The sequence below is a fragment of the Zea mays genome, chromosome 2 (assembly GCF_902167145.1).
Source record: "Zea mays cultivar B73 chromosome 2, Zm-B73-REFERENCE-NAM-5.0, whole genome shotgun sequence".
In the NCBI taxonomy this organism is placed as follows: Eukaryota; Viridiplantae; Streptophyta; class Magnoliopsida; order Poales; family Poaceae; genus Zea; species Zea mays.
Genome location: NC_050097.1, coordinates 51,224,923 through 51,296,576, shown reverse-complemented (window position 1 = coordinate 51,296,576; position 71,654 = coordinate 51,224,923). Strand labels below are relative to the sequence as shown.

Sequence of the window (71,654 nt, the reverse complement as noted above, 5' to 3'; positions counted from 1 at the left end):
AGTGGCTACGCCTTGTTTCGGGCTCTGGTATCCAAAGGGGTCTACCTTTGACTTGATTGGATATTCAGACTCCGATTATGCTGGATGTAAGGTCGATAGGAAGAGTACATCGGGGACGTGCCAATTCTTAGGAAGGTCCCTGGTGTCATGGCATTCTAAGAAACAAACCTCCGTTGCCCTATCCACCGCTGAGGCCGAGTATGTTGCCGCAGGACAGTGTTGCGCGCAACTACTTTGGATGAGGCAAACCCTCAGGGACTTTGGCTACAATCTGAGCAAAGTCCCACTCCTATGTGATAATGAGAGTGCTATCCGCATGGCGGAAAATCCTGTTGAACACAGCCGCACAAAGCACATAGACATCTGGCATCACTTTTTGAGAGACCACCAGCAAAAGGGAGATATCGAAGTGTTTCATGTTAGCACCGAGAACCAGCTAGCCGATATCTTTACCAAGCCTCTAGATGAGAAGACCTTTTGCAGGCTGCGTAGTGAGCTAAATGTCTTAGATTCGCGGAACTTGGATTGAATTGTAGCATACATGTGTTTATGCCTTTGATCATGTTCATTCTGCATTTTGTTGCTTATTGTGGTGCTCAAGTTGTACAAACACTCCCTGGACCTCACAAGTCTGTTGCAAAGTGATGCACATGTTTAGGGGGAGATGTGTTACAACTTGACCCTTTGAGACTAACTATGCGGTTGAGTTTGCTTGCTTTAGTCTCGAAGGAGAATTGAAAGGGAAAAGGTGGACTTGGACCATGAAAGACTTCCACTGCACTCCGATGAGAGGGTAACTTATTCCAAGTCCATCTCATGAACTCTTATTGCCATTTTCTCTTAATTGAAGATTTTGGTGAGGCAATGGGGTTAAAGAGCCAAGATTGATCCCGTTTTGGTGCTTGATGCCAAAGGGGGAGAAAATAAAGGCCAAAGCAATAAATGGATCAGCTACCACTTGATCAGCTACCACTTGAGAGATTTGAAAATAGTAGAGTAGAGCTTTGGTTTGTCAAAACTCTTTTGTTGTCTCTTTTGTCAAAAGTTGGTTTCTTGTGGGGAGAAGTAGTGATTATGGGAAAAAGGGGGAGTTTTTGAAATCTTTGATCAATCTTTTTTGGAATGACTCTCTTTATGCTTCAACATGTGTGTTTGACGTAGAGATAGAGATTTGAGTTTGATTTGCAAAAACAAACCAAGTGGTGGCAAAGGATGATCCATATATGCCAAAATTGAATCAAAATAAATTTGAGTTTTATTTGAAGTGATTTTGCACTTGTTCTAGTTGCTTTATGTTGTGTTGGCATAAATCACCAAAAAGGGGGAGATTGAAAGGGAAATGTGCCCTTGGGCCATTTCTAAGTATTTTGGTGATTGAGTGCAAAAACAAGTGCTTAAATGTGAATCTATGCCCATGGATGAACAAAGTGCAAATCACAAGTAAAGGTATGTTTCTAAGCCTTAGTACATTGGTTTTGTGTACTAATATACTTGTCTAAGTGTTAGAAACAGAGAGAAGAAGAAAAGAAAAGAGATGGAAAAAGACTTGGCTGTGTACAACCAAGTCTCAGCTCTGTCTGGCACACCGGACTGTCCGGTGGTGCACCGGACAGTGTCCGGTGCACCAGGCAGTCTCGGCGCGAAGTAGCCGCTCTCGGGAATTCGCCGACGGCGTACGGCTAAAATTCACCGGACTGTCCGGTGTGCACCGGACTGTCCGGTGAGCCAACGGTCGGCCGGGCCAACGGTCGGCCGCGCGATCTGCGCGAGACACGTGGCCGAGCCAACGGTCGGAAGGGGGCACCGGACATGTCCGGTGCGCCAACGGCTCCCAGATCTGCAACGGTTGGCAGCGCTGTTTAAGGAAAGAAATCGGGCACCGGACAGTGTCCGGTGTGCACCGGACTGTCCGGTGCACCCGACGACAGAAGGCAAGATTGGCCTTCCAGATTTGCTCTCAACGGCTCCTAGCTGCCTTGGGGCTATAAAAGGGACCCCTAGGCGCATGGAGGAGACACCCAAGCAACCTTAGAGCATTCTTGATCATCCACACTCAATCTTTGTGCATTCGTTTGTCATTCTCAGTGATTCAAGCTCTGTTCTAGTGAGAATTTTGAGATAGTCTTTTGAGCTCAATTCTTGGCCGTGTGTGTGCGCATTTTGCTGTGGATTTGTGTGTGTTGCTTCCCTCCCTTACTCCGTGCTTCTTTGTGAAACTCAATTGTAAGGGCGAGAGACTCCAAGTTGTGGAAATTCCTCGCAAACGGGAAAAGATCAAAGTAAAGAAGAACACCGTGGTATTCAAGTTGATCATTGGATCACTTGAGAGGAGTTGAGTGCAACTCTCGTCCGTTGGGACGCCACAACGTGGAGTAGGCAAGTTTTGTACTTGGCCGAACCACGGGATAACCACCGTGTCATCTCTGTGATTGATTTCTTGTGGTTATTGTGTTTTGGCTCCTCTCTAGCCACTTGGCAATTATTGTGCTAACGATTAACCAAGTTTTTGTGGCTATAAGTTTAAGTTTTACAGGATCACCTATTCACCCCCCTCTCTAGGTGCTCTCAGCCTCGCCTTTCGCCTTCCTATAGCTTTTCTTCTTCTCCTTCTTCCCATGTCTTTCTTCCCCCTGGTCATTTTCATTATCGGGACATTGAGCAATAAAATGACCAGTCTTACCGCATTTGAAGCAGGAGCGCTTTCCCCTTGTCTTATTCTTGTTGGGGTACTCCTTGCGTCCTTTTAGTACGGTCTTGAAGCGCTTGATGATAAGCGCCATTTCATCTTCGTTGATGCTAGCGGCCTCCACTTGTGCCACCTTGCTTGGTAGCGTCTCCCTGCTACTGGTTGCTTTGAGGGCAACAGTTTGAGGCTCGTGGACGGGTAGTGGACCGTTTAGAGCATCGTCCACATATCGAGCGTCCTTCACCATCATGCGCCCGCTCACGAATTTTCCGAGTATCTCCTCGGACGTCATCTTGGTGTACCTAGGGTTTTCACGAATGAGATTGACAAGATGGGGGTCAATTACCGTAAATGACCTTAGCATTAGTTGGACGACGTCGTGGTCCGTCCATCTTGTGCTTCCATAGCTTCTAATTTTGTTGACCAGGGTCTTGAGTCTGTTGTATGTTTGTGTTGGCTCCTCTCCCCTGATCATCACGAACCTTCCCAGCTCGCCTTCCACCAACTCCATTTTGGTGATCATGGTGGCGTCGTTTCCCTCATGCGATATCTTGAGGGTGTCCCATATTTGCTTGGCGTTGTCCAAGCCGCTCACCTTGTTGTATTCATCCCTGCACAAGGATGCTAGCAAAACAGTGGTAGCTTGTGCATTCTTACAAATTTGTTCATTAATAAACACCGGGTTATCCGTACTATCAAAATGCATTCCATTTTCAACTATCTCCCAAATACTAGGATGGAGAGAAAATAAGTGACTACGCATTTTGTGACTCCATAAAGAGTAGTCTTCTCCATCAAAGTGTGGAGGTTTACCAAGTGGAATTGAAAGCAAATGAGCATTGGAATTGAACGGAATACAAGAACAATAAAATGAATAGTTTTGATTAACCGGTTTCTTTTTAGACGAGTCATCGTCGTCGTCGTCTCTTGGTGAAGAAGAGAAGGCGTCGCTGTCGTAGTAAATGATCTTCTTGATGCACCTCTTCTTCTTCTCGTCCCTCTTCTTGTGACTCGATCCTGAGTCAGTGGGCATGTCGTCCCTTGGATCGTTGAAGAGGGACTCCTTCTCCTTGTCGTTGACCACCATCCTCTTTCCCTTAGGATCCATCTCTTCGGGCGATTAGTCCCTTAGATAAAGAGAACGGCTCTGATACCAATTGAGAGCACCTATAGGGGGGTGAATAGGTGATCCTGTAAAATTCAACACTTATAGCCACGAAACTTAGTTATAAAAGTTAGAATGGCTAAGTAGCTTGAAACGAGCTCTTGTGAACACAAACAATCAAAGATAAAGCACACAAGAGACACACGATTTTATCCCGTGGTTCGGCCAAGTAACACTTGCCTACTTCCACGTTGTGGCGTCCCAATAGACTAGGGTTGCACTCAACCCCTTTCAGGTGATCCGATGATCAACTTGAATACCACGATTTTTCCTTTCTTAGTCTTTCTCCCGTTTGCGAGGTATCTGCACAACTTGGAGTCTCTCGCCCTTACAATGATGATCACAAAAGAAGCACAGAAGTAAGGGAGGGGAAAGCAACACACACAAGACTCAAATCAACAACACAATCACGCACACAAGTCACAACTCGAGCTCAAAACACAACGCACGGAGTTCACAACTCAAATGGAGCTCAAGTCACTATCTCAAAGAATCGAATGCGTGAAGTTGGAGTCTTGGAATGTTTCTTGTAAGCTTGGTTAGCTCCTCCATGCGCCTAGGGGTCCCTTTTATAGCCCCAAGGCATCTAGGAGTCGTTGGAGGCCAACAAGGAAGGTCATCCTTGCCTTCTGTCGGGTGGCGCACCGGACAGTCACTGTAGACGGTCCGGTGCCGATCTCCTTCCTATTCTAGCGCAGATGACCGTTGAACCTTCGGGCCAGTTGGCGCACCAGACACTGTCCGGTGCACACCGAACAGTCCGGTGCCCCCTGCCGACCATTGGCGCGGGCCACGCGTCACCCGCGGATTGCGCGACCGACCGTTGCGCTGGCGACCGTTGGCTCACCGGACAGTCCGGTGAATTATAGCTGTACGCCGCCAAACTTTTCCCGAGAGCGGCCTGTTCACCGGAGTTCAGCCTGGCGCACCGGACACTGTCCGGTGCACCACCGGACAGTCCGGTGTGCCAGGCCGAGCTGGACTTTGGCTGCTCACAGCCAAGTCTTTTGCAATTCTTTCTTTTCCTGTTTCTAGCACTTAGACAAAATATGTTAGTACCCAAAACGATGTACTAAGTCTAAAAACATACCTCATGTCTTGATTTGCACTTTTCTCTTCATTTAGCACATAAAAACTTAATTAAATGTGTTGGGCACTTAATCACCAAAACATAATTGAAATTGCCCAAGGGCACATTTCCCTTTCAATTTGTGTAGGACCAACTATTTTGTATATTTGTGTAGGAGCAACTATTTTGTAATGTCTATCCTTTAGAGTTTAAATTGTATATTGAAATCACATAGGACCACCAAATACGCATGGGCTAGCTCTACCTGTGGCTCCGTAGCCCCTTCACATACCTTTGCTTACACTTGAGCGGCAACCCCGGCAGTCGGCGGCACTGAAAGATACTCGCTGGGGAAACGACATGGAAAAACCGGCTTGCGTCTAAACTTGCAGGCTTGTCAGTTTGCAAATAATTTAAGGGAGCCTCATTGCCTGGTCCTATCTTTGTTTGAAGCTGTTTTCGCATCGATTCCGTCGAATTGGCTATTTACTAATTTTCTCATTATTTTCTAAGCAAACCTCATTTATCCCTTGAGTCATCACTGTGCTATGGTCACACTTTGTTTTGCTTCACCTCATATGCCTGTTTGATTTACGGAGCACACCTCCTTGAGCATAAACATGTTGATGCAGCATGTTATTACCTTAATAATGGTTGGCTTAAATTCTCCAGCTACAAATTGTTAAAGCCTTTAATTGGTGCAACTATATATTTCGACCTGGGTTCATGTAACTGGCTGTTTATCACAAACTCAATATTTTGTTCTATAGCTATGCGGAGGCTGTTAAGGAGGCACCACGCTCATCAACATTGCTGTCAAGATCAACTGTAATGAAAGCTGGTCCACAACAAGTCCTGGATTCACTGTTTAAAATTCCTGAAACACGCACGTATGAGCCAAGTTCTATGGACTGGAAAAAGGTAGTAAAGAAACTGCAAACAATCAATTATACCGCTGCATCAAACAATCACGAAAGGCCTAAGGATGGTATGTAATATTTGTGTAGTTGACCTTATTTATTTGGATTCAGTTCCATGCTTATCTTTATGTTTAAGTAAGTCCACATTAAAATAGATTGCCGGCCTATGGCTCCACGGGGACCTGGCCTAATCACTTCCACTGAAACAAACTTTTGACTGCCTACATAACTTTTTTATTCTTCTTTTATGTAATCAGTGTCCTAACATTGAAACAATTTTTGATAGTTTTTTTGCAGTTACATGTATCCTTCTTGCTCACCCATTTGCTATTACATTTTTTTTATTGTTGATGCAACTATTATTGATTTATGTTAAGGGGATGGCTATCGTGAGCTCTGTGGTGTTGCTGCAAGGCATTACGATAAAATGAAAAAATACTATCAGAAAGTATGTCTTTTTTTGGCGAGTTTTTCTGTAGCCAATTTGATCATATAATTTTCTTTTTTGGTGTTTTTATCGTCTCATTTCTCCCTGGCAGGCTGCCTTTCCATATTTGTCAGGACCATAATTAGGGGTACCCCCAAGACTCCTAAACTCGGCTAGTAATCACCATCAGCACAAGCTGCAGAAGCCTGATGGGCGCAATTCAGGTCAAGGCTCCGTCCACTCAAGGGACACGATCTCGCCTCGCCCGAGCCCAGCCTCGGGCAGGAACAGTAGACCCAGGCGGATTCACGCCTCGCCCGAGGGCCTCCTCAAGCAACGGGCGCACCTTTGACTTGCCCGAGGCCCAGCTCGGGCAGGCTTCGCAGTGAAGCAACCTTGGCCAGATCGCCTCGCCAACCGACCGTATCACAGGAGCATTCAATGCAAGGATCGCCTGACACCTTATCCTGACGCGCGCTCCTCAGTCGGCAGGGCCGAAGTGACCGCAGTCATTTCGCCCCTCCACTGACTGACCTGACAGGAAAACAGCGCCGCCTGCCCTGCTCCGACTGCTGTGCCACCCGCCAGGGTGAGGCTGACAGAAGCTGAGTCCATCCTCAGGCGCCATAGGAAGCTCTGCCTCGCCCGACCCTAGGGCTCGGCCCCCACCTCGGCCTCGGAAGGTGGTCTCCGCCTCGCCCGACCCCAAGGCTCGGCCTCAGCCTCGGCCTCGGAAGGTGGTCTCCGCCTCGCCCGACCCCAAGGCTCAGCCTCAACCTCGACCTTGGAAGATGGTCTCCGCCTCGCCCGACCCCAGGGCTCGGCCTCAACCTCGACCTCGGAAGACGGTCTCCGCCTCGCCCGACCCCAGGGCTCGGCCTCAACCTCGACCTCGGAGGAGTCACCGCATCGCCCGACCTTGGGCTCGGACCGACCACGCCACAGGGGAGTACATCATTACCCTACCCCTAGCTAGCTCAGGCTACGGGGAACAAGACCGGCGTCCCATCTGGCTCGCCCCGGTAAACAAGTAATGATGGCACCCCGCGTGCTCCCATGACGACGGCGGTTCTCAGCCCCCTACGGAAGCTAGGAGACGTCAGCAAGGTCCCGACAGCCCCGACAGCTGTGCTTCTACATGGCTCAAGCACTTCTCCGACGGCCACGACATCACATGCATAGGGCGCTAGCACCTCTCCGACAGCCACGTCGGCATGTACATAGGGCTCTGGCTCCTCCCTGCCGGACACGTTAGCATATTGCTACAGCCCCATTGTACACCTGGACCCTCTCCTTACATCTACAAAAGGAAGGTCCAGAGCCCTCGTACAAAGTGGTGGCCGCACGGGAGGACGGGCCGACGGACAGGCTCTCTCTCTATCCGTCGCGAACGCTTGTAACCCCCTACTGCAAGCGCATCCACCCTGGGCGTAGGACAACATGAAGCCGCGGTCTTCCCCTCTTTGTGTTCCGTCTCGCGCCGACCCATCTGGGCTAGGGCACGCAGCGAAAATTTACTCGTCGGTCCAGGGACCCCCCGGGGTCGAAACGCCGACAGTTGGCGCGCCAGGTAGGGGCCTGCTGCGTGTTGATGAACAGCTTCCCGTCAAGCTCAAGATGGGTAGTCTCCAGCAACCACTTCAGCTCGGGACGCTGCTCCGTTTCGGGAGTCTCGAGTTCATGTCCCTCGACGGCAGCTACGACATGGTACTCTTTCCTCCGCCGCGCGACAACGACAACAACGATCGTCAGCCCGCCTGGCGGCGGCGGACTTGGCGACGTCTTGCCTCCATGGCGGAAGAGCAGCATCCGGGGTTGTCCCGTCGCCTTCCTCGCCGCAGGAGAAGGAGGCAGGGCAACCATGGCCAAGCAGGAGGTGGCACCTCGTTGGCTGTCGAGCGAGTCGACGACGCCGGCGCCCCAGCGAGGGACACGTTGGGCGTTGACCTCGCATCTGAGACGAAGACGAGCGTCGTTTCCCCGCAACACGCCAACCCCAAGCGGACGGATGACGCCATCACGCTCGCGAAGGACTTGCTGGGCGTTAGCCTCGTACCTGAGATAACGGTGCAGTCCGTCCCCGACGCGACTTCGTCACCATCCATCGATCAAGAGGTACCGTCCGTTTTCCACCCTGTGCCTTTTAGATTCAGCTTCGACCCACCAAGCGACCCCGCTTCGGTGGACGCTTTTATAAAGGCATATCCTAACCTTCCGAGGTACCACATGTGGTCAACTTGGGACCGACTGACAGCCGTCTCGACCTACGGGCCCCCGGGTTCCGAGGAAGATGACGAGCCCGACTCTGGTTGGGATTTCTCTGGGCTCGGTACCCCCAGTGCCATGCGAGACTTCATGACCGCATGTGACTACTACCTCTCCGATTACTCCGATGGTGGCCACAGCCTTGACGACGAGGACTGTGGCCCAAGTCGCGAATGTTTCCACGTCGATCTAGGGGGTCTCGACGAAGGCAACCACCTTGGTATGCCGGAGGACGACGATCCCCCTAGGCCTGCGCCTCGCGTTGACATCCTTCGGGAGCTAGCTGTGGTCCCAGTCCCTGCGGGGGGTCAGGACACACAACTCGAGCAAATCCGCGAGATGCAGGCCAAGCTCGATGAGGAAGCAGGACAACTTGTGCAGCTCCGGCAAAACATTGGGCAGAAGTGGGCAGGCCGAGCACTAGCCGGAGAAGCGCGTCATCTGGCCCAGGACGTCCAGCACCGCATCGCTGACGATGCCAGGGCAAGGCTACCCCCAGCTTCCAGTGGGGTCGGCCAGAACCTGGCTACAGCGGCAATACTACTCCGAGCGATGCCGGAGCCATCCACCACCGAGGGGCGGCGTATCCAGGGAGAACTCAAGAATCTCCTGGAGGATGCCGCGGTCCGACGGGCCAAGAGCTCTGCCTCCCGAAGGCAAGGGTACCCCCCAGAGCATCGCGTCGCGACTTCCCGATTCATGCGGGAAGCCTCGGTCCACACCGGGCGCACGCGGGACGCAACGCCTGCAGCCCCGGGTCGCCTCGGCAACGAGCACCACCGCCGCGACCGTCGAACCCACCTCGACGAGAAGGTACGCCGAGGCTACCACCCCAGGCGTGGGGGACACTACGACAATGGGGAGGATCGGAGTCCCTCGCCCGAACCACCTGGTCTGCAAGCCTTTAGCCAGGCCATACGACGGGCGCGTGTTCCCGACCCGGTTCCGGGCCTCGACTACCATCACTAAGTACTCGGGGGAAACAAGGCCGGAACTGTGACTTGCGAACTACCGGCTGGCCTACCAGCTGGGTGGAACGGACGATGACAACCTCATCATCCGTAACCTCCCCCTATTCCTCTCCGACGCCGCCCGAGCGTGGCTGGAGCATCTGCCTCCTGCGCAGATTTCCAATTAGGACGACCTGGTCAAAGCATTCGCCGGAAACTTCCAGGGCACATACGTGCGCCCTGGGAACTCCTGGGATCTCCGAAGCTGCCGCCAGCAGCCAGGAGAATCCCTGCGGGACTACATCCAGCGATTTTCGAGGCAGCGCACCGAGCTGCTCAACATCACCGACTCAGATGTCATCGGCGCGTTCCTCGCCGGTACCACTTGCCGCGACCTGGTGAGCAAGCTGGGTCGCAAGACTCCCACCAGGGCGAGCGAGCTGATGGACATTGCCACCAAGTTCGCCTCTGATCAGGAGGCGGTCGAGGACATCTTCCGGAAGGACAAGCAGCCTCAGGTATTCTTAAATCTAAACTAGATTTTAATCTATAGGGGTAACATACATTTTTTTAACTTTCCAAGTTGCAACTTGCATGTTAGTTTGATTTGCACAATCCCGAACTATACAAAACATAATTGGGTAGCAAACATCCTCTAAAAGCTAGTTTGGAAACCCCATTTTTCCAAGGTAATTTCATTTTTCTAAGAGAAATTAGTTTATTTCCATTTGAAAAAATGAGAATCTATCGAGAAAATGAAGTTGTCAAACTAGCTCTAACAGTGGAAACCGGACAAATCCGGTCCTAAGACTGGTTTATAGGTGGTTTTCTATTTCCTAAAAATATTTTTTTAAATCAGGTTTGATCTCTAAAAAATGACAGTTATTTTATTTTAAAGCTAACAACTATCAAATTAGTTTCAGTAGTGACTCGACTACAGACTAGAATAATCAGCTTCGAATCGAAAAGATTAGAACCAAAATCAACATTTCTTTGTCGAGCGCTCGTCATGTGTCAGTCCCAGCTATTCTTGCATCTGTTCAAATGCATCAGGCACACTATGTTCATTTGCGACGTTCACTTCTTATTGCTAATTCATTCATCAGGAGCGTCTGTCCATCCAACCATGGATGTATGAACCTCCCATAGAACAGCTTGTTTATTTAAAATCATTTGTCAGGGTCAGATACCATACCAGTTATTAACGTTTGTACTATAGTTGGTGGTCTGCAGGGTCAGATACAATGCATATGTTTCACCACGTCATCTGTGTTGCATTGCATCTTTGTCCTCTCTCTTTTTTTCTTCTTTACTTCTTTGCAATGAGTCATAGCTCAAGGTTGGTGGCGAATATATGGAGAATTCATTCCATTCCGTGGGACAGTTTGTTAGGTAGTGTTTGGATGGAGTGACGAGGAAGGATGAAGAGGGATGAGATGTGATTATTTTAACTTGATCCATGTTTGGTTTGGAAGTCCAGAGTCAGGGTCAATAAATATATTTTTTAAAATGGTGGATAAGGTCATCCCTCAAAAAATAAGAGACAGGGTCAGTTTAGGATTGATCTTGTCCCATCCCTCATTGACACCGAACCAAACACTATATTAATAAGTTTAAATATGTGTAGCCATCGTGTAACGTAAGTTTGAAATCGAGATGCCAGGAGGGAAAGTTGAGAACCTACCGGTCCTTGACGATCCAGCGTTCATATTCGAGGTTCCAAACTTGTTGGTCTACTTCTCCACCAAGGTGTCAGACGACACTGGTATCGTCAAATCAAGGAGCTGAGGTGCGCCAGCTGCACACCGCTGAGCGTAGAGAGGACATGTGCTCTCTATATAGCGGGTGGTTGTTTTTAGGCTGTATCTAGCAACGTTACATAAATTATATCCCCTAAAGAAATATTCTATGTCTTTTACAGAATCCTCTAAAAAATTTTGTTCTCTATATCTTTACCAACTCTAGCAACGTCCTCTAAATTCGGTACTCTATATCTACAGTGATAACATAATTCATATACTCATTTTTCATATTAATACAATTTGAACTTATGTGCGTAATGGAAAAAATGAAGTTATTTAGGCCCTGTTTGGGAGAGCTTCACTTCAAGAATTCCAATTTCGTTCTAACTTCTTCAACCCAAACAGGTCCAGCTCCACGAGCTTTAGTTTTAAAAAAAATCAAAACTAGAGGCCCGTTTCATGAAATTTATGAAGCTCCTTAGAGGGTGCTTCAAAAACATTGTTTTTATATCTCCTCATGAAGCTGTACGAAAATTACCCACCATGCCACTGGTTACGCAACATACAACTTCCGTTCTCTCTGGCGACAACACACTAATCATTAAGGGTAATCAAGGAAACCCACACAAATCAATTGTACTATAGAAGTTGGAGTCCATATACAAACCAAACGCTCCTAGAACTCACCTTAACAATTTGCTGGAGCTGTTTTATAGTAAAACTGAAAAACTAAAGCTGAAGTTTTTGAAGCAAAGCTCTCTCAAACAAGCTCTTATTTCTAGAAATTTTATAAAAATGAATTAGGAACTAATTATAATAATTACATTTTGCAACCGACATTACTAATCGTTTTTTCATAACGCCGTCTACGTACATATCTATATATGTATTCGACATAAACTGATAATACTAATCTAATAATCCCAATTAGCAAAAATGTTGCTACTATTAGGTTTACACACAAAAAAAAGAATAGAATTAATCGGCTAGCGGAGGTAGCTGAGCAGACGAATGACCACATTGAAGAGCGGGCCCAGGGCTGAGCAGACGGATAGCGCGCGCAAGAAGTCCTCTACGTTTAGCGTTCGCCGTACGCACTTTATATTTTACCGATCCTTTTAGAGTTCCTTGTTAGACGTCGTAGAGAACGTTCGCACTCTAAATTTAGAGTACAGAACCATTTAGCGTCTATTGCTGGAGACAGTCTTATTCACTAGTATGATCGGTTGCTCTCGTGTCGGAGTACCTATTGGTGTCGAATGGTTGTTCTTTGCCAGTTTCTTATTACTACTATACAGAGCGCGACGCAAACGTGCGTCCTCGTTCATCCACGTTGGCGTAAAAAAATCTGTGCGTACGATTGCTCAACAACGGACACAATTCCTTCTCAGTTGTCTAAATCTGGAGAGTTCCAGTGAGACTACGAATCGTCCGTCGTCTTCTGAAAAGGCCACTCAAAGGCCCGCCGTCTGCAGCGCTCGCGACCGCAGAGCCGGCGACCACCGTGCGTCCTGTCTCCTCGTCTGCTCCGTCCATCTCCACAGCTCGTGCAGGTTCGTCCAACATCGCATACTCTCCCTCGCATACTGCTCCGTTCGTCTCCATAGCCTTTCCTTCCCCAGCAGCGCATACTATTAGGTGGGTTTTTTTATCTTGGCCGATTTCAATGCCCGGCTCCAATGTCGTCGTCTCCTTCGCTCTTCTTCTTAATCGTGAAGAGATGGGGTCCGCCTATGTCAGATCTACAAATGGCAGAGTTCTTTTTTCCCCAAAACCGCATACTGGTAGTTAGGGTTTTCCAACCTCTCGATCTTGGCCACCGTCAATGTCGCTCTCGCCCTCGCTCTTCTTACCCGCAACGAGAGGATGTCAGTCTGTGCCACATCTACCAAGCGCATAGTTTCTTCACAGGCTTGGAGACCGAAGTAGCGAGTCACTGCAGTCACACAAAGTCGGCCAAACCCCGGCATTGCAGTCTGAGTCACTGCAGTCCGAGTCCCTGCGATCACACAAATGCACGGCCGTCTGAGTATGAGCGACTAGCGAGTCGGCCAAACCCTGGCACCGGCATGGCAGCAGCTCTTCGTCCTTTGGTTCGACTCGGTCCCAACTGTTGGCCTGCTGCTTGTACCGACTACACTGACTCGGACTTAACTCCAGTTTGCACTAATTCGCGATTGCAGGTAGATACTCCATTTACCAAAAAAATGTAGTATAGATTTACATAAAACTACTCTTTACACTAACAGATAGAGAGGATATAATGTGTTTTTATCAAATGTATATCACACGGATGTAAAATGCGAGCTCCAAAAGAAACCTGGCCATTTAGCAGCGAAAGCAGCAGTAGCCACTCCCATTAATTCTCCTTCCATTAATTCGTATAGGAAAAGCAGATGCTATTATACTGTGTCCACCAGAGCAAACGTGCTTTCGCTTTGGCAATCCTTTCTTAGTACTTAACTAAACTTTATTTGTTTACAGAAGCACCATCAGCTAAACTTGATTTGTTTGCTAGGGCACCATCATACCTCTATTTTCATTGCCATTAGTATGTACAAAACAAGATTTGATATGATAATTCTACATCTTGCAGGCCCTCTCGCTAGACCGTTTCGTTGCTTAGAATCATCGAGAATCTGTTATTACATCCTACTTTTTTTCTATCAAGATTAGGTTCGTCCACCCTACAAATAAAAAATACTTTTGCTTGACACATTTAACTATTGTATATAACAACGTATAAATTTGTTATCCTTTCTTCGAAAAAAATTCTTTAACGCACATATGGCAACTTATAATTTGGCCCAAATGGAACAGGTCGCTGAAACACTTGGAACAAACAGAGCTTGATCTGAAGCGCTACACCCTGAAGGATCAGGTATCATCAACGAATGTATCAAATTTACCCGACACTTCTCGACATCGACGAAACATCTTCTGACCAGTTCATTCCTAACTATTAAAGGATGTTTACGCTCTTCCATCTACTGCAAAATCCAATTGGAAGGATATCTACTGCATCTACTTCCAAAACAGGTACGAGTTTTTATTTCAGACAATAAACTCACTTCTATGTTTTTTCGATGTGTTACTCAACTAAATATACCAAAAATAAATGGTGATATTGCCATATATTTATGTATGTTGTTGTATTAAATTGTGGAAGCATAGATGATTAGCATCGCCAGTGCCCACATGTTTACATATTTATATGCCTTATAAATATGCATATGCATATATAGTACGCACACGTATGTGCTCATGTTCGTTGAACACAAATACCTTTTCTATGTCCTCCTTACTCCAGTGTAAATCATCAGATCAGGTAATACTTCAGAGAAAAATGAAATCAAAATTAGCGTTTCAGTAGAACACCATTCTTCATTTTTTAAATCACACAACACAATAATATATCATAAACTACAATCCTTTCCGTTTAGTTAATCTACCACAATACTTTCATGTAATTAAACTAGAGTACTATGATCGTTCACACAAACACTTACTCTATATATACACAGTACTTATAGCAAAAAAAAGGGCACAATCTACTGCTCCAAAATCACTCCATTCTACGCACTATCATTTACTCCATATGCACAATTCATATGTAATAGATAATATTGGTAAGAAGAGATTGAAAAAATAAATTACAACAACATGCTGTTCCGTAGCAGATTATTACATAAATTATTCTTATCATGAATGATATCATTCCTTGATATTAAATCTAAACTATCTTCTCTTCGTATTCAAACACTGTATTAACTCATTTATAAATAATTTTTACATATACATCATGATGCAATACTTGACGACAAAGGAAAAGGTCCAAGAGCTACAATTGAATCTCCACCTAAAAGGTTATACTCTACTACACAATATTCTACATGTATTATTTTCTATCTATTATAAAAAGCATTGTTCCATTTTTTATTTGATAATTGTTGCGACTTTAAAAGTGAATTATCCAAAACTATATTTCTTTCGCATATATTTTTTTCCTATATTTAACTTATACAAAATTTAACACCACATATACATGCAAATAGAAAACAGAAATTATTTGTGATAACCATTTATGCTGAACACTTCCATCATTTTCTCTTCTGCTTCCATAAACTAAGACATTAAAATTCTTTGTTTCCCAATTATACAGGTTCAAACATGGACCTCTGCGTATTAAAGAAAGGTCGAACACAAGATCTTCCAACAACTGAAGATTTTCTCAGATTATCAGCAACTTTTTAGGTTGTAGAATGCCCTCTATATAATTATATATAACTGCTCAACTCTTATGAAGACATTTCATGTAAATATAACAAGGTAGCTTGAAATGTTGCAACAAACATACTACCTTCTGCCAGTGCTCACTTAACTCTATTTTACTTTATATAAATCTGCTATGCTCTAAACTGTCTTTTGCTCTGTATCATTAAAAAAATCGTTTGCTTTATTAGTACAGCAATATTGCATACGACGCGCGCAAAGCGCGCACCCGTTACTAGTTTGTGATAGGATATGCGATCAAGGAGGCAGCTGGCGACGCAAGGAACTTTAAGCAGCCATAGCCCATAGAACATATCGCTAGTAAAAATTGCTCCAGTAGACCTTTTTCTAAAAATTACATGAATCCCAAAGCAATATGCTCTAATCGGTCGCTGTTGCCTATATGCATGTATGTATATGATTATATGAACGAACTTGCAAGAAACAGCTTGTTTGTTTCAGATCATTTTGTTAGGGCAGGTCGGCAGTTGCCATTCAGTGTTTCCTGTAAGATGGCGCTCTGAACAGTGAGCTGAATGTCCACGTCATGGGTCCTAAATCTTTGTCAGATGCTACATTACAATATCATTAGTCTTTGTATACGAGAGGTTCTTACTTGCACTCTTCTGGCAAGTTTTTACTTGCATCATTGAGCTTTTGTGCATTTTGGGGCTCCCAAAACGGTCAGGTTAAAAAAAAACAATCATATTGGGCCGGCATTTTGTATTTTATTTTTAAATTTTATAAAAAAATAAACAGAAAACTCCATAACCATTGTTCTTAATTAAGCTCTCTTCATTTCTTCTTACTGCACCAGATTTAGGATTCTCAATGTCTAACTGTCCATGTAAGAGTCTCCCTGCTGCTAAGACAATGGTTATCATGCAAGCCAAAAGGAAAAGGAAGGAGCTAGCGCATAAAAACAACAGGAATGAAAGGCATCAGGAAACACCTCACTAAATTCCCACCCTTTGCCGATGGTTTTCATTCCCACTGCTCATACACATTCTTTTCTCTCTCCTCCCACTCGCCATCAGAGGATCCACATCTAAAATATGTACATTGGAGTATTGTTTTCCATCCCCGAATCAAAATAACACCAGCAATGAAGCAGAAGGAAGAGGAAGGAGAACCCAAGAACCATAGGAATGAGAGCATCAGGAACGCAAAATCGACGGTGCAAATGTCCTCCAGTGCTAGAGGAGAGAAACTCGCGTTCCTTCGTGTTCTCATTCCTACTGCTCTTGGGGCCTCTCTTTCTTCCTCTTCCCCGCCCACACATTCTCGATGACAAGAAGCTCCTACCATGGAACCACCCACATGACCACATCGGGTGCATATATATATATATATATATATATATATATATATATATATATATATATATATATATATATATATATATATATATATATATATATATATATATATATATATATATATATATATATATATATATATATATATATATATATATATATATATATATATCGACCCTTTGAAGTACCTACCTTTGTGAAAAATGAAAGTCCACCAAACAATAGGGTGTACTGTACTGGCAATGAAGAGCAGATGCAACAATTGACTGTGGGGCCCTGCAACTATAGCAATTGATGAATACTAGAACATTAGGCGCCCATTTGGGCGCCCTACAGTGGTTTAAGGCAGAAGATAATGTAGAGCCAACATGCTTTGTGCAACTATACTAATTAGATGATAATAGTAAGATTTAAATAAACACATCAGGGCACCAGATTTAGGCGAAAAGACATTAGAAACTAATGTTAATATAGGTTGTGTAAGGATGACAAGTAACAAAGAGCATGTTTAGAATAAAACTAAAGGCTCAACATCTTTACCATCATTCCTAAGACTGTAGCGGCAGCACTCACTACCCTCCCCAACAGAGCAGAAAGAAACCCAACTCACTGGCCTATTGAAACTTCTAAATTCTATCACCGTGAGAAAGAAACCTATCTTCATAGGCAGTTACAGAGAGTAGACTAAAAACTCCTGCGTTCAAAGAGTGATAAAAAGCATGTAGCAATGCTAGGAAGGATCCAAAACTGTTAAAACATGTTCTGATGTCACTGATAAAATTTAATTCAAGTAATCATGCATCAATCAGGCTTTTTTAAATCACTAATAGTGTATTTAGCTTGGGCACTCTACATTATCTTATTTAACTTATTACTTCATTTCTTTGTTTCATACGTGATGAAATTATGTAGATTGTTGTAATTTTTAGCTAATGAACAAGTTAAGCTGCAGAAAGGTGAATAGGTGATGGAATAAAAAAGCAGCAGATTCACTACCTGATACATCCACAAACACTTCATGTAGATGGTTTTTCCTCCTTCCATTACAGATAATGAATACAACCTAGATGATTAGAAGCCCCGTCAGACCTCCAACCATTCAAAGCACAATGCCTATTGTCGAACCACGAGAAGAACTTATCAAAAAGCGACAATATTATCATACGACTCTAATTATTTGATAATCATCCAATACGGAGTCTGTTCACTCTGCTAACGTTTCAGAAATAGAGCCTCTGAGATTGTTTATCAGTCTAAACAAAAAAAACTACATCAGCCACATACTGTGTTTTTAGGACAACCGGAGAGTTAACTGTCTAGCATTTTTCTCTTAATTTTAACAGCACAATAGGACTCACTGCATTTCCCAAAATTTTATAATTAGTGAGCTTCAACAGAGAAGAAAGTATAACATGGTAAAATCAAACTATTATAAATATACAAAAAAATCTAGAAAAGGCTACAAGTGGATAATGCATTAAGTTCAGAATGTGGACATGACGAAGAGTGGGCTTGGGGAACGTCTGCAAAGTGGAAGGGGGAGGGGAAGGATGGAAGGGCCAATGGTCCAACCGTGTTGCCTGTCGCGAGCGCCCGAGCTCGCCTGTTGCGCTCGCCCGAGCTCGCTTGCGCGTCCCGCGCCTCGTTGTCTTAGCCCGCCGCCGCGCAAAACCCTCTGGCCGACGCCACCCTGAACGAGTCAGTCGAAGCCACAGAAGCCTCGGACGCCAGCGCACTGCGCTCGCTAGCGCTCGTCGTGGACACGACCGGCTATCTCCACCTGAGATGGTACCTATGGCCACCCTTATGTCCCGCTGCCTTCTCGACCACCTTGAGGGCCACCAGCGACTTGACCCACTTGCTCGACCACAGCGGTGGAGACGGAGGGGATCTGGCGAGCATGTGTGTGCGTTGGGGGGGCGAAGACTTGATTCCGAGCGGCGATGAGGCCGGCTCCGTCGAGCGGCGGCGGCGCAGGGACGAGGAGCAGTGGATTCGTGCAGGGGAGTTGCCCTATCGCTCGCGAGGTGCAGTGGATCGATCGGATATGGGGGAGCGGACGTAGACGCGAATGGCTCCAAAGAATTGAAGAAATATCTCGGGTCCGTGAATGGGCAGTTGAGCACGCGTCGGCAGGCCGAACTCTCCGGACGCGTGAAACGCGGGGAGGGGCTAGAATTCCCGTGGCTTTTAAGACTTTAGATGGGGTCATGTAGACTGTATTGGCAATGAAGAGCGGACGCACGAAGTCCAGATGGTGATCTTCTGGCTATGCCATTTCTGTTGACACACATTCATGCTGACCAGTTGCCCTGAGCTCTGAATTCACAACCATGAATTGGGGTGAAAAAGGAGCCTTCAACTCCAAGTGCATTCACTTGAATTCATCAATGAACAGAGCATGAATATTCTCAAAAAGAACTTCGATTTTTCCCCTTTAAATACGTTTGAAATCTCGCTTTTTGTTTCTCTCTGAAAAAATATATTATTGACCAGACATAGGGCGTAATTGGAACCAAGTCCATTAGGTTACTCTCAGGCTAACTCCAACAATGGGCAGCCATATTACCCAGCCATTTCCATCCCTGGCCCATGACAGACTTGTTGTTTGCAACAAAGCAGCCAAATGGCTGTGGCCGTTGGCCCAACTAGCTTTCCCGCCAAATCACCCAGACATCTTGTTTTCCCTCGCTTCGACGCACCAACTTGCTTTCCCGCGAGGTCCGAGCTGACGGTTGCTTCCGAGAGGAATGGCTGGCGTGCCTAAGCCAGCTAATTTGTTGGTTCTCTCTCCTCCCATGTAATTTGGCTGGGCTGCATAGGTGGGCTATTGGAGTCGCTACAGTACTAAATGACCAGATAAATTAGCTTTGTCTTGCCAAATAGCTGGCCTGTTGGAGCCAGTCTCACTGTTTATCAGAGTTTCATTTATATTTAATAAGCTGCCATATAAATATTTTTAATGGCGTGATAATATTATCCTAGGCGTGTCATGAACGTCTTCTCTACGTCAAAACTTCTTGTATCTCCTCTTCTTCAACAATTTCTTTAGGTGTCATCTTTCCGTGAAGGTTCTCTTTATCAACGTCGAAGTTTTGCTTACAACACCATCACCTCTGTGCATCTTTAGCTCGCCCATATGTATCAAAGCAATCCAACAAGGGTTCAGTATCAATAATAAATTTCATTTGATCTATATTAACATTCTTGACTAAAACTATCTAAACATTGATTTTGTTATTTTGGGCCTTCGGCCAGAGACTTTCCTAACAGAAGTTAAAAAGGAATGAAGTATTAGGCAAAATACAAATAAAACTAAGCTAGTGGTAGAATGGTAGGCAAGTAGAAGGCAAAAGTAAACGTGGCTGCAGCAGCTGGTCCATATGGGCTATGGCATATAAGAATAAGAACATAAAAAAATCAATTAGCTTAAGCGGCTAAATATTGTGTTTTAAACTAGCCGGTCACAGTTCCAACCTTGATTGAACCCTATACTATTCGGAAGTTGTTCTAGATCCAGAAACTATCAAGAACAAATTCTTCAAAGAAAACATATTTAACATCATGTAACGTTCTGATTCAAGAATTCATCAACAGGTATTGGTTCAGCTAATCAACTGCTTAACCATGTAGCAATTTCTAAACAAGGTCCGGCTACAAAAGAAGAATGAGATCATTTGAAAAATAGAAGGATCCAATTCTGTACAGACAAACTTAGACAGAAATCTGATGTTCCTCCAGAATGAGCTGCAGTTGTGATCAGACTGTTCACCTAAACGGTCCTATAGTGCACTTAAACGTCGTGTAAACACTATGGGTCTGTTTGGTTCAGCTTTTTTCTAACTAGCTTTTCTAAGAATCTGGCTGTGCAGAGAATCTGGCTGTGGAGAGAATCTGAGCATCACGAAGATTACGTGCAGAGGAAGATAAAGTGGTCTAAATGGTTCAGGATCTAGAAAGCGACAGATTCCTACTATCGTGACGACTCGACCGATTTTGTATTTATGTTGATTTTGGACGGTTTTTATCAAATCGATTCTTATAGAAACTGACTGAAAAGCTGGGGCGTTTGGCGGTCTGCAGCAGCTTTTGTGGTAGAAGCCGAAAAAGACCAAATAAACAGGGCCTATATACGGTGGTGTGTCATTTTCGTTTAATCATCTATTTATCCCATTCAATTAGGCCACTTAGCCTATTTTAATGGATAATTTAACTAAAATAATGGCTAAATGGTAGGTGATATACTATTTACTGTTTAGTGTTTAGGGAAATACTTATAACAAGATCAAAACATGGCACCGTTTCCTGTACAAGCATATTAAGATTTAGCATCAAAACACTGTAGACCATAGGGATCAATTAAGCAATACCTCTACCTCAACCGTTCTTGCATCTCTTGAGGCTCAGTGTCCTTAATCTTCTGTTGTCTTACATGGACTACTTGTCCATTTAGTTGCTATGCTCCATGCGTGTATGATCTCTATAGCAGCAAGTCAGTTGCCTGCTATGTTTATTGTGTAGACTGTAGATGGCCTACATACTATTGTCCATTTACTGGTGTACGTAGTGATATCGTCCGAAAACAACGGTTACGCTGATTTTGAGTCTTGACCACTAGCAAGACCGAACTGAGCTTTATCACCGTCTGTTACACAATTTGTGGTGGATTCTTCGTAGCCCGTTTAAAATTATAAAATATCTCTATTATATTTAGGCTCCGGAAAGTACGATAGTAGCGTCCAAATATACAAATGTTATGGCAGGAGCAGGGTCAGTCAACTGCTTGGATGCTTGGATGGATCGAAGTTATAGATCCCTTTTGGTAGAAGTAATTATTTCTTGCAAAGAACCCATTTCTATACTCAGGGTAGGTTGATAACTCAATGCAGAGGTATTATCGATGAATAAAAGCACGTCTTGCTTATCAACATCTCATAAATATTTTGCCATAGTTCTGGCAGTTAAACCAACTTTCGTACAAGCTCCCGATGGCTCATTCATTTGGCCATAGACTAGAGTAGAGCTCCACTTCAAGAATTTCAAGTCTATTTCAATTTCTTCTACCAAACAGATCCAACTCCATGAGCTCTAGCTTAAAAAAAACTGAAACTATAGGTAGTTTCATGAAATTTTTGAAGCTTCTGAAAGAGTGCTTCAAAAACACTGTTTTCATATCTCCTCATAAATTTACACAAAAATTACCCACTATGCCATTGGTTACATGACCTACTGATTCAAGTCTCTTTCTCCACCTGCTAATCATCAAGGGCAATTAAGGAAATTCACACAAATTAATCGTATTAGAGAAACTGGAGTCTATGTACAAGCTAAACACTCTTGAACCCCACCTAATCAGTTTGTTGAAGTTGTTTCGTGGTGAAGCTAGAAAACTGAAGATGCAATTCTTGAAGTGAAGCCCTCCCAAACGGGGCCAGTGTGAGTTTCTTCGTGTGTCGTCTCCTCCAGCGAGTATTGTTTGCTTGTTATAAAGCTTTTAGCATCTACCACTGCAACTTATGTATGTTTGTGTTATGTAAAGGAGAGATATTGAAAATATATACATATACTAATAGTTTAAAAATAAAAAATATAATCGTGTTTGGATAAATATCTTATTTAAGTAAGATATAATCGTATGATATATACAAACGATAACAATGTACTGTCACTAACTAGTGAATCGATCTCTATGCATGTGTGTATAGGAACAAACTTGCAAGGAATCACTTGTTTGTTTCAGATCATTTTGGTAGGGCAGCTGCCATTTAGTGTTTCTTGTAGATGGCCTCTAAATAGTTAGCATCAATGTCCATGTCATGCGTTAAATGTTCATTTAAGAATCTCTCAGCTAAGACAATCATGTGAGCCAAAAGGAAAAGGAAGGAGCGCATAAAAACGACAGGAATGAGAGGCATCAGGAAACACGATTCTCGCTACTCCATACAACATTTTCTTCATCTTCCCGACATGCCATCGTCGAGCCTCCACATCTAAAATATATACATTGGAGTACGGTTTTCCATATCCAAACCAAAATAGCACAAGAAATGAAGCGGAAGTAAGAGGAAGGAGAACTCAAGGACCATATGAATGAGAGGCAACAGGAACACGACATCGAGACTTCAAATGCCCGATGGTGCTAAGGGAGAAACTTGACTCACGTTCCTTCATGATCTCATTCCTACTCCTCTTTCTTCCTCTTCCCTACTCATAAATTCTCAATGGAGAGAAGCTCTTACCATGGAATCACCCACATTAGATGTGCATATACATACAAGTATCTACCTTTGTGAAAATGAAAGCACACCAAACAATAAGGTGTATTGTACGGCCAATGAATAGCAGATTACTGTGGGGTCCTGTAAACTATAACAACTGATGAATGTGGCGTCATGTGGACTGTATTGGGCTATTGCAATGAAGAATAGATGCACAAAGTCTAGATGGTGATCTTCTAACTGTGCCATTTTATGTTGACATACATTCATATTCGCTAGTTGCCCTGAGCTAACAATGAATTATTGGGGAGAAAAAGGAGCTTTCAACTTCAAGTGCATTCACTTGGATTCATCAATAAATAGAGCATGAATGGTTCTTAGAAAGACCTTTGATTTTTTTTTTCTTTCAATAAGTTGGAAATCTCGCTTCTTGTTTTTCCTCTGAAAAATATATTGTTGACCAGACTCGTGACGGAAGTTCAGGACATGATTGGATGTCTCAGTATCTCTTCTTGTTTTTCCTCTGAAAAATATATTGTTGACCATACTCGTGACGGAAGTTCAGGACATGATTGGATGTCTCAGTATCGTCGGAGTTTCATTTATATTTAATAAGATGCTATATAAAACTTTTTGATGATGTAACAACATTTTCAAAAGAGAGAGAAGAAATAAGTTTAATGAGAATAAACCTCTCTTTGCACTATCATCAATTCTCTATGAATTACTCCCTCCGATTTTTTTGTATTTGACGTTTCTTAGTAGAAAATTGAACTATCCCGCGTCAATTAAAAAAATAAAGGTAGTATGAAATTAAATACTACTTTTACTAGCTGGCGAGTGGCGAACTGTAAAACCAGCGTCCCGGCCTGGCTCCTAATATATCGAGGTTTTCTTCGTTTCCCCACGGCCTGGTTGGCACCGTTCATGGTCAGTAAAAGATTTTGATTTATCTCCCTATGCTCACTTGCTGGGCTCCCCATTCTCGTCCTCAAAATCTTATACATATAAATGGTGACGGTGGCGTCCTGAACGTCACTCCCTTCCTGAAGGCGTCACGTTTGCGCTCGTCTCGGCCTCGACGTTGCCTTCGGTTGATGCTTTCGCTTCCCAGCGTCTGGATTGCGGGTGGAGGCGGGGTTTGCAACGTGAAGTCGAAGCTGTCACGTTAGGAGAAGTGGCTCGGCAACGATGACATGAGGCGAACCCCCTTCCTCTAGTCTGGATTGTTTTGGAGGTCAGGCAAAAACCAAAGGTGGGTGTTGGATCATGATCGCTGGTGAAGAATCGGAGCTGCCTAAAGTGTGGGTGTGTTGAGGGCTGGCAACGATGGCGCACCACGGTCCTCCTTCTGTGTCAAGTTTAAGGTGTAGGAGTCGTCGTGTTCTTGTTGCCGTGTGCGGCCCGTCTGGCGAAGTCGGAGCTGCTCGTACCTTGTGTTGAGCTCGGCAACGATGACTCTAGATGTGCTTTGTGTGTGGGGTTGCCGCTGCTTGTGTTGTTTGGGCTCCCTGTGTAGGTTTTGGGCCCGATTTTCCTTAAGACTGGGTTAATTCTAATCTTCTTAATGAAAAGGCAGAGCTCCTGCCATTACATTAAAAAATATTGACGAAGTGATGGGAAGAGTATGCATCCTGTCAAAGGATCAAGACGCTTGTCGGTTTCTACAAAAATAGTATTAACACAAGGCACTCAAGAGGACATTGATAAAATATTTTCAGAAATAATTGACAATGTTGGTGTACTTATGGTGGATTCAACTGCTCAATATTTCATAAAAAGAACACACATGATTCATGAAATCACTAAAGCACCCATAACATTTCATAAAGCTTCTTGCAATTTGCATGGGTATGGACACAATAATATTTACTGTTATATCATCCAGATTTGTTGCTTCTTATCTCTGATCTTCTAGCAAAAAATGCAGGACTCGTGTAGTGCATAAGGTTATAGACACCATGAATACCTCTGATTAAATGTCAATGGTGGTGTCGACTTTAATACTGGAATAGTGCGTTTAATGGCTGATCCTTATGGGTGCGATGTTGTGCTCTACTGCCTGGAGAAATTGGTACCTGACCACAAGGCAGTAAATTGTTATATTCATATGATTTAACCATTATTTTTGTGTGTTTTCAGCAGTATTCGTACATGTACATATTGGTTGTATTAAACTTTTGTGCAGAAAAAAAAGCTTTTTATACTAGAAAACAATCTCTGTATTCAAATTCTTTGCTCTATAATGCTCTATATCCTACACTACAGAATATGTAGCCCATAGCTGTACCTTTGCAAAAGAGAAAATACTAGTGCCCTTGAACACTTTGTGTATATGACTGGCCCAAAGGAGTGCACCACAATTCATCGGTTCGCATTTTAACATGCACTCTGTAACTGTTGCAGCTCTTTCTAGAGGCTGTTGCATCACGCTGTCTTCAACTAGCAACAGATTGTCATGGTTGTCGTGTCCTCCAGGAATGATTAAAGCATTTGAGTGATGAGCACAAAAACAGCTTGCTGTGCAAGATTACATACAGTTCCCTTGCACTTTCAGAAGATCAGTATGGGTATGCTCGTCCTATCTTGCTCTGTCCATCATTCATGAAGGAGAATTTCATATTAAGTTTCATATATGCAATAGAACAGATAAATTTAAATGGTCCCTGATGGCTGTGTATGGCCCAGCTCAAGATGAATTTAAGTCTGCTTTCCTTGCGGAGCTTGTACGAGCTTGTCAGCATAACCCTCTACCTTCCCTCATTGGTGGGGATTTTAATATCTTGCGAAACAGCAGGGAGAAAAACAATGATAGGTTCAATAATCGTTGGCCGTTTCTTTTCAATGCTGTGATTGATAGCTTTGATTTAAGAGAAATAGTCTTAACAGGAAGACAATACACCTGGGCAAACTCTCTCCCTAACCCGACCTATGAAAAGTTAGATAGAGTCCTTTTGACGACTGATTGGGAATTTAAATACCCTCTGGTCTCGGTTCATGCGCTGGACAGAGGGGTTTCTGATCATTCACCTTTGCTTCTTGACACTGGAACTCCTGCCCTCTTTGGAAGTAACAAACTGTTTAAGTTTGAATTACTTTGGCTTCAGCGGGAGGGTTTTCAAGAACGGGTTAAGCAAATTTGGACTAACACATTCAAAGGTCGTAATTCGGTACAAAGATGGAATAACAAGTTGAGTGCTCTGCGGAGATTCATTAGAGGATGGGCAGCTCAAATAAATGGGGAGTACAAGAAAAAGAAATCAGATCTTCAAAACACTATATGCTCTTTAGATGTTCAGGCCGAAGTCAGAGATTTGAATGTGGAGGAGCTAGAATGCTTGTCTCAGGCTAGAGAGAACTTGATCAAACTTATGAGAGAAGAAGAAATTAAATATTACCAACGGGCGAAGGAAAAGCACGTCCTCCTAGGAGATAATAATACTGGATATTTTCATATGATTGCCAACGGAAAGCACCGAAAAAGCGGATTTTATCGCTCGAAGATGGCAGCAATAAAATTGAAGGACATGCTAATCTAAAAATCTTTATCACAGATTACTATAGGGGTTTATTTGGTGAACCGGAAGAAAATTCCTTCACTTTAGATGAATCCATAATTCTTGACTTACCTCAGGTATCCAGCCAGGAAAACATGTTACTCACATCTGAGTTCTCTGAAGAGGAGATTAAAGAGGCTATCTTTTCAATGAAACCCAACAAAGCTCCCGGTCCGGATGGTTTTCCCGCTGAGTTTTATCAGCAGTTCTGGGAGACCATCAAGGGGATCTCGTGCAAATGTTTCAGGATTTAGACAAGGGCGAACTCCCCTTGTTCAGCCTTAATTTTGGAATCATTACTCTCATCCCTAAAGTCCTTCATGCAAATGTTATCCAACAATACAGACCAATATGCCTCCTTAACGTGAGCTATAAGATTTTGCCAAGGTAGTCACGAAAAGACTAAGCGTGGTAGCAGATAAGGTAGTTAGCCCATCACAAACTGCCTTTATTAAAGATCGAAATATACTCGAAGGAGTGATCATTCTTCATGAAACAATTCACGAATTACATCGAACAAAATAGAGCGGAGTAATCCTAAAACTAGATTTTGAGAAAGCATACGACAAAGTACGGTGGCCGTTCCTTTTACAAACACTCCGGATGAAAGGCTTCTCGTCCAAATGGATTTCTTGGATTGAGACTTTCATTTCGGGCGGCAGTGTAGCTGTAAATGTTAATGATGATGTCGGACACTACTTTCAAACAAAAAAGGGACTCCGTCAAGGGGATCCTTTGTCCCCCCCTCCTATTTAATATTATGGTGGACATGCTGAAAGTTTTCATTAGTTGGGCAAAATTGGACGGGCAGGTTGTGGGAATCATCCCCCATCTAGTTGATGGTGGGCTTTCGATCCTCCAGTACGTAGATGACACTATACTCTTCATGGATCATGATCTGGACAAAGCTCGCAATTTGAAGCTTCTTCTATTTGCTTTTGAACTAGCTTCAGGTCTTAAGATTAATTTCCACAAGAGTGAGTTGTTCTGTTTTGGGGATGCCCATGAGCAGATAGAGTTGTACACGGAACTCTTCGGGTGCAAAGCCGGCAACTTTCCAATCAATTACCTTGGCATCCCAATTCACTTCAAAAAATTAAGAAATCGGGATTGGGCTAGAGTTGGAGAGCGCTTTGAGAAGAGACTCAGTAGCTGGAAAGGGAAACATCTCTCCATCGGAGGCCGTCTGACTTTGATTAATTCAGTTCTTAGTAGCCTTCCGATGTATATGATGTCTTTCTTCTCCATCCCCAAAGGAGTTATCAAGACATTGGATTATTTTCGTTCAAGATTCTTTTGGTAGGGGGATGAAAACAAAAAAAAATATAGGCTTGGTAAATGGTCTATTCTGTGCCAACCAAAAGACCAGGGAGGAATTGGAATCCTAGATTTGAACACTATGAATAGAGCCCTTCTTAGCAAATGGTTGTATAAATTGCTTACCTCTGATGGTATGTGGTAACAATTGCTCCGTAATAAATACATAGGTTCAAAATCACTGGCTCAAGTGGAATGGAAAATTGGTGACTCCCACTTTTGGTCTTGTCTAATGAAGGTAAAACCAGACTTTCTACGCTTCGGAACCTTTCTGGTCAATGACGGATCTCAAGTAAGGTTCTGGGAGGATAGCTGGCTGGACGGGTCCCCGCTGAAAGATCAATATCACTCCATGTATAACATTACAAGACCCAAATCAATAACTATAGCGGAAGCTATGAGCTCCTTCCCTCCTAACTTTTCCTGGCGACGACAACTTTATGGATCCAACTTGGTGGATTGGATTTCCTTGTTGTCACGCATAGAGGGTTTGGAGTTGTCCCATGACCGTGATACATTTTATTGGAACCTTACCCCAAATGGGAAGTTCTCGGTAAAATCGTTTTACACAGCCTTAAAGTTTAGTACTACCCCTAATGTAAAGAGAGACATGTGGAAGATGAAGGCCCCTTTGAAAATTAAACTTTTTTATGGTATTTACGAAAGGGAGTAATTCTCACAAAAGATAATCTGGCCAAACGAAACTGGCATGGAAGTTTAACTTGTGTTTTCTGCCATAAGGAAGAGACCATCAACCACCTTTTCTTTGAGTGCCGTTTAGCTCGGTCTGTTTGGAATATATTGTACAAATGGCTACCGGCTTCAATCGGGGGATGGCTTCTGGGCCTGAATAAAATACTGAAATCTGTGTTTCTACTTGGAGCGGCGGTCTTGTGCTGGGCTCTTTGGACCGGTAGAAACGATTTAGTGTTTGAGAAAAAACTCTATTGCTCTCCTTTGCAGGTTATCTTGTCGGCGTCACATTGCCTTTCATGGTGGGCTATTCTACAGAGGAAGGAGGTTCGACCTATGGTTGTAATAGGATCACGAACCTTGGTGAGGGTGGCCATGGCATTTTTCTCCCGGAGGCACGGGTGGCGATCTAGACTTCGGATTGGTTATCATTAGATCAATGTCTTTTTTGGTTTTTTAGTTGGCTATGTGCATTAGGCAGAGGCCGGAAGTTCTGTACCAAGGATTTGTATCCTCTTGATGTAATGACTTGGTATTTTCAATATAAGCTTCCTTTATCTAAAAAAAGCAGATATCCTGATCTAATATGAGTGATACTACTGTCATGCCTTTGCATAATACACTATACAATCTTTAGTAGGGATCCTCGTCTAATATGAATGGCATTGCTGTTATGATGTCTTTGCATAATACTTTTGCAGGAACTATGTTATTCAATGTGTTCTAGACCTCAATATTGAATGGGCAACAACCAGAGTAGTGGACGCGCTGGCAGGTCACTTTGGAAATCTATCCATGCAGAAGTGTGGTTCCTATGTTGTGGAGCAATGCCTGAGGCTAGCACCACGGCTGGTCTATGATAGGATCATCAACGAACTTAGGCATGATCATAAGTTGCTGCATATCATTCTTGATCGGTACAAGAACTTTGTGATCCAGGCAGCACTTAAATAGTACCAGGTAAAGATACTATTTAATTCTCAGCCCAGAGGATCGCATGTGCAATCGATTAACGATTGTTTAATGTTGCAGGGAGTATGCTGCTTTTGTATAAACTATAGGCCGCACACTGCTGTAATGCAAAGTAACGTGTATGGGAAGATTGTTTTATTATATGTATTTTTTATTTTTTATATTCGATGTTTTCTAATAGTCATGCATCTAAAGGTTCAGCATGAAGGCATGAAGCCACTTAGATTTTGGAGATCCTTGATAAAGCATTTCTGGCTCAGACAAGCTCACATTTATTGAAAGGGTTAGAATGTCTGTGTTGAACTTGTACAGGTGGATTGTCTATCTTCATCTAGTAGATTAAGTTTTTTGGTTGAGCTGATTAGTGTGTCTATTCTAACATGGTATCTACCAGAGCTAGAGATCTCGAATTCGAATCCATCTTATACTTTCGAGTTCGTGATGTTCTTTTTCTGCGAATATACCTAGACTGCTAGTCCATTCAGATGTATGCCTCGTGCACGTACCAGTGCCGGCCCTAGCGGGGGTCGAGCAGTGCCCCCGACTAGGGCCCCCAAATTAATGGGGCTTCACTTTAGTTACTAAATAACAGTATATATATACAGCCATATAGCGTATATTGTATATATATGTCTGTTAGCTCTACAAAACTTTTAAAGACCTAATTATAAGTCAACAACACGGCAACAACAAGCAAGAAGAATTAGACATAATCCATTAATCTTGATTTCTATATTTTAGTAGTAGTACTTCTTAGTCTCAGGCCCATCTGCCTAGGCTCTCAGTCGCAAACAAACAGACGGTCGTGCCCTCTCCTCTCGGTAGCCAACACACGACATTGGGTACGACAGCGCTTTTGTCTTTCCCTACATAGCGAACACGAAACTAACATGACATAATCGATTGATCTCACAACGTATTACATCTACTTGATCATTGTTCGAGGTAACCTTCTTTTAAGTCATCTGGACACATATATACCCCATGTTATATTTTACTTACTTTGTATTTAACTAGATGAACGCCCGTGCGTTGCTACGGAGTGAACATGTTATGATAAGGTACATTAAATTTCAAAAATACTAATTATCATTTTATATTCTTGTTAGCTTTTTTTTAAAAGTTAAGACTTTTTTACATACGAGGCCTACAGTGCAAGCTAGTAAGAGCTATGTAGTATAGATTCAGAGCTAAAGTTGGGAACTCAGAATTTCCCGCATGAGCCAAAAGACACCAATATTTCATAACTTTCACTTCCATGCCCTTAACAACAATCATCACTCACCAATATTTCATAACTTTCACTTCCATGCCCTTAACAACAATCATCACTCGCTAAAAATCTTCTACTTTAAGCAACAACACACTCGTCATTCACCAACAAGCTATAATCCAACTCGTCAGTCATTGTTAGGTGCCAGGACAACAGGAGTGCTTAGCACAGAACAAAACAGAGCAGCACAGAACAGAGGGATGAAACGACATGAAGGGAGCGCTCACCGGTGCAGCACGATCACGGTCGCAGGAGCCTGTGTGGATGTAGTAAGCACAGTCCACCTCGCATGGCCGCTCCGTCAGCTTCGCAGACCTGTCCGTGTCCCCACCGAGCTCCAGCCTCAACATCGACTCTACGAAAAGCATCCACGTCGATATCCACCATCATCACACGTCAGAGTGAGACAACACAACAGCAACCGAATCGAAGATTCAAAACCCTAAGATTGTCTCCAGTAGAGTGTGTAAAAAAGATAGCGATGATAAAAAAAGAAATGCCCCAAAAAAAACCTTAACTTGCACTTAAAAGGTTAATAGTCGATTACAACTACCTTTTTGAAAAATAAAAATATAAGTTGAAGAGTTTGTTAAGGGAAGAGGCAACAACATATTCTTTTATCTTTATTATCCACACAAGTACTATTGTATTAAATAAATGGCAACCTGAGGCAGTATATATACATATAACGAATCACATACTGGTTCCACCTTCCACAGTTCCAGGCATCCTAATCTAAAACATTTCAGTTGCTAAGGATGAAGCTTACTTGCATAAGTGTAAACTTACAGAATAAAAAACAAAACGCTAAAATGTCTGAGACTCAAGAGCACATAGATAATTGATTATTTTACACAGGACTACCTCTGGTTAATAAGTGTCTAGGACCTAGAATTCTTCAGTCTGGGAAATTGTAGCTTGTCACAGTACAGAGGTAAGCTTCAATCAGCTTCTGCACCTCAACAAGCATTATTACTCGTGCATATTTTGTATCACCATACTTAGAAAGCTGCTTATTTTCCCTAATAACAAGGCAAACCCAGAAATCACTCATTGAACAATCCAGAAACAACTAAAAGCCATGGTAATAATAACATCAGACGAGGCATACAAAAAAACAAGGCTGACCAGTCAGTTCTTTACCTAAAGTTGTCCAAGGTCAGAAACTGTGTGATCTCCTTAAACAACAACTCATTGAAGGATGCAAAGACCTTAAGGTCCTTGACCAAGATCTCAACAACCTTTGACTGATCATGTTTGATTTGTTAGCAAAGAAACCTCTAGTCAGAAAGGCACTCCACTCGAGCATTACATTGTACATAATGTAGTTCCATTAGCTCCTAAAGAAGCATAATATTCCCAAGTTCAGATTGTTAAATAGAGCAAAAAAAATATTTAAAAATGTGCTTGATGTAGTTCCCTCCTAAAAGTAATTGCTCAACATACTTATTTTTTTTAAAAAATCATGCTAAAACCCATTAGAGCAGAAAATATGCAAGAGTCATGTATGTCTATGCTGATAAGTACCTAACAGAAAACGTTGCCACCTTTGTGCTAGGCGATCAACTTCCAGTGATGAACATTAAGTTCAAAATTCTACACAACCAACCTCATGGTAGTTATCAAAAATCAAACTTTATCATTAGTTATGTACAACTCATAATACTTGCTTCCAAAGCTAAGAGTCCACTTTCCTGAGAAGTGAGTGTGGCAGTAGACTTCTATTTCATGAGATAGATGATGTAACAAAGGTTAATACTACAATGTGCAGTTAAGTACCTAATCATCCATAAGAAAGTTTGTAGTCTTCAAGTCCATATGAACAATATTAATCTGATGGAAGTAATTCACTCCCTTGGACACATAAGATGCAACTCTAATCACATCCAGGAGCTGAAAAATTCCTCGGCTATTGTAAAGGAAGTCTTAAATACTGCCTCCATGCAAGAATTCTGATAATAATAAATGGAAAAGAAATAAAGAGCTAATACAAGTGATGCTCCAAAGTACAAATGCAAGAGAATCTAAGCGGCACTGTGTAAATAGAAAACGACTATATACCTGTAACAATACACAAAACAGGAGGTCTCGTGCATGCACCGAAAAATTGCACATCATTTTTGTGACAAATCTTTCTATAGAATTAGGAGTAAACATGGTTGGAGAAAGTGACAATAAATCATTCCTTAAACCCATGGTTAGTAAACTCAAATTGCAGAAATATGAAACACAAAAATCGTAAATTAGCATCATGTAACTTCCCACATGAGAAGTCATTACAACGAATCCAATTTGCTTGGGCAGTCATAAATAAATGATGGAACATCATTCTAAAATGTTGTATCATGAAGTGACTGTTACACAATTTTCTTAGTCCAAGCATAAGTAAAGCTCATCACTCACTTCATTATATAAACTTCCTGTGCAAACTCACGTAGCATATCAACACTAACCCGCTCAGGCTCAAGTACTTTGATACCTACATCTTGATCGCAGCACGTCCCATTGTAGCTGATGGCACATCAAAAAGTCGATTACATATAAATAAGAGTTACCTCTAGGTCATATGCTACCAAATAGTAATGGAGATTCTGTCATACCTCTGGGCCAAATGTCTTGCATCCTCTAAAGGTGAACCCATAACCATTGCCTGTTGTGGCTCTACCACCTAGAATTTAAATAAAACTATTAGCCAGTTTGTCAGAAATCTATTTACCCTAGCTACAAATTTCAGTGTAAAGATTACAAAGGTAAAAATAAAATTGTTTCAATATGCTTCAAATAAGGATCATTGGAAAGCTCTAATGCTAATGTTTTGGAAGTAAGATATTTAGATTTATTTTTTGGTACATTAGACTTGTCCACTTCTATTTGTTTGAGAGCATTAATAGAAAAATTAACTATAGAGCTATCGTATCCCAACTTAAAACATATGTTGCCGAGCCTATCTGAAAATACAGCATCAGGTAGAGAATTTATGTTAGGGAGGGCATTTGAATTTGGTGTACCAAAGGTTTACTGAAGAGTTGGTGAGGGCAAGTTTGTCTTGTTCTTTAAGACAAGCACCTTCACCATGTCAATCTGTCCATCTAGATTCCTAGCAGTAGCCATTTTCATAGCCTTGATAGTATATCCTCATCTGCAACTGATATGCCATACAAAGTGGGGGTATTAATGCGTGGACTTCTTTTAAATTCAGAAATATGAGCCTCACTGGAATGGAGAAAGGGCAGACCTGCTACTGTTTCCATGGCAAGCCATTCGCCTGGTCTAGTCCTCCTCTAAAACAATTTTCCTATTGAGTGGTAACTGAATCAGGACAACGAACACAATTTCCTTGTGAGAAGAATGTAGTATCAACAGATAATTACCTAATTTCTATATTTATGTAGAGACAATTACGACTTAATTGTCAATATATTAACAACTGCAAACAACAAAGAAAATCAGCAGATTAGCGAGTCGTATCAACCGTTAGCATGTAAGAATAACAAAAAGGTTGTTCATTGACAAAGATATACAACTCATGCTAATTTATGTTTGAGATGTTTTGGTAATGAAGCCTACATTCAGCTTCATTATAGGACCTCATTCTGACAATGTAGTTGGATTTAAGTATCTGATTCATGACATTTGATTCCTTAGGAATCTGCAACCTACAAAAATACTCTGCAATAATAATGTTCAGTGTCTCAGTCAACAATTAACAGTACATAATACCATCACAATGTTAACAATTAAATGGTGTCCCAGGGGATAATATATATGCTGACTCTCTATGGCATATCAGTTGTGCCAACAAAAGAGGAAGGAGAGTGTTTAACTAACCAAGCTCCTCACACTTTTCCTTCATCAAGAACTGAGTCCTTCCGCTTTGCCTTACGATTAACTGGGCCAGTCTTGTTCAAATATAAACGGTGGAAAACAATATCTTCAGGAGGCACTTCATTTTTTGACAATTCTAGAAGCTCTCCTCCAATAATATGATGATTCAGGTTAAGCTGAAGACAAAGGCATGGGTCAAAAAGGTATAAAAATGTGTTTGATAGTATTCAATATTTAAGACAATCTAAATACATTTATTCAAATTTTGACACTAAAATATTTTAAGTCGAAGTTTTGAGCATATCTTCTCAAGAGCATCTAGTGTTATTGGAGGGAAGAGTAAACAGGTCATCTACAAATCCAGATATAGAAAAACAACTCTCAAAGTCAAGAGAATCCAAGTAAAAAAGGCCAACCTTTTTAGCTGGGGCATTTGTGATCCATCGTGCCATCTTCCTTTAGCTATGTGGCTCCCTTTTGGTTTATTTTCCATGAATTTGTCAAGGGGAGCATGAAGTGATAGGTCTGTCAGTGGATCACCACCATAAACAAATGGAAAGAAACACTGGATATGATCACAAGTAAAGAGTCTCACAAGCAATTCATATATATGTTAACCACCATAATCAATGACTGGTCCGTTTCTAAAAAATGATGGCAAAAACTATTAAGTAAACAACAACTTTGGTGCTCTACATAGAAGTACCCATACAAACAGACGGGCTTGAACTGAACAGAGCATGAAAAGGGCGTATTTGTGACAATGTAATATTTACTAACCTCATCCAGCAGCAACTGATCAGCTTCACCTTCTAGACCCAAACTGATACTTGAATTCACCACTCAACGTGTAATATGCCAAAATATCCACATCCTGCACACTATCAAAACTGACAGTTGTTTCCATGATTGAATCATATAAACACATGATTAATCAAAAGGATAAGAAGAAAATAGACTTCTTGTAGCTCTATTTCTGTGCCCATATCTCAACTCGTAGCGTGCTGCTTCTTCAAGTATTGGAACAGATGACACGAGCGTTGCATATATATCCGGGAACAGCCAATTAGTGGAACAAAAAGAAAATGCATCTGTCTCTTACGCATCCTTGGGTGGTTTTGGATTCTTGCTCATCTCCTGAATTTCTCTTGATGGTTCCACCAATAATACTACCACCAGCTTCTTTCAACCACCAAACCTTCCTAAATGCAGCCTTCATACTGAGCTTAGAAGGATCACCAACATAGACACCTTAGGTTTAAAAAGTTGTTAAATTCTTATGTTAATCGGCTAACAGTTGCAAGTAGCAGGCCAGAACAAACAACAATAGCACACTGCTGGTATTAGTGGAACAGATGACACAAACGTTGCATATATAATTAATACTTTGGTCCAATGGCATACCATCGAAGGTCTAACACTTCCAAAATAGCTTCATTGGCCTTCTGATCCTATAAAGAGAGAAAAGATCTCATGTTAAAATGCCAAATGAGAATTTGGCAATCATGCATACAAGTAATTTCATATGACATACTCTAAGCAACAAAGGGATGTGCCAAATATTCGTTACATCATGGAGATAAATGATATTTGGTATCTGCCATATAAAATCAAAGTCAGGGTTGCTGTTGCATGATGAAAACCTCATATCTTTCAAAAAAGCCTTGAACACACAACAATTCTACTGGTAGCGTTAAGAGTATGCATCATTTGGAGAAAGCATTAAATGCAGCCAGCAAGTACTAAAACATAAACATGCCCTAGTAGCTGTTTTACTATGCAAAGAAGACAAATTTGTGCTAGGTTAGAGACACACTGGTCCCAAATTTACAGAGTTAGGGCAATCAAATCACAAATATGAACAATGCAGACCATTGTCAACATGAAAACAAGGTAGACCAGAAAATATCACAAAGATGTAGGTTATGCATCTGCGCCATCTGGAGACAACAACAAATGCAGCCGGATCCCCAATCTAGTTTATTAACATCAGTAACAACTACAATTCATGGGAACCAGAAGTAGAGACAACAGTCACATCCCACCCTTCTCTCGTCAAGCTATCTACACGAGGAGCTAACCCCCTCACCTTACACACCCTCGACGCCCACACCGAAACGGATCTGCAGTGCAAACTCTGCACGCCAGCGCCGAGGGGGAAGCCAGGTCTGGACAGCCAAGGAAACCGAAAGGGTTAAATTCTTCAAAACTCGAGTAGGTTCGTAGTTTTGTAGGATGACGCATCGGTAAAGGAAGTAAGGATCGTCCAAGGTACGGTAGAGGGGAGGGGAACTCACCATGATAGAGATGGAGGAGGACCTGCGCCGCCGCCTATTCTCGAGCGTGTGGCTGACCGGCGGTGGTCTCTGGTGTGGGCGTCTGGCGTGGACAAGCGCCGGGCAGGACGCGGCCGTAGGCAGGGGCAGCGGGCAGGGAAGGAGGGACACACGAAGGCCATGAAGGAGAGTGGCGGCGGCGTCGCACATGCTTTGGATGGAGAGAGGGGGAGACGGACTGAACGAGAGCGAGGACGGTTTGCGCGCGGTGGATGCGGGGCGAGCCATTCGGGAGCGAAGTCGGGGGAGGCAAGGGAGGTTAGGGATTGGGTGCGGGGGGAGGTGGGCGGAAGCGTGGGTGCGATATGGACCGTCTAGATCGATGGGTGGCAGAACGGCAGAACCAGAGAGAGGCACCCTACCCCCTTACATTCTTCATAGTAGTAGAGATTAGAGAAAACATACCTCATAAATCCATTGTTGCTTGCATACAGAACATCAACTAAGGCATATTGGGGTGATGATTTGAAATTTCAATAGATAGAGATACATTGAACCTGTTGAAAATAGAGAAAAATATAAAGGAATGCAATCATTTAGAACCCACTATGACCATCGACTTTCCAATAAAGCTTAATCAATATGCTCAACACAGGATGCTAGCACGCAAATTGCAAACATGTAAGAACATCTATAGACAGCTCTACAAAGACAGATACCGTTTTCATTAAGAACTCATGAAGTCACAAACTTAGTAAATTACCATTCATTAAAACTGAGGTAGTTCAAAAGTTCATAATAAACATGATTGACAGCTGTATAGACAACATCCTTTAAAAGCATTCCAGCAGTAACATATGTTTCTTATGGTGGAGAAACAGACATAGCTTCACGAAGAACAAAAACAATTGGAGCTAAAAGCTGAAGTGACACATGATAATTTGAGCATTAAAGCATTCAATAGACTCACAACAACGATGAAAAGGGCTTCAACACATGGCCGTTTTTTCTCGGTCCACTGAACCAAATTCTGCTCGTGGCGAAAGGAATCATGATTTTCTGACCACTCTTCCAAATCTTTTGTTGTGTACATAAAGTATCTACAAAATAATTGCAGCCTTCTAAGGTACTTGAAGGATAAAAAAATCTTAAATAAAAAGATAAATAAGATACAAATGAACAAAAAATCATGTGTGTGGAACCGCAGATGTAATATGAAAACCAGGAAAATTACAAAATATTCAATGTCGCTCGTTCTACTGGTAAGACATAAATGGATTTATTAAGCATGGCATGGTTCATTAGACACCAAGCTGGACACAAGAAAACCGAGAAGGGACTATCACAGAACTTTTGCACGGGTTTGATCAGTCTCAGCCAAGTTTACTATCTATGTTTATTGGTTAAATTGAACTAAAATTGCCACACATGTTATGTACAGATTCACGGATCAATCACATGAAGGGAAAGTGCGCTAGAAAGATATGCACGTTTCCCGTTAACAAAGCCACCCCCAAACTAAACAGAGATAGTAAACTTGCCTCAATGCTCAACTATTCTATAATCTAATTCTTTACTCAGCTATATCCCCACCAGAAAAAATTCAGCTGTTGAATCATCATAACCAATCTTCTATATATGCATCAGAGAATCAGAGATCTCAAGGTATAATTCAAAGAATCAGAGATCACACTGGATACTTAGTTTCTATCTATATAAAAGTGGTAGTTGGTGTTAGACGCTTCCCTGCCGATGCGGAAGAGCTCGATGAGGTTGTAGAACTGGCCGTGGATGTCACCACACATAGTGACGGGGCAACGCACGGGCTGTACGTTCCACTCCTCGATGAGGATCGCCTTTGCTTGCTCGCATAGCGCCTTGACCTCCACCGCCGGCATGAACTTGCAATCCCGCAGCTGCGAGATCTGGTGGTCCAGATCCATGTGTGACAGCGTCACCGCTACGGTTCTGCTCTACCTCATACATCCCCTTCCCTTCCTTTTCTTACCTAGTTCCTGCCGCCGCCACCCCAGCAGGCACAGCCGAGGAGGAGTAGGACCCAGCAAGGCCACCAGTGTGGAGGGGTGCTAGGGGTATTTGTTTTGCGAGGAAGCGCGGGCAGGATGGCGGGTGGATCTGTCGAGATCCTCGGTTCCCTTGCGACGGAAGCGGATGGTGGGCGGCACGATAGGCGAGAGGTAGAGTGGGCAGGGAAACACGAAGGGCGGGATGGCGGGTGGGGAAACGCGGAGCTCGACGCGAGAGGGGCGGGTTCGCAGAGCTCGGTCGGCCGAGATCCTCGCATGTCGGCGAGGAGAGCGGGCTGTAGGTTGGCAAGGCTTACAACGAGGAGATCGAGCTGGTGGTTGCCTGGTTGGTGCGGAGCTCGGCCGACCGAGATCGTCACGACGAGGAGGGTGGAGGTTGCCGAGCGCATCGGGGACGCCGTAGATCCTGGAGCGCACGAACCGGTGGTAGAACCCCTCGAGGTCCTCCTCCTCCAACACGGAGACGCCGTCGAGGGTGAAGTCACGACACCCGCCGGCATCGCCGCGCACGCGCACGGCCGTCCCGCCCCACGCGAACTCCAGCGCGGACGAGACACCCGAGGCGAGGTTCCGGATGCGGCCGATCACCTCGACCGGGTGCTCCGTGGCGCCGCCGCCCTCGTCGGCCCTCCTCCACCGCCATCTCCCATCGCGTCCACCATGTGCTCAGCAGGCGACGGAGTCGCCACCAGGTGTCGCGGAGTGGCTGGAGGCGGAGCAGACCGCCCCGTCTTCGCCATAGCCAGGGCTGCGATGGGAAGAGAGAGACTGCTCCGTCTGCAGGAATCGGATGTGCAATTGGGAGGGGAGGGGACGGGAGGCAGCGCGGCGGTTGCGGGTGGAAGCTGGCAAGCGGCAGCCGGGACGATGGAGACCGCGGGTCGGGTGGCGGTTGGCAAGCGGCGGGGGCGCTGGAGACCGCGAGGTGCTAAAGATTAGGGTTTTCCATTTGCCGTATGTCATGGGCTGCGGTGCGTGGGATCGGATGGCGAGATCAGACGAGTGAGATTACACGATAGAATGGACGGCTGAGATCGCAGAACGGCAGAACGGCAGGCTACCCTTAGAGCCTTAATAAGTAGTAGAGATATAAACAACGTTTTCAAATATACATAAATATTTATTAACAATATATATATGCACTATAATTATGTGTAATAATTAATATTATTAAAGGGCCTCTATTATAAGTCTTGTCCTGGGCCTCTAAAATGTCAGGACCGGCACTGGCACGTACAATCTTTATAGATTGTTATATTCAAATTTTGCAGTATTGCAAATTATTTTTTTGGACGGACGGTATTGCAAATTATTATTATGTGTGCCATTGATGGTCTACCAAGTCAGATGGAATGTTCTTGTTGTGTATACATCTACATTTTCTTTGTGCAGTCATTGGTAATAGCAGGAAAAAAAATCTAGTGCCAAATGCATGCCATCTAGACGTTCAGTCTCATCCGAGTATCCGACACTGATTTACCATAGAAATTTTAGCCTTCTGCTATTTAGCCCTCCTCTTGCATTGTTTCTGAATCCGCCACTCACTTTGCTGGAGCCCTATGAGATTGCGCACACCTGCTTAGACCCAGAGTATAGCCATATCACCACGAACTCACGCGATGAGAAATCATTTGCCACAGACGTAATTGCATATGTTTAGGCAGTGCAAACAGGATGCAATTAGTCATAAATGTTCTAGCTCCCATATTTTCTTCTTGCAAACTTATTGACCGCCTGCCCTTCTGAATTGCTATGCCCCATGCTTGTGTGATTTCAGTGTAGCTCATTTGGTTCAAATCTTGTAGGGAAGTTGCTGAGTTTGTTCCTGCTATGGAGTCAGATGTACAATGTTCATATCTTATATTCTTATATATGTTTCATCATCCTTGTCTCTGTACTTCCTTTTGCAGTACTTCGTCAAAGATAAGTTGGCTGAAAATGCATGCCCTTTTTATGTTCTGTCAAACAGCATTTCTGTGTCTCATGCTGTTAAGTTCGAGGAAGTGCTAGTTAGTTTCTTACTCCATATATGCTAGCTGATAGATGTAGCCCTGTAGGCATGATATGTGTTCATATTCAGAACAGTCAATAGTTAAGCAATTGTATGATTGTGCTAGTGGAATCTGAAACTTGAACTGTTGGCAATCTAACTAAGCTACCTTTAATTTATCTGTGACCAAACATGCCAAAATTTTGAACTTAAAACATTCCAGGAAACAAAGCCAACACCGTAAACTATGCATCTACTAAGGCATGCCAAAACAAACATAAAAGAAAAAAAAATGTCAAATCAGGAATGGAGGCACAACACTCATCGTGTATGTCATGTGAGCCAAAAGCAAGAGGAAGGAGCACCTAACAACGATAGGCATGGGAGGCATCAGGAAGACCCAAAATGAGCTTTCCACTCATAGGCCTTCCTCCGTGTTCCCATGCCCACTGCTCTTAGACCCTCTCTTCCTCTTCCATGCTCACTCTCAAATTCAACCCATCCAAATAGGAGCATAATTTGGATGCACAGTAAGCCAAAAGGAAAAGGATGAAGTGCTTAAGAACAATAGGAATGGGAGGCATCGGGAAACACCGAACCAAGCTTCCACCTCGGTTTCTGGAGGAGGAAACCAACAGGATGGGCTTTCCTCCATGTTCCCATTCCCACTGCTCTTAGGCCCTCTCTTCCCTTTCCCAGCTCACTCTCAAGTCCTATAGCTACAGCTTTCCATATGCTCCACAGCAAAGAAACTTGGATTGTTGAACAGAAAACCTTCTCTCTGAGGTATATATAGACCTGTAGTGTACTCTGGAGAAAACATTATGCAGAGAAAACAAAGTACAGACCTGGGCCATGGTACATCATTGGAGCAAAAGGAGCATGTGATAGTCAGGCCACTGTACTGCATTTTAAATGTAGAGCACATGCAGATCTTATGCTTACCTCAGGGGCGAATTTAGGAGTGTTTATCGAGGTCAGCGACCCTGATAAAATTTATAAATCATTTAGCAAAGCACTATTAAAATTCAAAAAAAATGTATTATATAGTGAAGCTAATCCTGATGACCTCGACGATATGTTTGGCTAGATTTGCCACTGGCTTCCTATATGGTCATATCTAAAATGCCAATCAGTATCAAAGCCTGCATTTAGAATGGAAAAGAAAATATCAGAGTGTCATAGAACTTGCACTTAAGTATGATAGGAGTGGGCTGAAAGGATAGATAGAACATACCTTGTGCATTAGAGTATCAGGGATAACCTCCCTTAAAAGCAATTAGAAGATAGAAGGAAAAAAGACATAATAACTTGGTGAAGTTATAAATTAGGGAAACAATTAGACAATGCCAAAATCACAAGCTAACAACAATTTATTTTAGACATGAATTGGACTAGAACAAGTGATAAATCCAAAATATATACTTAGTCCTATTCTGTATACAGTTCTATAACCTTCATTTTTGCATCCAACATGAAGCAGAAATATATAATCAAACAAACATATTGATTTTACAGGTAAAAATGAACTCAAGACCACAAAAAGGCACATGGAAGATATACAGTTTATTTTTTAACCGAAACTCACTATACATGTCAGTTCACAAGGTACTGATTCAGATATTTCATCCGCCGAACTATCTAGTACTTCCTGAACAGGGTTCGAACACAAAGGAAGAAAGATGTCTTGAAGAGAGTCCGGTACTTCTTCCACCCACTAAAGTATCTGCCAATGGTAATCTTGTAGCTTGGCCGTAGCTTCACCAAATTGTAGTACTCAAGTATCTTGGGTCTGCAGTTGATGTACTCATCATCAAGGTCCAGAATAGTTATGCGCGCAAGAACAGGGACAAACATCGAATCAGCAGGTGAGAATTCATCGCCAGCGAGATATTTGGTCTTGCCGAGCTGAGCTTCGACATCATCAAGGAGTTTGCTTAGTTCTTCCTCGCTTTGCTTCATGATGTCAGGGTCCTTCACTTTATCATCCGTCTCGTAAGCCTCACGGAGCTTGACATGATACATGCTGGCTAAATCAGGGGCTTGAGCCATGCGAGCAATCAGCACCCGCCTTATGAACTTGGAGACAAACGCACGGTGCTTGGCCGGGGTGTGCGTGAGGGTGAACATCTCAGGGTTCCAAGCATCAACTTTCTGCATCCATTGGTGGACCTCAGTGTTCACAGGGGGGATTTCACCACTTAAATGCACTGCAAGTCTGTCTATGTACCTATGACAATGCAAAGTGCATATAAACATTAGCAACAACAATAGAAGAATGCCAAGTTTCAGATATTTCCAATACATAAAAAAGAAGGGGCGTACTGAATAATATCGATAGCGCGATAGATGACATGCGCTCCATTCTGGAAGACAGGGAGCTTCGCGGAAGGGTTCATGCGAAAGAAGTCCACATTCATGTTTTTGCCGGTGAGTGGATTGACGTGATAAGATGTGTAGTCAATGCCCTTCTCTTCCAGCGCCATCCGTACCTTCTGGCTGTCCAGCGAATAGGGGTGGTGGTACAGCTGCATTGCTGTATTAGCAGCAAAATAAAGATGCGGTTAGTAACTTAGTATCAATTCCTCGTGACAATCATACTTTTCCTGTCCAGATCCTCGAATATTATGGAGAAACTTGCAACTCATCAGAGTCAATTACTGTCTGGGATCGAAATATATATTGCAATAAAAATAACAACAAAATAAACAGGAAGTTTGTTCGTTTGCTCTGTATATTTTTATCCACAGTTTATTTGTGGAATGGTAAGATGGGTACCCAGGCACAAGTACATCTGTTTGTGTCAGTCCTAATGAAAAAAAATAGTAGCAATCGTTAATTGGCACCGGCTTTAGATTGCAAAGCTGGCGAGCCCTACTATAACAGCCATGAATTATTATGAGAATCAAGGGGGGAACAATCCCTCTGTGTACTGGCTACAAGGAGAGGTGAAAAGGGGAAGAAAACCGCACTTCTCTGATCTCGCAATTGGTCTTATAGCACTACAGCTACAGGACAACCGAACTACCGCAATCGCGCAACGCCACACACAACCGGATACAGGACCTGAAGAGCGTACCTCCCGAGTCCCGGCGAGGAAGCGGCGGCGGCGGCGGAGAGGGGAGATGGAGAGGCTTCGCGAAGGCGAAGATTCTTCTCGGCGACGAGACGCAGGCGGGGTTTAGGTGCGCTCGTAGTCGCCGGAGCAGTTTCAGTCGTTGCCTTTGCGGGGCTCTGCGGCAGTTTCAAGCGAGTGGGGGCGTGTGGTTGGATTCGTCCTCACTGGCACCTTTTCACGGCCTGGGTCGATGCAAAAGCTTCTTCCATTTTGCGTGCGTCCTCGCAATCGCAACGACACCTCCCTGCCTGGTCGGTGACCTGGGGAGAGGTTGGGCTATCCAAGACACCTCGCTGCGGGCCCCCGGGAAAGGGAACTCGCCGCCGACCACGGCTCGCCCGGGTTCGCGTTTTTTTTCCTTCCGCAGCGTGGCCAGCGAGGCAGAATTTGTAAAAACTTGTAATATAGATATCTATATTCATATTTATTTCTAATGTACTCGCACCGTTTCTTTTTAGTTGTCGCTGAATAATTTAATTTTGCACTATTCAGCGACAACTAAAACGAAACGGAGAGAGTATGTACTAAATAAATGTATTTAAATTCGTTTTCAGTTTTTATCGGGTTTCAGATCTATATTCAATAAAAATATAAAACTTATATATATATATATATACACTGTATTTATATATTACACCTGGGTGCATTCAATATAGAGAATGCACCCAGGCCGAACCTACGCGCCAGGAGCACCTGGTCCGAGCCAACCGCCCCACCCAGGCCGAACCGACGCTTCGTCTTCGTCCCTCCCGCACGCTCCCGACAGAATGCTACAATTTTCGAACCAGACCAGCAGTTGCATCTAGTTATATAGAAGTTGCAATCACACCAGACCAACAGTTGCAATTATACTAGACCAACAGTTGCAATCATATTTTTTAACAAAATTTCCCAGAGTTATTCAGTACTTGCAATCACATCAGAGCAACTCAGCAGTTGCAATCACACCACACAAGTAGTTGCAATTACAACACACCAGCAGTTGCAATCATTTTGTTTACATTTTTAACGGATATTTGGGTAGAATTATACAGCAGTTGCAATCACACCTAATGCGGGGTTGCAATCACACCACACCAGCAGTTGCAATTACACCTCTTTGTCCTGACACTAAAACCAGCCAACTTTGCATAGTCAAGGTAAAAGAGGTAGGCTTCTTCCCTTGTATCAAATGTTTGCCGCACCCTGGGGACAAACACATCAAGTATGTTTGCATCCTACAGAATAACACGCAATCATGAGTTTGCAATTAGTGGATACCCATAGTTGCAATCAACAGGCAACAAACGTTGCAACTGGAGTAACAACACAGCATGCAATGGTAATCAAGGAGTAAAAACAGAGACTCAAGTTTTCAATTAGAGGATACTCACGGCGGGAGGCAGGAAGGCGCGCGTACAGAAGGGCCAAGGGCGTGCTCTTATGGGGAGGCGTGCTCGGAGTGTTATTGCACCCTGGGTGCATTCAATATAGAGAATGCACCCAGGTGCATTTTAGTGCCGCCGTGTATATATATATATATATATATATATATATATATATATATATATATATATATATATATATATATATATATATATATATATATATATATATATATATATATATATATATATATATATATATATATATATATATATATATATATATATATATATATATATATATAGGGCAAGTATAACGAGAGCCCTAGGCTTCGGATATTAAAGGAAGCCCAGGTCGGTTCCCGAGGTCTGGTCGATGGAACATGCGCGCCTGTGTTTTAACGTGGGGCTGAGAGGCGGCATGCAGGACAGACGGCGCCGTGACGCGGTTGTTTGAATGGTAAGGGAATTGCGCGGAATTAAAGGGAATAGATTCCACATGCAAACGTGATTACTGTGATACGTGGGCGCGTAAATTATGGATCTTGCATGATAAGTAATGTGCGGAAGGTAAAAAAAATGAAGCATAAGATGTTGAAAGATATGGCATAAAACCGAAACGGCATAATAGATGCATAAACAGTATATACCGATTGGCGTAAAACGTTGTGTCATTGTGCGTAAATTTTATATTATGAATTTTAGTTTGACAAAGACGTCGCCATAATATCGGGACGGTTTCGAAAATAATGGGGAGACCCTGTAAACGTGGATGCGGTTACTTTTATAGTATCCGAGATTTACTTTCATTCGAAAAAAGACCACTAAGCCTGCATAACTAATCGGAGTTGGAGATGGCCGGCTCTGGAGGGTCGCCGGTGATGGAAGGAGATGGCGTTCGTCTTGATCCAGAGACAGAGGGAGGAGTTGGTGGTAACTCACTGGTGACACCACCTCCTGCTCTAATGGGTCCTGAGATCGCCGAGATGAGCATAGGAGAAGGAGAACAAAGGGTTCGACCTCCTATGTCCAATATTAGCTCCAGGGAGATGGATACGCCACAGATACTGCGTTCACATGTAAGTCCAATCGCTGTATTTGATTATTGATTGATTATATTGTTGTGAATATATTCCATGGTACAAACAACAATGACAATGAAATAGCAGGCAAAAAACATTGATCCAACTATAGTGCCAACGGTAGGGATGACTTTCAAGAGTGTTGATGATGCATATAAATTCTATAAAAGGTATGCATATGAAGTTGGATTTCCACTGAAGAAATACAGAGAGAAGACATTCAGTAAGTGGATAAATTGTTCACGTGAAGGTAAAAGTGCAGCAAAATCAAATGATACACCTAGGATGAGGAATAGATCATCGGGGCGTACGCAATGCAAAGCTGGAATAAAATTAAAAAAAATATATGATGATGAAAACAAAATGGTTGTAGCTACAAAAATTGAACTGGTAAACTTGGAGCATAACCATGAGTTCATAACTGACGAAGCAGAGAAACAACATTTACGTGCAACAAAATTAGGGATGCTGAATTCATAAATTTTGTAGATGCAATGCATGATAGCCGAGTGCCGCAGCATTGCATAGTTGATTTTATATCAGAAATGCATGATGGGCCGGAGAACGTACCGGTAACTGCTCAAGATCTGAAAAACATGTAAGCAATACTTTTTTGTTACATGTGTATATATCAATAGCCATGAATATTACTATAGTAAATGTGTGTGTAATAATTTTTTGTGCAAACAAATGTAGGAGGGCAGCCAGGAGAAGAGAAAATTGCTCAAATGATGTAGCCAAACTTTTGGCTTTCTTTAGAGAATGCAAGAAACAGAATCCACAATTTTTTTGTGATTTCCAGCTAGACGATGATGGGAAAATAGTTAGTATTTTTTGGTCACACGCAAGTATGCAGGGGGAATACGCAGATTATGGTGATGCTGTGACATTTGATACAACACACAAGACAAATATATATGATAAACCACTGGGCATGTTTGTTGGAGCTAACAACCATCTGCAGTGTACAGTGTTTGGATTTGTTTTGTTGGGAGATGAAACTGTACATACTTTTGAATGGGCTTTCAATTCATTCAAAACATGTATGGGATGCGAGGGTCCAAGAGTTATGCTTACAGGTATGTGATATATAAATTTGTTATGCAAAACAGTGAATTAATTTATTGTGAAAATAACTGAATAATCTGTGAGCAATTGCAGATCAAGATCCTGCAATGCCAATTGCTCTGAGAACTGTATTTCCAAAAACAGTTCACAGACTGTGCTTATGGCATGTACATAACAGATTTATGCCATTCCTAAATGAGATATATGCCAGGTTTGTTGTTAAGGATTTTAAAACAACATTCCAGTCTATTATACATCATCCATTAACTCCTCATGAGTTTGAATGTGCCTGGGAAATGATGCTAGAGGAGTTCAATCTTCATGAAGATATGACTCTACGCAAATTATATGAAATAAGAAAAGAATGGATACCTGCATTTTTTAAAAATGACTTCTGTGGGGTAATGGTATCTACACAACGAAGTGAGAGCATGAACAGATTAGTGAAGCAATCACATGTAGATGCAAACACCCCACTGCATGAGTTCACTAAATAAATGATGAAAATGTTTCACAGCAGGAAAATGAAAGAATCAAAGGAGGCATTGGTGAGCAAGGTATGTCGTGCTTGTTAGCAATAACGGTTTGCATACATTTATGTAAATAATTTGTTTAATTATGATAATAATGTGTTATAGGCACCAAGGACAACAGATACATTATATAGGTTCGAAGTGAGAGTCTCTAGAGCATACACCAGAGTTGTTATGAATAGATTTGAGGAATCAATGAAATACGCCACTGCATACAAAATATTAAAGGACCCAGACGGATGTGATAATGAATGGATCGTACAACATACAAAACGGTCTAATAAAATTGTGTGGGGACAACATCAATTCAAGATAACAGCAGAAATAGAAGCTGGGGAGTATACATGCGAGTGCAAACAGTGGGAACATACAGGTTTGTACGTATTATGTTGGTTAGCATAAAAAATTTGCATACTAGAGAATTTGATGATTGTAGTACAAATTAATGTATATCTTTGAAATAATGGTTTGTTTTCATGTTTTCAGGTCTATTATGTGTTCATCTTTTAAGAGCCTTCATGCATCTTCAAGTTGAAAAGATACCTTCAAAGTATATATTGCAAAGGTACATTGTCTCATCAAGAAAAGATGTTCCGTTTGAAAGAATTGATAAGAGCTTCAGGGGGAAGGATGGAGTTACTAAATCATACAGACAGAAAATGTTGTTAACGAAAACAATGAAAGTAGTTCGCCAGGCGTGTATGTCAAAAGCAGGGTACGATAAGGCGATGGATGTGTTGGATGAGCTCGATGTCGTTCTAAGCCGATTGGAGCCAGATATTGGATGTAATGAGTCAACAGATGTTAGTGATAATGAGGAAGACAAGGTAATAATATTGCAGATGTTTTAGTGTTATACTATTTGTAACATAAATTATGCATAGTAACATGTTATTTTGTACCAGGAAGAAGAGTTGAATAAAAATAATGCTGGCGATGGGATGGAAGATGACAATACAATTACATGTCATAATAAGGTATGTAAAAGATATATATATAAGCTTGCATGAAGTATTGTACATAATGAATATATAAAATCAATGTAATAAGCAAATAATATTTTGTAGGATTCGCATAACACCAGGACTGGATGTGAACATGCGTTAACAATAATAACAACTGGTAACCAGGTACATATTTATTTGTCTAAAATGAAAATATATATTTATGCTGCATGTAAATGTTGATGTATTTGGGTTGGGCTCTAAAGGAGGACAACATGAGAATTTCACATGAGGTTGGTGATACAAGTTCTCCGTGTCACGTAGCACATGAACAAATGGAACATATTGCTGCATCCTCAGAAGCTAAAAAGGTGCGAAAGGAGAGAAAAAGAAGAATAGGAGATGCCATTTGTGTGGAATAGCAAATGGGCATAACAGCAGAACATGTCTGTCTGTGGAAGAGAACAGGGCAAGGCTAGCAAAACTGTCTAATCGAAAGAGAGGACGGCCAGCCGGATCAAGACTAAACAATAAAACAACTGCTCCACAGTGGAATGAAACATCGACTGCAAAAAACATCGTATTGATGAAGAAGTGGAAAATGAAGAAGCCGATGAGCATATGGATTTGGGCGAATAATTTGAAGTGTGACTAAAGAGTGATCGATTTAGTAGAAACTTGTAATATCACAATGACTTATGCTTTATTTTGTTGGAAATTCAATAGTTTGCATGAAAGGGTTATATAATGCGTTGATATAAAACTATAAAATGTTGTGTAAATATAGACAATTACACAAATTATGTAACTAAATATGTACAACAAATTGGCATTGAACGTTTAGCAATCGGAAGGTCTGGACATTAATGGTATATAAAACTGTATACACTTAACAATACTAATCAAATGGGAGTGCATACGTCGGTTTCACACTTCAAATACAACAAACAGGATATAACATAAACACTTGTTACAATTAGCATAATTAGCGTAAAAAATGTATAAAAGATGAACCTAGTGTGTATAAAATAAGGAAGTATATATTATGCATAAAACTTGAATATTGAAACAATATGATAATACAAATAAGCCAAACATTGGAAGCAAAACGATTAACCAACTCACAAACTGGAGATGAAAACAACATAGAATTTGTTAACATATAACATAAATAGACATTCTGGTAACAATTATGTTTGACACACTTCAAATAAAAACTGATGCGAAGTAACATAGACATTAGACACATTGAACATAAGTGGCACACGGAGTACCAAACACATGATCAGAGGCCTGACATAAGTGACTTAACAAGTAACATAAACAGTTTTGTGGATCCCACAGGGAATCATGTTCAGCTATGCTATCTAAGTCTTGGCTTTCAAACAACGGCGTCTCCTTGGAGCATACTTGAAAGGCAGCAGTTCTGCAGGAAGGGGGGCAACCATGTTGTTGCGATGAAAGGTAAGGTAATGCAGAACAAAGGCACGTTGGTCCAATGGTTCATCCTGAAATAGCCATAATATCAAATTAATGGTAGAATAAAATCTGAAGGAGTAATATATGCAAGATTAGAAGACTAATTTAGTGACATACCAGAGTATAAAATTCTGATAAGTCGCCATCATCAAAATCGTAGTAGCGGAGGAAGTTTGCGACAAAAAAACCACAATCATTTGACCCTGGTGTCATGGTTGGACAATTGGGAAGGAGCCCAATCTTGTAGTTGCCAAACTTTGGTACAGTTGACTCAGGTCGAGCTTCATGTAAGGCAATGCTAAGTCTTCTCATTATTAATCTGGACCAAGGTATCTTCGTTCCATTTATCATCATTTGATCATTATGGATTTGTTTCCATGTAGTGCCTCCAAGCAATGTACCATAAGGATTTGAATCTAAGATGTCTATTCGACGACGTTCAAAATTGATTGCATAAAGGGTCCAGTGGCTTCGGCGTAGCATAGGAACCAAGATCTGTTAAATATATATGTAAATTTATGAATGATTTATACTATGCATATGAAAAATTAAAACTAATAGAACATAAAACTAGTGACCAAAAGAACATTATAACATTTGTACAAATGAAACTGATTAGAGCTCACCAATTTAATCTGGTTCAGAACATCATCTGAAGGAAGGGTCGGTTCAAGTTGTTCTTTAAGAAGTGATGTTGTGAAGGGCTGTGGATTTGAACTGTGCTGTTCAAACTCCTCGATATTCAAAACGGTCTGGACAAAGAAAATAAATTGATTAGTATTATATATTTATACAGTAAGTGTTGCAATAAGATACAAAGTTGTGGAGAAAAAATTACCCCAACGTTGACATTCAGTATTAGAGTGTTGATTACAGAATCTGGATTGTATAATACATCATCCTGACGAATACAGTCGATAAATCCCTGCATGAAAGTATTCTCAAGACATTTGTTGGGACCAAACGACTGGACAACATCAAGGACAGACCCTCCAAATCCTCCAAAATTAATGATAGACCTGGAGAAAAAACTTTGATTACAATTCTTCTAATTATACTTAATTGGAATTTGAATAACTAATACATACATGCTCGGATCTAGTTTTCCTGACAAAATGAACTTAAGTAGGTTTCGAGCACAGTCTTCACGTGACACGTGGGGATGTTCAGCGACTGCAGCTTTACAGGAACTATCCTTTGCAACCAGGTCAGTAGTTGCCTAATATATGAATATATGTTAGTAAACAGTTGCATAAATATGTATGTCTTAGTGTATAAATAGGAAAAATATGAAAATGACAACATGTCTTACATCTGTCAGTGGGGTTTTATCGAACAGAGGTGCACCAGATACATGAGTATCATGTGTAACCGATTTTTGTCCTTCCTGTAACCAATAAATTTATTAATATAAACGTAATGAAACATAGGGTATAATTAATATTAGCATAATATGATGAAGTTATAAATACTTACACTATTTATATCTGGTGTTAACTTAGGAGCAGCAGGCTTGTCTGTTGTGGGAGCCTGGGGATTTAAAAAAAATAAAGCATGCACATATATTAATGTTACTTGCATACATTGTAAATGAAATAATAATAATTGTGATATAAGGAAGTCAAACATTAGATTTTGGAGTCTTGTCAAAAAATAGGGGCATCCATAACTTTATCTTTTTTGCAGACGTTCCCACTGACAATCTATAATGGAAACAACTGAGATTTGAGTAAACAGTAACTTGTATGCATAATAGAATATATGCATTGTATATATAGTTTGTATGAGAAAACTTACATCATCTGATACTTTGATATGATCAGTAGGAACATGGCTTTCCTGATCATGTTGCTGTTTATCAGGTGTTGGAACAGTTGGTGTGGATACTGGATCATTTGTTGGAGGCATTGAGGTAGTGGGGGGGTTATCTACATTTGGAACATATAATAATATAGTAGTTGTTACTGAAATATAACTGCAATATAAATGTATCGTTATAAGAAAATGGTTAAACATACACATTTGCAAACTACATCAGTATACTATCAGGATGCATAAATAAAATACAGTTTTCAAAAAATGAAATACACTGAAAAAATATGTTGCTGCTTGTACGAGTATAAATTAATATATAATTTGTATATACAAAACTGCATATAATAAATTATTTGAGATCGTATAAGTATATATTATTTTCCAGGAAATAATTCGTGAACTTGATTAGTTTAAAAAAATAAACATAAATACTAAAACCTTCTGGCTGTGAATCGCGCTGCGTTGCAGCTCTCAGAACTTCATCGATCATTTCACCAAATGTTTCAGAGAGTTCAATCTGCTTCGAAACAATCATCTGATGGCTCAGCTGAAGGGAATCACAGTATTTATCCACCTCTTTGTCATGAGCATCAAACAATGATTGAAACATTGGACGCTGCTGGGAGGGCAAACATTGCAACTTGTTGCCAATCAAATTCTTGATACGTGGCACATATATGTTGAAAACGGCAGAAACAGGCCGTTCTGGAGCAATGACGTAACACGTTTCTGAACGGCTACGAAACTGTATAAAGTCATATAGAACAGTTAGCAGTAATAATATTTTAACATCTGCATAACAGGACAAAAAGTTGTTTATGTCTAACCTCTGCATATCTGAATGGTTCACCAGTTTTACGGGGGGGGGGGGGGGCGTCTGTCACCACGAGCCAACTCTTTTATGGTCTCATTGTCAAAAAACTTAATGCGTGGAGTACCATATTTGTTAACAGGAGATGCAGGGTGATGTAGGTGATCAAGATAGTAAATCTGAAAAAAGGAATGCACAAATATATAAAATTAGTACATAACAACTATTTGCATATCATATATATGTGTCACACCCGGTTTTAGAAGGTAAACCGAATGCGAACTATGTACGTGCCAGGATCAGAACTCACGTACACAGCGATTACATAAATGAACATCATCACACAATGCTCGAATAATAATATAAAAGGGTACTTATTACATCATAGAGTCATAGACATCCACATAGTCATTGTCTTAACAGGTAAATCAAAGTGCTAAACGAAACGCAGTAAGAATAAGGCCTTCACAGGCAGCTGACTGAGGGTTCGCCGCCAACCCCCACCTAGAATTCATCGTAGTCTTGGAACTCCTGGAAGTCTCCTTCCACGGCTTCGCCTTCTCCTGAGCAGTGGTTACAATGCGGACAACCTGGTGTTTTGTGGTAAAGCAAGGATGAGTACACATCAACGTACTCAGCAAATGTCCCGTTTGGCTGAAGTGGACTAGCTTTATGTGGGGTTAGGCTCAAGCAGTTGCTTTTAGTTGGTCAGGTATTTATCATTAGTAGAAGCCAGATTTTAGCATTAACCAACCCGTAAACCATTTCCTCATCGAGGAACATCATCATCATAGTCGAACCAAAACCATATCATAACCATTGTATCTCGAACCATCTGTATCTCTAATCAAAGAGGATCCCAAGGCTGCTCTTAACCGTGAGCACGACTGATATATCAGTTTCACTACCCTCTGCAGAGGTTGCACACTTTACCCATGAGTCATGATTCCCTTTCTACCCGGGGAGAGCTAATCCCCATTGACCACTACCTAGGTGGTCCGGCAGGGCATCACTACGTAGCTTTTACAAAGATTCCCTAGAGATCGTAGCTGCCCGTTAGGTTTCTCCAGTTTGATAAACACAGTACCCCTCCCCGCAGGAGAGTGACTAACAAAGAGCAAAACGAAAGAACCTCGGCACTCAGCCTCGGCAGAGCAAGCACTGTGCCTGGACCCCATTGACGGCACGACGGCTAAGCAACTACACCTCTAGTTCATCCAATTAATCAGCTAAGGGCATCCCATTTCACCCTCATGGTTGCACTGTTATCCCGGGTGGTCTCTCAACGAACCAGTCCTTACGGAGAGGTACTCAGGAAACAGCCTGAGCCCCCTAGAGTATCACAAGATCATCAACATCATCAGGATAACAGTATCATAAATAGCCACATCATGTTCATTGATTATGTTAAAGCAGTAGCAAAGTGCTAACCATAATAGCCCATAAGGTCATCAAGGATAAAGTAAAGTGCAAAGCTAGTCAATCCTTAGGTTTCAGGAAAGTAATGCGGGGTAGTAAGTTATAAATGAATAGGACATAATGGGACAGAGGACACTTGCCTTCACCAAACTGCTGATCAGGGACTTCCTCTGCAACTGCCTCGGGAAACACAGACTGCTCGGTGTCTACGCAAAGCAATCATTCACACTATGCACTTGGGAAAATAACAAACAAAAACAATATACCAAACATATGCAGCAGAGAGGGGTCACAAGTTCATAACAGAAAAGGGATAGGCACTCTAAAGTTCCCTAGGTCTGGGGGTAGAGGACTACACAAAGTGATTTACTATTCACTAATCAGGTCTAAGTTGGTGGTGGGATTAAATAATTATCTGGTTTGAGTTTCTAAACTTAAGTGTTTAAGTCCACAAACTTAAGTAATCCAACTTTTATTAAAGTCTACTCATTTCCAATTATCTTAAATAAGGTTTCAATAGTCTTAATCCTATCCTAGTGATTAGCTATTAATTAATACATGGAAACAGCAGGGAAACATTGCATAAACAGATAGATAATAATATTATGAACATTTTGCAATTTGAAGCACCTAATTTGGAGTTCATATGACAAAGTTATGAATTTTACAAGTTTAGGGGTTAAAATTATACCCTAAGGACTTATTTTGAATTAAATAAAAGGGCCAGGGACTTAACTGCGAGAAACCAGGGACGGCGGGCGCAATTTCCAGAAAACAGGGGGGCTCTTTAAGAAAAGCGCGGGCGAAGGGGTATCGAGCGCCTACAGCCGTCAGATCTAAAGCGAACGATCAGGATTAGATCCTGCGGGCGGGCGCGCGGGCGCGCGGCGGCCTGGGCGGCTGACAGGCGGGGCCGGGCAGGCAGCGCGGGGCGCGGGCAGGCTGACAGGCGGGGCCGGGCGGACAGCGCGCGCGCGGGGCGGGCTGACAGGCGGGGCCTAGCGGACAGAGAGACAGGGTGAGGGGGTAGTGGGCCTGGGCCGCTGGATCGCTGGCGGACGGTCAGGATTAGGTCCGGGCGGGTTGAATCAGGGCCGCCCGATCTGGGTTGAACGGCGGAGATCGGATGGGCGGCCTGGGTCTTCCCTACGGCTAGTTGGGGCGGCGGCGCTCGTCCCCGCGGCGGAGGGCTCGCCGGAGACGAGGGGCGCGGGCGATTGGCGGGGCTCTGGGGTGACCTGAGTGGTCGGGGAGGTCGGGGAGGGCGCGGGGAGTTCTCCGGTAGGGTCTGGGTCGGGGCAGAGGCACCGGAGGGGGGCGGTTCACGGCGGGGCGGCTCGGCGGCGGGGTTATTCTACTCCGGCGAGCAATCAAGCGCAACAGAGAGCAAAGCAAGGGGCGATAGGGGCGGGAGAGGTCCGTTACCTCAAGGCGGGCTCCGGGGACTCCTCGGCGGCGACGGGGACGCGACGGGGACCCGGGTCGACGGTGGCGGCTGCACGGCGGACGACGGGTGAGCGCGGGCAGAGAGAAATAGGGAGGGGGAGAGGGAATTGGGGCGCGTTCCGGGTTGCGGACGCCAGAGCGGAGCTCACCGGGGCTAAGGGCGCGGCGGAGCTCCACCGGCGACGAGAAACCGAGCTCGGGACGGCGGGGTTATGGCGGTGGCGCTCTGCGTGCGCGCAGCGAGGGGGAGAGAGAGTCTACTGGGCGCAAATGGGGGGAGAGGGTGAGGGCGAGTGGGGTTCGGGGCTCAAGTGGCCAGGGGCGAGGTGGGGCGAGTTCCACGCGCGACGTGGGCGCGGGGAAGGCGGGCGCGAGCAGCTCGGCGGCGGTTACGCGAGGAAGACGGGGCTGACAGCCCGGGCCCGCGAGCAGAGAGAGAGCGAGGGAGCGAGCGCGCGCGGGGAAAGCGGGCGCCGACAGGTGGGGCCGGGCGAACAGAGAGAGAAAGGGGCGGGTACGCGGAAGGCGGCCGCGCCGACAGGCCGGGCCCGCTGCGCAGAGAGAGGAGGGGAGGGAGGCGCGCGCGCGAGAGATGGGCCGGCTGGGCCGAAAGGCCGAGGGGGCGGCTGGGTTGGGCTGCTTTACCTTTTTTCTTTTATTCTGAATTGTTTCTCCCTTTTCTTTTATTTATTCTATTTGATTCAAATTCAAATGGGCCCCAAATTCAAATTAGACCTTTTGAGAATTATGCACCAAACAAAAGTGAAATCTAGGGTTCAACATGATGCAACAATTCATACTCCACTAGGGTTTAACATAATAGACTACAATTACAAGTAAAATAAGCACTTAGCTCCTATAGAAATGAGAGAGAAAAGAATTAGGAAGGATGAGAAAAGGAAGTAACACCTGAATTTGTGAATATGAGCAAAGAAATTTTATACCCCCAAATTCAGGGTGTTACAAACCTATCCCCCTTAAAAGAATCTCGCCCCGAGATTCAAGGTAGGTCAGCAAAGAGTTCAGGGTATTTGGCCTTCAGGTCATCTTCTCGTTCCCAGGTTGCTTCATCCTCCGAGTGGTGACCCCATCTGACTTTGCACATTCTGATAGTGTTCCTCCGGGTGACTCTGTCTGCAAACTCCAGAATCTGCGTTGGCTTCTCTATGTATGTCAGATCCTCCTGGACTTCCAAACCCTCCACTGGCAACTGTTCTTCTGGTACTCGCAGACACTTCTTCAATTGTGACACATGGAACACATTGTGCACTGCTGACAAGCTCTCTGGTAGGTTGAGCTGGTAGGCCACTTCTCCACGCTTGGCTTGAATCTGATATGGTCCGACGTACCGGGGTGCTAACTTGCCTTTAACTCCGAACCTTCTGACTCCCCTGATAGGTGACACCTTCAGATAGACGTAATCTCCCACTTCGAAACTCAGTTCCCTTCTCCTTCTGTCAGCATAGCTTCGCTGTCTTGACTGGGCTATCTTCAGATTCTCCCGAACCATTCTGATATTCTCTTCGGCTTCAAGCAAGATGTCGGGGCCAAACACCTGTCTCTCTCCAGGCTGGTCCCAGTGCAGCGGAGTCCTACAACTCCGTCCGTAGAGTGCCTGAAACGGCGACATCTTCAAGCTAGCCTGATAGCTATTGTTGTAGGAGAATTCTGCATAAGGTAACCTTTTGTCCCATCCTGACTTGTCTTGCAACGCACAGGCTCTCAACATATCTTCTAAGATCTGGTTAGTTCTTTCAGTCTGGCCGTCTGTCTGCGGGTGATAAGCTGAGCTGAAGTTCAAATGTGTGCCCAAAGCTTCTTGCAGCTGCTGCCAAAAATGAGATGTGAACTGCGTTCCTCGATCTGACACTATCTTCTTCGGCACGCCATGAAGGCAGACTATCCGTGACATGTATAACTCAGCTAACGTTGCTCCGGTGTATGTCGTCTTCACAGGTATGAAATGGGCCACCTTTGTTAAGCGGTCCACAACCACCCAGATGGAATCATAACCGGCCCGGGTACGAGGTAGGCCAACTATAAAATCCATCCCAATCTCATCCCACTTCCACTGAGGAATCCGCAATGGCTGCAACAATCCGGCGGGCCTCTGATGCTCTGCTTTGGTTCTCTGACAGCTATCACAGAGGGCGACATATTCTGCGATCTCCCTTTTCATACCATACCACCAAAACCTCCTTTTTAAATCCTGGTACATTTTCTCACTCCCTGGGTGTATCGAGTAGGCTGTCTCATGAGCTTCCTTGAGGATCAGTTCCCGAATAGGTTTGAGGTCGGGAACACACAATCGGTCCTTGAACCAGATTACTCCTTCTTCATCCTCTCGAAAGTCTTTGCCTCTTCCTTCTAGGATCAGCTGCCGGATCTTGTTGATGTTTTCATCATCCTTCTGCCCTTCTTTGATCTCCCGCTCTAGGGTGGGCTCCAATTCCACTGTCACTCCTTGCGTACTATTCAGGAAACCGAGGCTCAGTCTGTCAAACTCCTTGGCTAACTCATACGGCATTGGGTGCGAGGCCAACATATTGACTTGACTTTTCCTGCTCAGAGCATCTGCAACAACATTGGCTTTGCCCGGATGGTAATGTATCTCCAACTCATAGTCTTTGATCAGTTCCAACCATCTTCGCTGCCTCATGTTTAACTCTGACTGGGTGAATATGTATTTCAGACTCTTATGATCTGTGTAGATGTCGCACTTCTGCCCATACAGGTAATGTCTCCAAGTCTTTAAAGCATGAACCACTGCTGCCAATTCCAGGTCATGTGTGGGGTAATTCTTCTCATGGATCTTCAGCTGTCGAGACGAGTATGCTACAACTCTCCCTTCTTGCATCAGCACACATCCCAATCCGGTGTACGAAGCATCGCAATACACTGAGAATGACTTGTGGACATCAGGCAGGACTAGCACAGGAGCTGTAGTCAATCTATTCTTCAGTTCTTCAAATGCTTCCTGACACTTTTGGGTCCACTTAAACTCAACTTTCTTTGCTAGTAACGCTGTCATTGGTCTAGCAATCTTCGAGAAACCTTCAATGAAACGCCTATAATATCCAGCCATTCCAATGAAGCTCTTGATCCCACGAACATCCTTCGGTGCTTTCCAGTTCAGGATATCTGCTACTTTCTTTGGATCCACTGCCAATCCCTCTTGGTTTATGATGTGACCCAGAAACAAGACTTCATGAATCCAGAACTCGCATTTGCCCAGCTTGGCGTACAACTGATGCTCTCGAAGCCTTCGCAATACCATCTTCAAATGCTCCACATGATCTTCCTCACTTTGAGAGTATATGAGAATGTCATCGATGAACACTACCACAAACTTGTCTAGATAATCCATGAACACACTGTTCATCAGGTACATAAAGAAGGGTGGCGCATTTGTCAAACCAAAAGACATAATTGTGAACTCATATAACCCATACTTGGTGATGAATGCCGTCTTCGGTATATCCGAGGGTCGGATTCTGAGTTGATGGTAACCTGATCTCAGATCTATCTTCGAGAATACGCTGGCACCTCTGAGCTGGTCAAACAGATCTTCTATCCTTGGCAGGGGGTACTTGTTCTTGACAGTGACTTCATTCAGGGCTCTGTAGTCTATGCACATCCTTTTGGTACCATCTTTCTTCTCTACAAACAACACTGGAGCGGCCCAAGGCGAGGTACTCGGCCTGATGTAACCCTTCTCTAACATCTCGTCTATCTGCTTCTTGAGTTCCACCAATTCTGGTCCAGACACTCGATAGGCTCTCTTTGAAATGGGGGCGGTACCAAGGATAAGCTCTATGGCAAATTCGACTTTTCTCTCGGGTGGCATACCCGTTAGCTCCTCGGGAAACACATCCGGAAAGTCCGACACCACCTTGATAGTCTCGAGCGGGTTGGGCTCCTTACTATCAACAGAAATCTGGTGACAGGCTCCCTCTTCTGACTTAGGCATCCTTAGCTCGGCCACTACCTCTTCTCCTGACGGGGACTTCAATGTTATGGTCCTCTTGTCACAACTAACATTTGCTTCATACTTCATTAACCAGTTCATCCCTAGAATGACATCTATCCCAGGGGTGCCTATTACTATTAAGTCACTGGGGAATCCTATCCCCCTTATTTCCACCATTATGTTTGAACATATTTTATCTGTTTGCACCTTGCCACCAACCGAATTAATCCTCATGGGTGGCATCATTGCCTCTACTGAGATGTTATGCAATTCTACCCATGTTGAAGTGACAAAAGAATGAGTTGCACCAGTATCAAATAGCACTTTCGCGGGATGAGATTCGACTGAGAACATACCTACTGCCACATCTGGTGCATCCTGGATTGCTTCGGCTTCCAAGTGATTCACCTTTCCACGGTTGTACGCTTGGTTACGATTGCCTGCTGCCGGCTGCAGTACACCTTGCCTTGCTGGAGCATTGGGGTTGGTCTGCTGCTGAGCCATCTTCTTTGGGCACTGCATCGCCCAGTGGCCTTGATCTCCACAGTGGAAACATCCTCTGCCTCCTCCTTGTGCTGGGGCTGCTTGGTTGCTCTGATTCGCTGCTGGGGCAGGAAGGCGAGGTGCCTGGTTGTTCTGCTTCTGATACTGATTACCTCCCTGCTGGCTGTGCTGGCGATACTGCTGCTGCTGCTGCGGGTACTGTCTCTGAAACTGCTGCTGATGCGGACGCTGATTCTGATTCTGATATCCCTGTGGGTGACCAGGTCTGCCTTGCTGAGATGAACTGCCTGAGAAACGCGGACGGCTGATGCCTCCGGACTGGGGTCCATTCATCTTGCGCTTCCGATCTTCCATATCCTTACGCTTCTTCTCAGTCATGACTGCCCTATCGATCAGGTGCTGGAAGGTGGGGAAGGTGTGATTCATCAACTGGTAATGCAGGGGATCCACCAAACCTCTCATGAACCTGTACTGCCTCTTGGCATCAGTGTTGACATCCTCGGGTGCATAACGAGACAGCTGCAGAAACTTGTCTCTGTACTCACTAACAGACATGGGTCCCTGCTTCAGAGCCAGAAACTCCTCCTTCTTCACGATCATTAGTCCCTCGGGCACATGGTACCGACGGAAACTCTCGCTGAATTCCTCCCAAGTGATGGCTTCGGGGTCAGCATGGGTGGCGAGGTAGGACTCCCACCAGGACTGGGCTGCTCCCCTCAGCTGGCGGGGACCATACAGAACCTTCTCTCTGTCGTCGCATTGGGCGGTGCGCAGTTCCCTCTCCACTGCGCGCAACCAGTCTTCTGCATCCATGGGGTCAGCAGAATGGGCGAAGGTAGGAGGGTGCCCTCTCATGAACTCACCACGCTTATCTCGTGGCATCTGGGGCATCTGCACTTGCAACTGGGGTTGGGGCTGCTGTTGAGCCTGCTGCATGGCTGCCAGAGTCTGTCCAATGGCCTGCACTACCTGGGTCTGCATCAAGAACATCTGCTCCACTGACATCGGGGGTGGTGGGGGAGGCTGCCTCTGATTTTCCTCCTGCTGGTCATGCTGCTCCTGCTGAGCACGCCTGTTGCATCGGCGCCTGTTGTCAGACATCTGTGGAAGACATTCATACATCAGCATTGATCCTACAACCCTTCAGCATAAGAAAAGAGAATACAGAATTCTTCATGACACTGAGCGAACAAAAGAGCCTCACTGATCCTCATTCATGTTTCAACACAGCTTCTCAGATAAGAAAGGAAAGTAAGAGTAAAGGGCTTCCCAACTAAACCACTGACTTCATTAATATTACTAGCTAAGCCAAACTGCAGGGGAAACCCACAGGTTGGCTACAGTCATTACAAAGATCCAAATCCAGTACAAGTTCATCATAACAAGCATGCAAGCGACTGATAAGCAAACTAAACTAAATGGAAGCAACTGATAAGCAAACTAAACTGACTACCTAAGACTGAGACATCTGACTTAGAATTATTACAAACTTCGACGCTAACGACCTAAGGATCCAAATCTATCCTGGTCTTACAGACAGGGGAACCATAAGTGTGGTGACCACGTGGCGGCGAGCGGTATGGGTGCTGAGTCTCAACAGGAGCGGGGGAACCACCCTCCTGGTGATGGCGCTCTGCCAACTCAGCACGCAACTCCGCAATCTCCGTTCGAGCCCTGCTTAGCTCGTCCAGAGAGTGATCCAGCTCCGTGTTAAGCACTGCGACTAGGTTGACTGTGCTGCTCAACCTAGGGTTAGCCTCACCAACAGGTGAAACAACCACACTCTCTGTGCTGCCAGTAGGGCGGCGGGGGTAGTACCGAAGGTTAAGACCGTCGGCCACGCCACCGAACAAAGAACAGTACTGAGAGAGTGCACGTCGTGCTGCATCCTGCATAGCCGCCTCTGCAGTGTCCCTCTCGGAGATGGAATAGTGCTCCGAAACGGCCTCCGCACCCCGGAGGTCATCCTCCGGACGGCGAACTAGGCAGGTAGCCTCCCAGCGGTCCGGGTACCTCCCGCGACTGTGCTGGTAGACTACACAACGATACTCGATCGACCAGGTGTGCCGGTCGAAAGCCTGGCGCAGCAAGGTGTCGAGCGCGTCGTGGAAGTGACAACCGCGAGCGGTGTCACGGGTGATGGGTCGGGCGACCCATCCTTCCGCCTCCTGCGGCTCAGAGGACTCCGTGCTGTGGGCTGAGTCGTCGTCGTCGGGGTCTCCTCCCGTAGCTCCTCCAACAGCTCCTCCAACAGCCGGGACGTCCCGCGGTGGAATAAGGGGCGCCTCCAGCTGGGCAACAGAGGGACGGGGCCTCACGGTCTCCACCTCCTGCTGGGGTGAGGAGGAAGAGCCCTGCTGCTCTCCGTGCTGGCGCCGGCATTCCTGCTCCTCACGCAGGCGGTGGTGCAGCCTCTCCAGGTGACTCGACTGTCCGGACACGGTGCGGTGCAGAGGACGCTCCGCAAGTCGAGACGGCAGGAAAGGAATCACCGACTTACGTGCAGTGTGTCTAAGACGAGCCATCTACAAAAGACACCGTAAGCATAAGAGTAAGAGCAGAACTAATATGACAAGTGAATAAACCAAAGACAGAATAAGATAAAAATTTTAACAAGGTATAGTATAGATAGATAGTAAAACATAGGGTTGGTCGAGGTGACCGACTTTTTGAAGTAACACCAGATGTCAAGGTGAGGGGAAGGGTCAATAGTCCTTAGTACGACCAGTTCTACTCTAGGTCAGCGGTCCTACAGTCAGCATGGGCTTTGATACCACTTATGTCACACCCGGTTTTAGAAGGTAAACCGAATGCGAACTATGTACGTGCCAGGATCAGAACTCACGTACACAGCGATTACATAAATGAACATCATCACACAATGCTCGAATAATAATATAAAAGGGTACTTATTACATCATAGAGTCATAGACATCCACATAGTCATTGTCTTAACAGGTAAATCAAAGTGCTAAACGAAACGCAGTAAGAATAAGGCCTTCACAGGCAGCTGACTGGGGGTTCGCCGCCAACCCCCACCTAGAATTCATCGTAGTCTTGGAACTCCTGGAAGTCTCCTTCCACGGCTTCGCCTTCTCCTGAGCAGTGGTTACAATGCGGACAACCTGGTGTTTTGTGGTAAAGCAAGGATGAGTACACATCAACGTACTCAGCAAATGTCCCGTTTGGCTGAAGTGGACTAGCTTTATGTGGGGTTAGGCTCAAGCAGTTGCTTTTAGTTGGTCAGGTATTTATCATTAGTAGAAGCCAGATTTTAGCATTAACCAACCCGTAAACCATTTCCTCATCGAGGAACATCATCATCATAGTCGAACCAAAACCATATCATAACCATTGTATCTCGAACCATCTGTATCTCTAATCAAAGAGGATCCCAAGGCTGCTCTTAACCGTGAGCACGGCTGATATATCAGTTTCACTACCCTCTGCAGAGGTTGCACACTTTACCCATGAGTCATGATTCCCTTTCTACCCTGGGAGAGCTAATCCCCATTGACCACTACCTAGGTGGTCCGGCAGGGCATCACTACGTAGCTTTTACAAAGATTCCCTAGAGATCGTAGCTGCCCGTTAGGTTTCTCCAGTTTGATAAACACAGTACCCCTCCCCGCAGGAGAGTGACTAACAAAGAGCAAAACGAAAGAACCTCGGCACTCAGCCTCGGCAGAGCAAGCACTGTGCCTGGACCCCATTGACGGCACGACGGCTAAGCAACTACACCTCTAGTTCATCCAATTAATCAGCTAAGGGCATCCCATTTCACCCTCATGGTTGCACTGTTATCCCGGGTGGTCTCTCAACGAACCAGTCCTTACGGAGAGGTACTCAGGAAACAGCCTGAGCCCCCTAGAGTATCACAAGATCATCAACATCATCAGGATAACAGTATCATAAATAGCCACATCATGTTCATTGATTATGTTAAAGCAGTAGCAAAGTGCTAACCATAATAGCCCATAAGGTCATCAAGGATAAAGTAAAGTGCAAAGCTAGTCAATCCTTAGGTTTCAGGAAAGTAATGCGGGGTAGTAAGTTATAAATGAATAGGACATAATGGGACAGAGGACACTTGCCTTCACCAAACTGCTGATCAGGGACTTCCTCTGCAACTGCCTCGGGAAACACAGACTGCTCGGTGTCTACGCAAAGCAATCATTCACACTATGCACTTGGGAAAATAACAAACAAAAACAATATACCAAACATATGCAGCAGAGAGGGGTCACAAGTTCATAACAGAAAAGGGATAGGCACTCTAAAGTTCCCTAGGTCTGGGGGTAGAGGACTACACAAAGTGATTTACTATTCACTAATCAGGTCTAAGTTGGTGGTGGGATTAAATAATTATCTGGTTTGAGTTTCTAAACTTAAGTGTTTAAGTCCACAAACTTAAGTAATCCAACTTTTATTAAAGTCTACTCATTTCCAATTATCTTAAATAAGGTTTCAATAGTCTTAATCCTATCCTAGTGATTAGCTATTAATTAATACATGGAAACAGCAGGGAAACATTGCATAAACAGATAGATAATAATATTATGAACATTTTGCAATTTGAAGCACCTAATTTGGAGTTCATATGACAAAGTTATGAATTTTACAAGTTTAGGGGTTAAAATTATACCCTAAGGACTTATTTTGAATTAAATAAAAGGGCCAGGGACTTAACTGCGAGAAACCAGGGACGGCGGGCGCAATTTCCAGAAAACAGGGGGGCTCTTTAAGAAAAGCGCGGGCGAAGGGGTATCGAGCGCCTACAGCCGTCAGATCTAAAGCGAACGATCAGGATTAGATCCTGCGGGCGGGCGCGCGGGCGCGCGGCGGCCTGGGCGGCTGACAGGCGGGGCCGGGCAGGCAGCGCGGGGCGCGGGCAGGCTGACAGGCGGGGCCGGGCGGACAGCGCGCGCGCGGGGCGGGCTGACAGGCGGGGCCTAGCGGACAGAGAGACAGGGTGAGGGGGTAGTGGGCCTGGGCCGCTGGATCGCTGGCGGACGGTCAGGATTAGGTCCGGGCGGGTTGAATCAGGGCCGCCCGATCTGGGTTGAACGGCGGAGATCGGATGGGCGGCCTGGGTCTTCCCTACGGCTAGTTGGGGCGGCGGCGCTCGTCCCCGCGGCGGAGGGCTCGCCGGAGACGAGGGGCGCGGGCGATTGGCGGGGCTCTGGGGTGACCTGAGTGGTCGGGGAGGTCGGGGAGGGCGCGGGGAGTTCTCCGGTAGGGTCTGGGTCGGGGCAGAGGCACCGGAGGGGGGCGGTTCACGGCGGGGCGGCTCGGCGGCGGGGTTATTCTACTCCGGCGAGCAATCAAGCGCAACAGAGAGCAAAGCAAGGGGCGATAGGGGCGGGAGAGGTCCGTTACCTCAAGGCGGGCTCCGGGGACTCCTCGGCGGCGACGGGGACGCGACGGGGACCCGGGTCGACGGTGGCGGCTGCACGGCGGACGACGGGTGAGCGCGGGCAGAGAGAAATAGGGAGGGGGAGAGGGAATTGGGGCGCGTTCCGGGTTGCGGACGCCAGAGCGGAGCTCACCGGGGCTAAGGGCGCGGCGGAGCTCCACCGGCGACGAGAAACCGAGCTCGGGACGGCGGGGTTATGGCGGTGGCGCTCTGCGTGCGCGCAGCGAGGGGGAGAGAGAGTCTACTGGGCGCAAATGGGGGGAGAGGGTGAGGGCGAGTGGGGTTCGGGGCTCAAGTGGCCAGGGGCGAGGTGGGGCGAGTTCCACGCGCGACGTGGGCGCGGGGAAGGCGGGCGCGAGCAGCTCGGCGGCGGTTACGCGAGGAAGACGGGGCTGACAGCCCGGGCCCGCGAGCAGAGAGAGAGCGAGGGAGCGAGCGCGCGCGGGGGAAAGCGGGCGCCGACAGGTGGGGCCGGGCGAACAGAGAGAGAAAGGGGCGGGTACGCGGAAGGCGGCCGCGCCGACAGGCCGGGCCCGCTGCGCAGAGAGAGGAGGGGAGGGAGGCGCGCGCGCGAGAGATGGGCCGGCTGGGCCGAAAGGCCGAGGGGGCGGCTGGGTTGGGCTGCTTTACCTTTTTTCTTTTATTCTGAATTGTTTCTCCCTTTTCTTTTATTTATTCTATTTGATTCAAATTCAAATGGGCCCCAAATTCAAATTAGACCTTTTGAGAATTATGCACCAAACAAAAGTGAAATCTAGGGTTCAACATGATGCAACAATTCATACTCCACTAGGGTTTAACATAATAGACTACAATTACAAGTAAAATAAGCACTTAGCTCCTATAGAAATGAGAGAGAAAAGAATTAGGAAGGATGAGAAAAGGAAGTAACACCTGAATTTGTGAATATGAGCAAAGAAATTTTATACCCCCAAATTCAGGGTGTTACAATATGCACATTAAACAAAAAAATACTTACCAGAACAATGAGTGAGCATCCATATATTGTTGTTGTGATGTTTGTTTTGTTTCTTTTATGCCAACGTGCGGCAGCATCACACAAATCCGTGTAAACTAGTTGACACCAGTCAAAATCAGACATTCGGGCCATGTTTGAAGTCATGAGTACCTCATTGTTTGTAATGCCCCAAGAAGCAGAAGGAAAAAGAAGCCGATTGAATAGAATCAGAAAAAAGCATCTAATTGATAGCTCATCATCGTTGCCAAGCACTATCTTGTCTTGAAGCTTGACAACATCAAATTCTTATTTACCAACATTGAGATCACGTCTCAGTTTTGCAGCAGCATCCACTTCACCATACCAATCAGTAAACTCCCTGCCTCCTCCAGCACATGGCAAACCCAAAATCAGATGAACCGTATCTTTTGTTATCTTCAGTTCCTTGCCAGCCCCTGGGCGTATGGTCATGTCATGTGGATCCAATTTATCCATCAACCACCTGTTGAGTGATCTGCTCTCTAAGGCATCAGTTCGCAAATCAAATATGCTTGAAAATCCCAACCTAGCGACAGCATCGCGCTGCCGATCGCTCATTATCCAAGATGATACAATAACATCATAGGGAATGCAGCGGATATTCAGTTTCTGGAAGCATAAATGAATATGCATTAATACACAAAGTATATATATAGTTAGAACTAATGATACAATATTTACAAACAAGGGATAATTATTACATGCTTGTAAATAACTAGTCTACAACAATAAAAAAATTAAACACCATATTTGTTGATAATAATATACATAAATTTAAAGTGGGGGAAATACAAACTTGATTGGACACCAAAATTAACACATGAATAAACATAAATATATACATGTTACCTGTAATTTTCTAGGAGTCTTCTGTTTAGGAGAGTTTTTTTTGTAATGATATTAGACTTTGGACTTCTTTTCACGCAAGGAACTTGAGGAGAAGGTACTTTTAACTTCTTTGCACTGATTTGTTCTGAAGGAGAAGGTGAGGCAGATCTGAATTGGCGCTTCAATGATGGAGCATCCATGAAATCGTCGTCGGACAGTGTGGATGGAGCAGAAGGTTTTCTTTTTAAACGACAAGCTAACGCCTTTCTGCGAAAACGATGGATTGGGGCTGGCTGTGGCTCATTCTGCTCCTGATTTTGGGGAATATCATCTTGGTGAGCTGAGCTGCTGGATCTTGTACGTCTGGAAATGTCAATTGAAAAAACCTCCTGACTGGATTCAATGGTTAATCTTTTTGGATTACTGGGCGGGCGATCAACAGACTTCATGATTAAATACTGAATAGATCTGTAGAAAAAGAAGGTGTTTTTAAATGCATTGATTTATGCATGAATATATGCCAAAAAAGAACTAATTTTTACTATAACTATCTGAAATGCATACTATATAATGCTAAGTGGAATTACATAACTTAAACTACCTTTTACATTTATGCGATAGCATTTAATGAACAATGGTTATATACAAGCATAAAGATTGATTTAATATTTCATATAATTGTAAATGGATCAGGATAAAATAAGAGCCTTTTTGCATCAACTAACTATACAACATATTTTAATAACTGGTTCATAGTAATAAAAACATTTAGCTCAAATAACATGCATATTTAAATAACATTTGCTTAAATAACAGTATCTGTATGTATTTATATATAATGAACAGGAGTGTAAACTAATTATGCAAGTAAATAGAACAATTCAAATATGCTTAATATATTGCGAAATGTTCATAAACTTGTGTATGAATGAGCATACACATTACTGCCAATATGCATATATATCAAATCCAATGAGTATATTTTATATATAATAAAACAGATGTGTACACAAATGATTTAATTGAATGGGCATAAAAAGTACTGAGGATATGCATATAAATGAAATACAATAAGCATATTAGATAATTAAATAGATGTGAAAACAAATCATTAGAGTAAATGTGCATAAAAGAATACTGACTATATGCATGTATAATAAAACAAATGTGTAAACAAATGACTCAAGTGAATGTGCATAAACAGTACTGAGGATATGCATATATATCAAATACAAATAAGCATATTTGATAATAAAATAGATGTGAAAACAAATCATTAAAGTAAATGTGCATAAAGAGTACTGACTATATGCATATATAATAAAACAAATGTGTAAACAAATGACTCAGGTGAATGTGCATAAACAGTACTGAAGATATGCATATATATTACATACAAAAAGCATATATGTGTTACTTGGGTTGTATAAGAGTACTCTCTACTAACTCATCAGTAAATACCTAATCCACAGCCTTTGTCTAAATCTATGAATGTCGGGCGATAGTGGGAATATAGAATAAATACACATGCCCTAATATCGGGGCTCCTAAACAAAAAAGAGATGCAATGCGCGATGCAATGACCCGATTATAGTGATGTCTAAACGGATACAAATCACACATTTAGCTGGAGAATAAGGGTTACAATCAAATCCACTTCAATCGACCGATAGGCTTCAAAAAATCGATGGCAAACTCGGTGTATTTTAATGTTGGATTACCTGGAACTTCTTGAATCGGGCTCCAATGCTGGGAGATTGAAGGATGTAAGGTGGAATGGAAGGGCGCTGGATTGGAGCGGCGGTGGATTGGCGCTGCGCTGGTTTGGAGGCGCGGAAATCGCCTGGGGAGTCGCCTCCGACCAAAGGAAAATCTGCGCGGCTGGGGTTTTCTTCAAATCGGCACTGGTTTGTCTCCGTTGAATGCGCGACTACGGTTTTAGAAACAGGAAACGTGGGAGAGGTGGCTGGCTGACGGAGGTAACGGCGCCGTGACTAGGACCTGTTGACTCGGTGTGGTTCAACCAAAATGCCCATATTGACTAGCCTGGGCTTCCTCTATTATTGGAAGCCCAGGGCTCTTAATATATAAACTATATATATATATATATATATATATATATATATATATATATATATATATATATATATATATATATATATATATATATATTAGGTGAGTGCCCGTGTGTTGCAACGGAACCGTATAATAACATGATAACTTATGTACATATGTGTTATATTGTAATGAGAAAATATTTCGGAATCCATTTGTGATCCTATCCATACATAAATTTTGTTATTTTAATCTAATAATATACATCTATTCCATGCTACAGATTTTTCTTCTTCTTCGTTCATCCAACCATGGTGCGCTTCCAGACCCGTTGCCTCAGTGTTTTGCAAAGAGTAGAAAAAAAAGTTATTACTCACATCAGTGCAGCTAGCAACGAAGGCCATGCACTGCCACAGGGGCCAACAAGACCATGTCATACCTTGAGCCAGCTTGTTCTGGGTGGAACACCATTGCTTCGAAGCCTTTCTGACTTTTATTGACAGAGGCCACATATATGATTCTTAATGTATAGCTTCAGGATCCAGGTTGTTTGAAGCTAGAAATACAAACAAGCATACCAAAACGTTTCAGTTAACTTACTGCATCCATAAGATCACGAATCTCAGTGTCCTTCAGTGTGGAACCATATTTTCTCAATCCTTCTTTTAGTTCATCGTAGGTAATTGCGCCACTGTTGTCAGTGTCCATGGTCTGGAACATTTCCTTCAACCCCGCAATTTCCTCTTCTGATAGGCTCTCTGCTATTACCTATGAGAATGAACGCATATAGTCAATTAGTTCAGCGTTGCACAAGCAAGCAACCTTAAATGTAACACAATGTCAGATAAGGAATATTAACTAAGAACTGTTGGGGCACTATCTTCTGAATTTGCGAATCAAAGTTCATACAAATCAGGCCTAAAAGAACTGCACTTACTCGCAAAGCCATTTTCTTCAACTTATTCATTGCAGAGAATTGCTTAATGCGAGATAAGACAGCTGGATCCAGTGGACGGTCAGGAGCTACTCCATGGTCACGAATCCATGGATGGCCTGTACACAAATTCAAGTGTCATCTTTTTATCCAACAGTTGCAAATACATCATGTGAACGGATGCATTGCGGTGTTAAAGAATAACAAATCAAATAGTATAAAGTGGTGAAAGAAACTAACATAGAACTTCATGTGCTGTTAAGCGCTCGGCAGAGCGAGGATTCAGCATTCGTCTTATAAGATCTTTTGCACTATCAGATATGACAGGCCACGGATCAGAATCAAAATCAATGACACCTTTCAATACAACATCAAATATTCCTTGTTGTGTTTCTGCAATGTATTCATTGAAAATGTTAGCTTGCGGTCTAAGGGGATAAAGTTAAACATCCTAAAGAACTTAAGGCAAACATATGAAAATCCTACATCCCGATTGGTAGGGCTCCTCCAAAAGAAGCCCTACCAAACGGTTTATAAAAAGAGGAATTGTTTGCAACCGTTTTTTATTATATTATATATAAAAAAGAATCCACTCTTTGTCTGGTTAGAAAAAAAACTGAAGTTAATGACAAGATCAAATGCCATTAGATCAATATCTTGAAGGACAATATCAAAGAGCACAAAAGTAATTTATCCATCTGGAGGCCACAACCTATATTAACATATAAACTATAAAGTTGGCGAGAATGTAAGAACAAAACAATAAAAATGGTCGAACCTTTTTCATCCATCAACATTCCAGAGAAGACAAGTAACAAACTGTACACCAGATCCTTATCCCCAACATCCATACTTAATTTAGCTAAGCTATCAACCATCACGAGTAA

At 43.6% G+C, this 71,654-nt stretch overlaps 4 protein-coding genes, 1 long non-coding RNA gene and 2 other non-coding genes across 22 annotated transcripts; 1 reads left to right on the top strand and 6 right to left on the bottom strand.

Moving 5' to 3' along the window:
• Window positions 1–33,068: 33,068 nt before the first annotated feature.
• Window positions 33,069–44,474, bottom strand: LOC100193919 (Tetrachloro-P-hydroquinone reductive dehalogenase). Of its 16 annotated transcripts, XM_035964556.1 has the most exons (14): window positions 44,064–44,474; window positions 43,310–43,520; window positions 37,917–43,214; window positions 37,412–37,503; window positions 36,205–36,267; window positions 36,075–36,121; window positions 35,451–35,921; window positions 35,087–35,235; window positions 34,413–34,846; window positions 34,217–34,272; window positions 34,081–34,140; window positions 33,854–33,990; window positions 33,446–33,513; window positions 33,069–33,356 (listed from the first exon to the last, which is right to left on the bottom strand). In XM_035964556.1, the coding sequence occupies exons 2-3, from the start codon at window positions 43,516–43,518 to the stop codon at window positions 42,626–42,628; spliced, it is 798 nt and encodes a 265-aa protein (XP_035820449.1). In that variant the 5' UTR covers window positions 43,519–43,520; window positions 44,064–44,474; the 3' UTR covers window positions 33,069–33,356; window positions 33,446–33,513; window positions 33,854–33,990; window positions 34,081–34,140; window positions 34,217–34,272; window positions 34,413–34,846; window positions 35,087–35,235; window positions 35,451–35,921; window positions 36,075–36,121; window positions 36,205–36,267; window positions 37,412–37,503; window positions 37,917–42,625. The 16 variants fall into 16 exon arrangements, with proteins under 16 accessions (XP_035820449.1, XP_035820446.1, XP_035820441.1 ...); XM_035964553.1 differs by having other exon boundaries at window positions 34,413–34,514; window positions 34,674–34,846; window positions 35,087–35,195; window positions 35,451–36,121; window positions 36,205–37,503; XM_035964548.1 differs by having other exon boundaries at window positions 34,413–34,514; window positions 34,674–34,846; window positions 35,087–36,121.
• Window positions 38,634–38,906, bottom strand: LOC118476310 (serine/threonine-protein phosphatase PP2A-1 catalytic subunit-like). Its single transcript, XM_035965269.1, has one exon. The coding sequence runs from the start codon at window positions 38,887–38,889 to the stop codon at window positions 38,647–38,649; it is 243 nt and encodes an 80-aa protein (XP_035821162.1). The 5' UTR covers window positions 38,890–38,906; the 3' UTR covers window positions 38,634–38,646.
• On the bottom strand, window positions 41,322–41,469 carry MIR2118d (microRNA MIR2118d). Its single transcript, NR_121111.1, has one exon. It is a non-coding gene; the product is annotated as a microRNA MIR2118d (primary transcript).
• On the bottom strand, window positions 41,544–41,661 carry MIR2118b (microRNA MIR2118b). The gene has a single exon (NR_121109.1). It is a non-coding gene; the product is annotated as a microRNA MIR2118b (primary transcript).
• A 4,255-nt stretch (window positions 44,475–48,729) lies between the features above and the next one.
• LOC103648636 (uncharacterized) lies at window positions 48,730–49,515 on the top strand. Its single transcript, XM_020548854.1, has 4 exons — window positions 48,730–48,976; window positions 49,055–49,126; window positions 49,217–49,279; window positions 49,360–49,515. The coding sequence occupies exons 1-4, from the start codon at window positions 48,809–48,811 to the stop codon at window positions 49,513–49,515; spliced, it is 459 nt and encodes a 152-aa protein (XP_020404443.1). The 5' UTR covers window positions 48,730–48,808.
• Window positions 49,516–51,269: 1,754 nt separating this feature from the next.
• Window positions 51,270–51,701, bottom strand: LOC103646435 (uncharacterized). The gene is made up of 3 exons (XR_562196.2): window positions 51,661–51,701; window positions 51,411–51,591; window positions 51,270–51,324 (listed from the first exon to the last, which is right to left on the bottom strand). It is a non-coding gene; the product is annotated as an uncharacterized lncRNA (long non-coding RNA).
• An 18,694-nt stretch (window positions 51,702–70,395) lies between these two features.
• LOC103648635 (calcium-dependent protein kinase 5) lies at window positions 70,396–71,197 on the bottom strand (the record flags this gene model as incomplete). Its single annotated transcript, XM_020549288.3, has 3 exons — window positions 70,396–70,601; window positions 70,771–70,886; window positions 71,008–71,197. Coding segments are annotated over 3 exons (483 nt in total), but the record flags the coding sequence as incomplete, so codon positions are not given.
• Between the last annotated feature and the right edge of the window lie 457 nt (window positions 71,198–71,654).

What these genes read in the sequence shown, in the direction of transcription:
- LOC100193919 (XM_035964547.1), bottom strand. Translation starts at nt 43,518, where the DNA reads ATGCAGCTGTACCACCACCCCTATTCGCTGGACAGCCAGAAGGTACGG. An exon ending in CGCGCTATCGATATTATTCA is followed by an intron (nt 43,215 to 43,309) that starts GTACGCCCCTTC and finishes GCATTGTCATAG; the next exon opens with GTACATAGACAGACTTGCAG.
- LOC103648636 (XM_020548854.1), top strand. Translation starts at nt 48,809, where the DNA reads ATGTTGTTAACGAAAACAATGAAAGTAGTTCGCCAGGCGTGTATGTCA. An exon ending in CAATTACATGTCATAATAAG is followed by an intron (nt 49,127 to 49,216) that starts GTATGTAAAAGA and finishes AATATTTTGTAG; the next exon opens with GATTCGCATAACACCAGGAC. An exon ending in TAATAACAACTGGTAACCAG is followed by an intron (nt 49,280 to 49,359) that starts GTACATATTTAT and finishes TGGGCTCTAAAG; the next exon opens with GAGGACAACATGAGAATTTC.
- LOC118476310 (XM_035965269.1), bottom strand. Translation starts at nt 38,889, where the DNA reads ATGGATCTGGACCACCAGATCTCGCAGCTGCGGGATTGCAAGTTCATG.